This window comes from Cryptomeria japonica, chromosome 5 (assembly GCF_030272615.1).
Source record: "Cryptomeria japonica chromosome 5, Sugi_1.0, whole genome shotgun sequence".
NCBI classification, from domain to species: domain Eukaryota; kingdom Viridiplantae; phylum Streptophyta; class Pinopsida; order Cupressales; family Cupressaceae; genus Cryptomeria; species Cryptomeria japonica.
Genome location: NC_081409.1, coordinates 99,489,294 through 99,561,382, shown reverse-complemented (window position 1 = coordinate 99,561,382; position 72,089 = coordinate 99,489,294). Strand labels below are relative to the sequence as shown.

Sequence of the window (72,089 nt, the reverse complement as noted above, 5' to 3'; positions counted from 1 at the left end):
GAGCTGATGAAATCTTTGGTTTAGTGGTTTTAGGTTTGTTTTTGTTTTGTGTTTTTTCTATGTGGGCTTGACCCCTTTTTTGTGGTTGTTTAGACGTTGGTTCTGGACTGGTTAGCGACAGTTTATTTTTTGTATTGATCTCTAACTTTGGGTTTCGGGTCCCTGTAAAACCTATTTATCTAAATAAAAAACATTTTGAGAATGAATATTCTATGATACATGTTGGTTTCCTAAATTAGAATGACCTACATCTCTAATGCATCAATTCTTCTTCTTAGGTCATCTTTGATTTTCTAGGCTTCAATTCTGGCTAGTTCATTTTTCAACTGATTCACTTTATCTAGGATTTTCTCAATTGTATAATTGTCAACCACCTTATATTTTCATTTAAATCTATTCTAGTGATGAAATCATCATTGTCGTCATCATCACCACCACTACCACCACCACCACCACCACCACCATTATCATCTTCTCTTGGGATCATATGACCAAGAGTATTTGTATAACCTGGGGCTGCTAATTCTTCAACAATATTCTGCCTAGGACTATCTCTTCAAGAAAACATTTGGAGAAGAAACAACTCACTTAAATCAAATTTAATTTGCACTCTTTCTCTCAACTTGAAATTTATTTAAGAATTCATTATATTGGGGTCCCTTCCAAGAGCTAGCCTCATCTACATTAGTATCTCTTTGCATATTTGTACTTGCCTTGTGTCTTTATCTATATGGAAATGCAAAGATCTAGTTCTATAACCAACATTTGTATTGTTCCTAACATTTCTAGTACTTTTAAATATTTGAAAAAAGGCCTACCTGAATCTTTATCTTTCCATGTTCTTTTATGAATTTCTCCAGATATCTTCTTATTAGGGTCCTTCTGAAATTGTGATCTCTTTCCTTCCATAATAAACTAATAATGACAAATTTCTTTACAATAGTTTCACCATATCAGAATCACCGCTCCACAAAGGAGAAGTGTTAGATACCAAAACATATCCTAACAAGTACTTTCAACTTTTTGGTAGATACGACAACTAGGTTCTTTTAATTTACCAATGTAGCTACTCCCCCACAAAGTCACCCATTCATTTGTTAAATCTCATACCTTAAGGCAAGAGTGTATAGGTTTTGGAAATGGGATGTGCCACTTTTATTGACTCTTAGGCTTTTATGAGATGGTACAGATAAAAAAAATATTCAAACTAAATTGAACTATTCATAAAATTTATGGCCTGTGGGAGGATAAACTAAAGCCTTAGGGGAATGAAGACTGTTGGTGTAAATAATTATTCATCATGGATATTATTACACTTTACTTAAGTTTACTTAGGAAATGCATTTCATAGTAGTTTGGGTATGAGACACTTGGGTGTTTGTGCCACATTGGGATAGTGTGTGTAGGAGAAATTCCACCTTTTATGGTGTTGATCTTGTTGTTACACTCCACTCTTGTTGTTACACTCCACATTCAGTGGGTGATACACCTCATGTGGACTATTATATTATTTCTCCTACCTACCCACACTTATTTCCTACCTACCCTTGTTTCTTATTGAGCCACATGTCATGTTTGTGTGCTCACATATCCCTAGCCTTGCTTATATAAGCAAGCTCATCTACATTGTATGTAATTGATATTATTGATCATTTTCTATTGATGAGAATATAGTTTATTCTTGTCATATATTGTGTCTCTATTTTGTACTTTTCATTGAGCTCTTGATCTTGACAAAATCTCACATGGTATCAGAGCTATTGGGGCTTCATTGATTCATCTTGAAGAGGCATTATTGTGACATCAAGAGGCAGATCTGAGGAGTAGCATCTTTTGGAGGCGTCCTAGACCAGATCCGACCTCGCCATTGCGTCCAGAAGGCCGTTTCCATGAATTTTGGTTATAAAGTCGGCCTATTTTGGTGAGAAAAAAAAATTCGCCAATTTTGCTATATTCGTACGGAATTTCGAAATTTCTTTATATTTTTCGAAAAAAAAATAAAATTTATTGTTTGAAATTTTTTTTTGAAAAAAATCAAAAATAAAAAAAAATATCAAAAAAAAAAAAAAGGTTTTTGGGGGGTCCGCAGACCCCCCCCATGACCCCGTACCGCAGGTTGCAAGTTCGCAGCGTACACCGCCTACCACAGAGCCCGTACCTAGCGTCGGTCGTACCCGACACTGTCGCGACCACTGCCACGTCGGACTCTCCCGCCGCCGCTGCCGTCTCCCCACCAGTCTCTGCGCGTTGTACCCGCTGTCTCCGAAGTCTGCAGCATCGTTCCGCACCCGTCCTCGCTCCTGTCACCGCCTGCTTTACTCTCCCGCTAGCAGCCTCTGCTCCCGGCCACCACCGTCGCTACCTCCCTCCGGCCTCCTTACCTGCACGCCGCTGGTAGCTCCCGCTTCACCGGCGACCACCCAGACCGGAGGACCCGCACCCGCCACGTGGCAGGCGGCCACTGGCTCGCGGGTACAAACCTTCCACGTCAACAAATCGTATGACATGTCAACTATGCCACACGTCATCCGTACGGTCTGCACAGTCACCTACACAGTCATCTGCCACGTCATCAGTCCGTACAGTACGGACGCTCAGTCAGCAGAGAGGCGAAGTTTTTGCGACGGTCATATGACTGTCAAATTTAACACAGTGACTTGCTGACGTCAGTGCCACATCAGCAGGGTTTGAAAATTTTTTGGACCCCCCTCTCATTTGCATTTTTGATTTTGCAATTCAACTTCAAATGGCCATAACTTGCTCATTTTTGCTCCTTTTTGGGTGCAATTTTTTTTGAAATGGGCTAGAATTTCGTGCTCTCCACAATGGTGAAGAATTTTTTTGATTTTGATGCACAAATTTTTCAGAAAATGCAGTTTTTGGTGACTATACCTGAGTAATCCTTGTTTTTGCAACTTCAAAGGCTTCGTTTGGGGTCATATGACCTCCTTTTCAGATGCTATTTTTTTTGAAAGTGCGTATTTTTTCATCTACTTTCACATGATGCTATCAGATTGATGCCATTGTAAGTAGAAATTGTACTTTCAGATTTTGGCCATTTTGGCTCTCTTGGTACTTGTATATTTGCTTGAATCTCAGTTAGATTCATTGCACTATTGATTGAAGTCTCTTGTATCTCATTTGAGAAGTAAAATTTGCATCATAAGTCCACTTTGCCTTGTTTTGCAAGTGGCTCATTGTAATCGCACTAAGTATAAAGTGCCAAAATCATCACTTTGGGGGGGGTTATTTGATTGAGTGAATTTGGGGGGGTGTCTCTTGTGCTTTTGTGCTCTTGTGTTCCTTCCTTTTTGCTGCTATGGGTTCTTCTAAGTTTCCTCTCTTAACTCCGCATAATTATGCTACTTGGAAAATTGATGCATGGAGTAAACTTATGGAAAAAGGACTCACTCATTACATTGATGGAACTATTGTTGCTCCTGCTGATCCTAAGGTTGGTCCAGTTGGTCACTTGGATTGGCTCACTAAAAATATCATGGCAATTGGTACCTTAAGAAAGTATGTATCAAAGGATCTCATTTTTCATATTGAGAAGTGTACTCTAATCAAGGATGCTTGGCAAAAGTTTCAAGACTTGTATGGTCAAGTTGATGAGATTAGGGGATATCAAATTGATAGTGATCTCACCATGTTAGATCCCAAGAACTTTGATACTATACAAGATTATGTCACTAAGGCAAATGAGTTGAGGGCACAACTCAAAGATTGTGGCATTGATAAAAAGGATACTCAATTGATATTCAACTTGATAGGCAAGCTTCCACAAGAATATGCAGCATTTGTTTCTAGTTTCCAAACCCATAGGATGACAATGGGTTCGAGCTACAAAATGCCCACATTTGATTCTTTCAATGAAATGTTGATGATGGAACAAACTAAGTTGATAAGCATGGGCATTCTTAAGGCTTCTAAGTCTCAAGCATTAGTGGAAAATCAAGGGAACAAAGGAAATCAAGGAAAGGACAACTCAAACAAGAAGAAATGGCAATCAAAGCCTAAAGAAAAAGCACCATCTTCTCCAAAACAAGGAGATTCATCCTCTTCCAAGAGAGATAATTCACCAAAGAGGGAGAGACCTACTTGTGCTTATTGTAAAAAGATTGGTCATGAGGAGCATCGTTGCCATTCTAAGAAGATTGATGAGCTCACACATATCATCAAAAAACATAACATTGATTTGCCTAAAGTCTACAAGAAGGATGATTCATCAACTTCCACTTCCTCACATTCAAAAGGAAAAGGGCAAGCATTCATGGCTTCTAAAAGTGGAAAGACTCACTCTTTTGGAACAAGAAAAGGAAAAGCTCTATGTGCTACTACCAGTCATGATTCAAAGAGATGGCTTCTAGATTTAGGGGCTTCTCATCATATGGCATCTTCACAGTCTATGTTCTCTACATTTGAGCCTTGCACCATGCCACATATTTTGATGGGCAATCATACATACATGGATGTGATTGGGAAAGGATCTATTGACATTGGGGATAACTCCTTCAATGATGTGTTGTGTGTACCCCACTTGACAAACAATCTCCTTTCTATCTATCAAATCACACATGGCGCAACTAAGAGAGTTGTGGAGTTCACACCTGACTCAGTTTTCATTAGAGACTTGGAGACTAGAGCTATCATTGCGACTGGGGTGGTTGATCATGCATCTCGGTTATACTCCTTTTCAGATTTTGTTGATGATGATGATTTCACATTTGATGATTCTACACATGATGATCACACTTATTGTGATGGTTCAGATTTTGAGGAGAACTTTGGACACTTGAACATGGGGATTCTCACATGTAACCCCATTCTTGAGTCTTGTATTTCATCTCCTCATATTGATATCACATCACCTCTTGCACCTGATGATGCAGATAGTGCGATAATTTTGCCTTCATGTGATTCAGTACAGCAGGATATTCATTGTCTTCCAACTTCAGATTCATGGGATGATTACTTGACATATATTATAGGTTTGTTTGTGGAATCCTACATTGTAGATTTGGGAGACATCATTGATGACATTCATCTTCTCTTTGATGGAGATGATCCTTCTTCGATTGTTGCGAGGGAACACTCTGACCCTCTTGTTCATTCTCTACATGATCATTCTTTCGAGGTTGACATGATTGTGGATACTTATGTACAGTAGTTGGAGGAGGTCTCTTTATGTTTTGAGGAGACATGTGAGTCTTTGGGACATGTTCTACATCCATCTCCACTAGATCTTGGAGTGCCTTTTTCAGCAGTGTGGCACAGTTTACCACCTTTGGAGGGGTATCTTTCAGCATCGACATGGAGACACTTGAGTAGTTTTCAGAGATTCCTTTCACCATGAGTTTTCTTCATACATCTTCCCTTCATGATTGGGGAGACTTCATGGATACACCTTTGGTTTTGTTTCTTCCTAAGGGGAGGAATGTTGTTTGACGTTCGTGGAGCAGTTTCTTCATACATCGAGCTTCTATCATTGGTGCAGATTCCACATTGAGGGGGAGCTTCCTAGCTTCTCTTCTTCTCTCATATGGGGGGGACTTTTTCCTCACATGGGGTTTTGTTCCTCACATTCTTCTATGAGAGTTCTCTTGTATGTTTGCATATCTCTTTTGGGAGAGGGTTTTTTCCCATTGGGTTTTTCTCTCTTTCCCCACTTTGTGAGAGATTTCATTGCATTGGTTTGCATGCATTTGCATTTGTACATGGGTACCTAACATGGCCTAGTAGCCGGGACCCATCTTGCATTGCTTAGTTGCATTGTAGACTTAAGTGCATTCCCCTAAGTTGCACTTAAGGGGGGGTGTTGGTGTAAATAATTATTCATCATGGATATTATTACACTTTACTTAAGTTTACTTAGGAAATGCATTTCATAGTAGTTTGGGTATGAGACACTTGGGTGTTTGTGCCACATTGGGATAGTGTGTGTAGGAGAAATTCCACCTTTTATGGTGTTGATCTTGTTGTTACACTCCACATTCAGTGGGTGATACACCTCATGTGGACTATTATATTATTTCTCCTACCTAACCACACCTATTTCCTACCTACCCTTGTTTCTTATTGAGCCACATGTCATGTTTGTGTGGTCACATATCCCCAGCCTTGCTTATATAAGCAAGCTCATCTACATTGTATGTAATTGATATTATTGATCATTTTCTATTGATGAGAATACAATTTATTCTTGTCCTATATTGTGTCTCTATTTTGTACTTTTCATTGAGCTCTTGATCTTGGCAAAATCTCACAAAGACTAGACCGGTGCCTAAAGAAATAGAGTGAAATGGTCAATAAGTATCCATTGCCTTCATTGATTCACAAACTAACGGTGTAAAGTAATTATTGCCTTACGGTGATGCAACTTGTGGATAGCTTACAATCTGAAAATTTGTTGTTTCAAAATGAGAGCTTAAATCTCAGTATCTCATTACAAACTAGACATTGTGACTATAGGACACCAAAATACTTAACCTACAATCCCTAACTACAAAATGAAGTCTAAATCAAACCAAAGTCTGCCTCAGATAAAAATCCAAGCCGTAAAATAATTACAATGCTTGCCTTTATAGCTCAGGCATAATTGAAATGAAATTTTGACTCACAGATCAAGCGCTAACCCTTCTACGGTTAACAAAAAGGTAAAAGCTAGTTCCAGTGCACATAATCAGATCTCAGAGATGTGGGGAAATATCGTACTAGGCACAAAATGATAGAATAACAAAAAAATATGCAACTAGAAAGGACAACCATGCACAAAAATTTGTCTTGAAAGCTAGCCAAGACACACTGTCAGGCTTATAATACCTTTGTAGGCATTAAGGAGGCCTGATTGCAAGCAAACCTAACTTGGAGGGCATTAAGATTGATATATACTATCGTTCTACAATCTTGGGCTTGATAAAATTTGTTGGGAGTACTAGGAGCCATTAAAGATCATCCTTTGTTCCTGTATTCTGCCATAGACAAGAACGACCACAATAGCCATTTGGCAATATTTAAATGTTTAAGTGCTGACTGTTGATTTCCACTGCTTCACATGTGATTGGTTGATGAAGTTGGCTCCATGCCTTACTAACCACAATTTTAAAATAGGTTTGTTGATTCAAAAAGGATCAATGGTTTGTACATAAGCATAGCTTCGATTGAGTGCAAATAATGGCAATGTGTACCTCGCCTTATCACGCCATGTGGCAGGTGGTGTCCATGAGACTCAGTTAGACAATACTAGCATTAAGGAATGGCTATCCACTCTTTAGAATGGACCAAAATATTAATACCATTTATACATTATTAATATATTGTAATAGACGTTTAGTGCATTCTAAAGACTATATAGCCATTTCCCTAGCATTAATAGGGTCAGGGATGATACATGTCACGAGAGCATAAGAATGCAACAATAATAGGGTTGAGCCAACTAGGTAATGGTTAGCTACACTATAACAACATGTGGCAAGTGGGATAAGAGAAGTAGTGGGAGGTTTAAGCATTACTTTTGCACATGCATAGATTTGGAGAGTCCGGTTAACTTAGGCAATGGAGGTTAGTTAAAACATAATTTGAGGGCCTCAAGAAATGACTTAAAGGGGATAGGTGATTGACTAAGTAGGTCAACATTAAAGTAGACATAAACTGCAAGGGACCTACCTAGGGTTTAGGGTTTAACACTAAAAGCAACATTTTATTTTTCACTTTGACAATATTTTATGCAACCTTTTTGTAATTGTGAAGACAAAGAGTAAGAAAACTATAAAATTGTTAACGTATCTTTTGATTGACTTTCACTAATGCGTGTGGCTAATTGAAGGAAGATTATGATCGATAAATAAATAATACTTGTATATGAGCATGTAAACCTATAACCATAGAGAAAAACTAGAAATCATTATGGTATAATTGTAAACATATAATGAAATGATAAAATATGATAATAAGATAAGCATGTAAAATAATGACTATAAAGAACGCATCATGATTAATTATCATGAGATGGGAGATAAGAACAATGAAGAGCAATACATAACCCCTAACATAGCCAAGATATATGGTGATGTACCTCTCAATGGATAAAAACACCCATGTAAGCATTATAGGGAATCTAAAATAGAAATACATGACCCCAAATTGGCATCCATGGGTACAAGCACACATTAGGTAGGATTACATCAAATGTATTAGGACTCAATAGTGACATGAAGCCTGATATGATGAATAAGGTTAATGGGATAAATCGTCCCAACAACAAAGTAAATCTAAATATGTATAAAGTATGACCATGATATCAAATACATAGACATATATCTAGATATGACAATACATGATTAAATAGACATGGGGAGATAACATGTAAAATCTTGGAATGCAAATAATAGTTCAAGAATAGCTGATGTAGACAAACATGGAATAACATGATGCCACCCAATATATGGACAATGTTGAATTAGGATATGATAATGTAAGAATTATAATGTGGGTGGGAAAAACTAGGGTTTCACCAATAAGGATAGTAAGCCCACTAATCTTTCCTTGGGGACCACTACATTGAAACACTTGTGAGAATAATAGATCTAGCCACAATCCAAACAAGGAAAGGGTTGTAGTTCTTATTAGATTCACTAGTTTGTTTGCCTCCTTTTTTATAGATTGAAATTGGATTTTTAATTGTGAAATTAGGACAAAACCATATATAATTGAAGTAAACTGGTAGAAACAGTAAGCTACAAATTTCCCACAGAGCCACAGACTGAGATCTAGGAAAAAGACTAGATTCAGAACCTATTCCTAGAAGTTTGGATTGATTTTTTGGGACTAGGTAGCAAAGATCTGCCCTGGTTCTTTGAATTTTGTGTTGTCAAAAGTTGAATTCATTTGTCACTGTAAACACTGTCGGAATTCTTGAGTATAGATCTTGCACCTATTTTCAGCACACACAAAAGAGAGGGAAAGATGTTGTGGATAGGGGTTTGCCTAAGTCAAAACCCAATTTAGGATTTAACGTTGAATGAAATGATGCAAATACTAAAATAAATGTTTAGGAGATATACCTTAGATCTGGAACTGCTAATGATAATGCAATGCTCTTTGAATATAATCACAAATGTTGAATTTAATTGCATGATAAACACATGGACATGCAAAACCCTAATCACACACACATGCTTGCATGAAGATTGGTGTAACTTTTCTCTATAATTCTTGAATGATGAATATGCAGCCTTGGATCTTTGAAAATGCTTCATGATGAATGGTTCATGGATGCACAAATACTTTAGATAGCTCATGGATTTATTCTCTATGTGAAAATGAATTGATGTGATGTCTTTATATAGGGTTCCCTAGGTAAATTATTGATTAGACCGACCTCCAATGGTCATGTGTAGCCCTGGGGGTCAAATGCTATCAGGGAGATATATAACCTACCCCATTTCAAATTGGGGCCCATTTGAGAGGGACTAGGGAATTTTAGGGCACCCTGGTCTAGACCAGGGCATGGTCCTTATACAAACAAGACCAAAAGAAATAGAAAAGGGGGAGGGGATCCCATTATGGGACCCACCAATGGGTGTTCTTGACATCAAAGTTGGAGAGAGGTTCAAATCAGACCTACATAGGGGATGGAGATAGGATACACTAAAGTAGGAGCACAAAGATGAAGTGTAAATTGGACCAGTTACAATTTGCGATGCTGCAAGAATATGACAAATATGCTCTATAAAGGTGTTATAATGAGAAAATGATATCTCATATAAAATTTTAGAAGATATATCAATATGGGATAATATAGAAACTTTAAGACATAAAATGATAAAAGAATGTAAGGTGATATAAGATTATAGACAAGTATTGTCAAGATAGCTACCCGAGCATGCAGGTTGACGACAAAATGGTTGATAGAGAGGTAACAAAGAAGGAGAGTATTGACAGAGGGGCATCCTACCCCCTGTGATCAGTAATGGATCTGGTATTGTGATCATGGTTAACCTTTCAGAGAACTCCTAGATATCAATGAATCAAGGTGCAACAGAGAATATTTCTGACACTGACAATGGGCACCCACTTGATGGAGATTTGGATGTAAATGAAAGGACTAAGGTGGAGGTTACCTGTGATGGGGAACAAGAGGCTCTGTTTATAATGGTGAAGACTAAAAATAGAAGGAAAATCAACTCCCAAACTCTTGGTATTAACACTATAAGAAGACTTAAGGTAGATTGTGGTTCGGCTTCAAGAAATGTTGGCAGACCTACCCTGTCCCAATCTAGGGTGAAAGATAGTCAAGTGGATGGTCTCCAAATAACTCTTCTGGAGATGGGTATCTTTGGTTCCCCCTCCCATCCCAATGAAGATTATCTCATGGAACATTCGTGGGATGAATCATCCCCACAAGAACACCCTTCTTTCTAATCTTATAAGGGAACACATACCTGGTATTTTTTCTTATTCAAGAAACAAAGTTGCCTCATAGTAAGGTGGCTGATCTTAAACTTGTGGTGTATAAATAGGTGGGTTTACATTATGTTGATGCGGAGGGTGCTTCAAGAGACCTTGTTACTTTCTAGAACCCCCATTTGGTAGAGGTAAGGTTCTCTTTTCTTCTGCTAGTAATATTGATATTGAATTTGTGCACTTAAAAGATGGTACCACATAGGTTATTTTGAATGTGTATGCTCCTAACCACAAAGTTTCTAGAAGAAAACCGTGGGAGGATATTTTGGCATTTAAAGCCAAATTTGCCTATGATAAGTGGGTGGTGATGGGAGACTTTAACACTCCCCTGAATAGTTCTGATAAAAAGGTGGGGTGCTCCTATAGCTTTAGATAGAAGTCAAGAATTGTTGTGTTTTATTAATCTTCAAGGTTTACTTGATCTCGACCTGCATGGTGTGGCTTTTACTTGTTCCAACAGGAGAATGGGTAATGATTTTACTCAAGTTAGGCTAGATAGGGCTCTTATCTTGCCTATCTAGCTGAATGGATTTAACTATAGACTCTCTTCTTTGTCCAGGATTGGGTCTGATCACTTCATTATTTCACTGGTGATTGATACAATTTGTAGGAGAAAGAATTTTCCTTTTAGGTTCGAAAAAAAGTGGACCCTTGACCCGGATCTTAAGTTTAAGATTAGAGAATGGTGGGATACTGATATCTAGGAATCTGCCATGTTTAGGATTTCTAAGAAGCTTGGGGTTATGAAATTGAATGTGCGAAACTAGAACCGGGCCTCCTTTGGTCATATCTTCAGAAATAAAGAGGTCGTCAAGTTGGAACTTGATGATATCCAAATGCAAATTCAATCTCAAGGTGCGCTCCCACATTTGGTAGATCAAGAGACTGTCATCTTATATAAACTGCATGATATCATAGCTAAAGAGGAGGAGTTTCAGAAATAGAGATCCAGATCTATTTGGCTTAAGAGGGGGGACAAAAACACTAATTTTTTTTATATGTCTACTCTAAAACATAGAGCCTCTAATCGCATCCATTTCATCGACTTCAATGGAAACCTGTTGTCTACTGATGAGGAAATTATGCAAGGGTCTATGGATTTGTTTTCTAATATTCTCTCCCAAGATCAGAATCTTGTCATGGAAGATCAGCTAGAGCTCCCGTAAAAAAATCCCTCCCTTGTTTCTCTGGAGATGAATAAGTCTTTAATTCGAATTCCTTCGGATAGCAAAGTCCAAGAGACAGTCTTTTCTTTTGAAGGTAACAAAGCCCCAGGTCCAAGTGGCTTTCCGATGTTCTTTTTCTAGAATTATTGGAACATCGTGGCTAAGGATGTGGTGGTGGTTGCTAAGGAGTTTTTTTCGGTCCAAATCCTTGTTAAAGGAATTCAATGCCACATTTATTGTTCTTATACCGAAGAATCCAAGGGCTAATTCATTCTTGGATTTCAGACCTATCATCTTCTATAATTCCATTTACAAGATCTTCTCTAAAATTATGGTGTTGCATCATAAGCCCCTCCTTCGCTCACTTATTTCGGGTTAGTAGAATGGTTTTGTTTCGGGAAGGCAAATTTTGGACTCGGTTATGACTGTTCATAAAAATATTCACTCTCTCTCGGTAAATAAGAAGGCAGGTTTCTTTCCCAAGTTGGACCTCCTCAAGGCTTATGATAGGGTGAGTTGGAGCTTCTTGGTGAAGATTTTGTCTTCATTTGGATTTAACAAGCCCTTCACTAGTATTATTTCTCAGTTGATTTCCTATGCCTCTTTCTCAGTTATTCTAAATGGCTCTCCTACTGACTTTTTCACATCCTCTTCGGGTTTAAGGCAGGGAGACCCCCTTTTGCCTTTCTTATTTATTTTAATGGTTGAAATGCTGAGAAGATGTATTCTGAAACATATTAGATGTGGATCTTTGAAAGGTTTGGCCCCCTCTTCTAATGGGCACATTTTTTCTCATCAACAATTTGTTGATGATACTATCCTTATAGGGGAGAGCTCCATAGTGAAAGCTAGAAACTTCAAGCGAACTCTACAATTATATGAGATTGCTTCTGGCCAAGTTATTAGCCTCTAAAAGTGTTCTATTTTCTTCCTTAATACACTAGAGAGAAGGCAAAAAAGAATTGCCCAGATTCTAGGATGTAATATTGATGTCCTCCCATCAACTAACATGGGGCTGCCAATGTGCTCCTCGAAGGTTCCTAATGATTTTTGGACTAAACTCATTGACAAATTTAATTTCAAGCTAGATAGGTGGAAGGGAGCTCTATTATCCTAGGCGAGAAATGTGCATTTGATCAAGGCCACCCTTCAAAATATTTTGGTCTATGCTCTTAGCCTTTTTAGAATTCCTAAAATATTCCTCGCTAAAATCGAACAAATTCAAAGGAAATTCCTATGGTCTAGCACAAAAACTAAGAAGAGATTGCATCTGGTGTCATGGGATCAAGTTTCCTTAGCTCATAATATGGGTGGTATGGAAATCTGTAAAATGAAGGAGTTCAAATTGGCCCTTCTGCTGAATCAACTCTGGAGAAGTTGGAAAGACAATAACGATTGGTGCAGGATCATCCATAGAAAGTATCTGAATGGGTATTCGCATCCTCGTGATATGCTTGGGGATGAAAGACCTATAGTCTCTTTCTCTACCCTCTGGAAGTACGTTTCGAGTACTAAATCTATTCTTTTTCAAGGACTTTTGTAGTTGTTGGGAAATGGGAGGAATATATTATTTTGGGATGATAGGTGGATTGAGGATGATTTTTTGGCCATGGATCCTATTTTTGGACATTTTCGAGATGTCTATATTGGGTGGTTTGGCAGATGGCTGGCAGACTATATCATTGACCACAAGTGGGTGGATGTTACTATGGTGGACCCCGTTCTGTTGACTCTTCAGAGGTACCTAGACTCTGTGCACATCCTTATTTATAGATCGGAAGACCTCTTAACCTGGTCACTCTCCATGGATGGTAACTTCTCTATGTCTTCTGCCTACAAGTTGCAGACCAAGACTCTTTTCCCAAAGCCTTTTTGGGGGTAATTTTGGAACCATAGGATCATCCCAAAAATTAACATTTTCTTTTGGTTGATTATCCATAATTAAATTTTAACCACTGATAATCTCTATAAAAGGAGGATGGCTATCCCTAACCATTTTTATTTGTGCTTGCAAGATGTTGAAAATCCCTTCCACATCTTGTTCAATTATGACTTTGCTGGTGGTGTGTGGACCTACTTTTGGGCCCTATGGTCTTTGGATTGGGTCTTCCATAATTCATTTGTTGAATGTTGGTCTTAGTGGGTCTCCCCCTTAGCTAACCAAGTTCTTTCGTGCATTTGGAACCTTATGCTACCTCATATTGCATGGGGATTATGGAAGGAATGTAATAATCAGATTTTAAGGGATAAAGATTGTTGTGCTAATAATGTTGCCAATAAAATTCATTTGGCTATTACAAAAACTTTCCAAGCTATTTGTGATGGGTCTAGTATTGCTAGCTATCTCTCCCTCTCTAAGGAGGACCTAGAAATTTCTTACAGGTGGAAAATCAATTGGGATATTTCACAAATATCTTTACAAGTTGAAGAGTCCTAGAGATGGGATCAAGTGGCATCCACTCCCTTTGGGATGGGTCAAAATCAATATGGATGGGGCAGCGAAGGGGAATCCCAGACCTGTTGGTTGTGGGGGAGTGGTTCGTGATCACAATGGTAGGATCGTCTCATTGGTGGCCCTCCCTTTGGGTACCCAGACAAACCACTATGTTGAGGCTTACATAGCCTATGTTGGGGTCAAGTTGGCTAAGGAGAAAGAGATGAGAAGGGTTTGGCTCTAATGCGATTCTCTCAATATTATTAAATGCCTTAACGGGTCCTCTTCTCCTAGTTGGTCCATCAAGCATATCATTGAGGACAACCTTTCCCTTTTGGGTGAATTTGAAGACTTTCAAATCTCACATGTGTATCAGGAAGGTAACAAGGTTGTCGATAATCTGGTGAATATCGGGGTTGGCTTAGCTAACAACAGGCTGTGGGATTTTAATGATAGAATCCCAATGGATCTCCTTAGCCTCATTCATAATGGTTGTAATGTGTGCGATGCGTAGGAGGTTCTTGGAAATGATGAAGGATAGCTGGAATTGTGTCCTGGCTAGGACAACTTTTAATAAGAAAGAGCCAAACTTTTTGTAGGATATCCTTTTCTTCATTCTCTAGTTGAGCTTATTTGCTTTTACTTTGTAGATTGTGGTGTTTGGGATTTCTTTCTTGATGGGAGGGGACAAAAACCACTTAGATCCCATAAAGGTGTATGAGGAATGATGTAACAATGAAGACATCTAGAGTGAGCTATATGTGAGAGGCTTAACTTCTTATATGGAGACATTGCATGGGTCAGATACCTTAGTCATTGATTACTTTGTCCAGGGTGGGAAGGATAGTGTCCTTCGTCCCTTTGGCCTTGATTTGTAAATTAATGAGGAACTCGTGGCCAAGGTTTCTAATACCTTTATTGAAGGCTCTAAATTTTACAGGGACAAGAGATGTGCCACTAAAGCGTTTAAGACCTTCCTCATGCCAAAGGAGAGGGAGAAAATGAAGAAGAACATAGATGGGGGTTGGGATAGAACTGCACTTCCTGAGCCCTGGAAGATGATTGTGGAGGTCATCATGCCATACCTCACTTTGGATGGTAAATATTGTAGTCTTTTTAGTTACCATTTTGTTATTTTGAATCACTTCTACGATGACAAATGTATTTCCCTACCCTTTTATCTGTCGACTTCTGTAGATCAAAATATGTGGGCTCATGCAAAGAGGGTTTCCTCCCTTGTTCTCCATGAGGGCTTGATAATTTTCATCATGGAACATGTCAAAGCCCTGCATGTGTAGAGGAATCATAGGGCTAAGATGGGCATTGAATTTTAGAAGAATGTATGGGTGCATTATGGGGATACGTCCTTAGCGGAGGAGGAGAATTCAGATGAGGACGATGCCTACCATATCTATGAAAATTAGGGTTCCAAAAACCCCAATCTCAGGGGTAGGAAATTTGTGATTTTGGATGAAGATGACCCCAATTTTATTACTGATTATGTGGACCCTAGCAGTGATGTGAAGGGGAATAAGGCGGCTAGGGCCTCTGTTGCCAACACGAAAGGAAAATCAAAGATTTTTGGATCCCTAAAGGTTAATGTTCCTAAAGTGTTGGTGAAAAAGTGATTGGTGAGCCATATGGATTTTGATAGGAAAGAGATTGAACGAGATGTCAATTTCAACAAGCCTACTGATGGGGGTAGGGCTATACCAAAGGAAGTGGGTTCCTCTATTCCCAATGCCACGGTCTCCAACATTTTCTTGCGTAACTTTCAAGAGAATCAAAAATCTATGTTTTCATGGATTATTCAAGAGCTCAATTACCTGAGGGGAAGGGTTGATAAGTCGAAGGGTGATTTGGATCACCCTAAGAAGGACCATGAGAGTTGAATCAAAGCTTTGGAGGAGGATAGTCACAAAATCAAATAGATTTTGACTGCGATGGTGGTAGTTAGTAAGGTGGCTATGGATAACGCTAATGAAGGTCTATGCGAGCTAAATGAGCAAGCTGAAGTGTTGCATGTCACTTCCTAGGACATTTTACCTTCGGGCAATATGAAGATGGGTTAGATTACTAAGGCTACTGATGCAGGGACAAGGAAGATTCCCAAAAGCCTTCGTATAGCATGGAGGATGAGATGGAGGATATCAAGGTGCCCCAACCAAGTCCTATGACAAGGCTTCACAACAAATACAAGGGTATGACCCGTGTTGATAGTGTTAGTAAGAAAGTATTGTTGATCACCAGAGAGGTCATTAGGAAGAACGATGAAGTAAGAAAGCTTCTATAAGTTTGTTAGGTTGTTGTGCCCTGTTTCGTTGGGTTGTTTTGCCTCTTCTTGGCATCTGGGTCCCAGTTGTTTATGATTTCTGTTGCTCTGTATACTTTGGGTTTCTGGTCCCTATTTAACCAATCCCCCCCCTTAATCAAAACAATTATAGATCATGGACAAGAAGTATCAAGAGAGATAGATATGAAAATAATAGATCACAAACAAGGTGTAAAATAGATCACTATATGAATATACTATTATTGGGAAATGTGTCTCAACCTTGCATCCTAATGTTTGTATTTATATATTATTTTTGGCCTCACATGTGAAAACGGGTGTAAATTTCTTGTTACGCATACTTTGACAAGTGTGTAAGAGTTTGTAAGAGAATCTAAAACTAGTATGATACTATAAGATGGAATTAAGGTATAATTTATTTATAATAATTTATTGTGATATTTAAGAGCACCAATATAGGGGAGTTACATTGAAATATTGACTAGCATAATAAAAATTCAAAAGGAATATTTGAATATGCCAAAATGAGGTACCCAAACTATAGAGTTATGTATGAAAATATCTACAAGAGGTTATGATAGTTGTAAGAAGATCTAACTCATGTTTTTGAAAAACCACTCTTAGTTTGTGGTTTGATATTTGGCTATTTATTGCTAGTTCTTAGGGATGGAACACATATGATTCAATTTTAAGTATTGTCATGTTATAAAAGTTTCTCCAGTTTTATATTTTGGTGATACTCCTATAGGGATAGTCCCTTGGATAATTGTATTGTAACCTTTTTCATTGATAATACAATTGGTTCATGCTTTGGATTGTGGGGGGCTTCTCTTGAAAGGGTTTTTGCATGTAAACTTGTGTGTTATGGTATAAATTTTTGGTGTATATTTTCTTATAATTGTAAGATTAATTATTTTTATACATATCACTCAAATTTTATTATAGGAAGCATATTTTTCACATTGATTTATTTGAAATACAATACTCTAAACTTCTTATAATTCTAAGATCAATAAGTATAGGAACATATCATGGTTATGAATTATTTAATATTTATGAGGACAATGAGATAAGAGCTATAGAAAAGACGATCAAGGAAAAGGAAACAAATAAAAAAATGCCAATGAATAAATAAGATAAAATAAGAGATCCCTCCAAGTGGGAAAAAAGAGAGACATTATAAAGGATATAGATCAAATATATAAAATACATAGGTCAAAAGATAAAAAATGGAGAATGATGAGGGTCAAATGAATAAGAGGAAAAGTCGTGAAAATAAAAATATAAAAGAGATCAAATGCATCTTGCAAGTGGGAAAACAAGACAAAGTAAGTATAAGGATTGATAAAGCCAAAAATTATCCCTAATTGGCAGAAATTAAGCACCACACCAAATATAAAAAATAATATGGATATAAAAATTAAGCAAGATAAGGTAAGATATGATCATAAGTCAAAATATAAGAAATAGAAATATCCAAGATATAGTGATTCTCATAAATTAGCAAACATAATAGGATCTTTGACCATTTTCTTACAATGATCTAATGCATCATCATCATCTCAAAACAAATGCTCATGTTTTCCTCCATGGATTTATCATTCCTTGATTCTTTATTTTTATTTCTACTTCATTTCTATTCATAATCTAACCAAACTCATAAATAATGTTTATCTCTCTTTATTTTTAGGCATAATGTCATAAATTGCATCCCATGCAATTTCACAGCACACAGGCCTTCCCTTTACTTACAATTTAAGATTATTATGCTCATTTTATTTATTCTTATTTTGAAACATCCTCCTTCTGCCAAGCATGTCAAAATTACTCAACCATTGGTCTGATTTAAATTTGGACAAATATTCCACACAATGATGACTACATGACACACTAGTGTCCCATAAAAATTCATGATTGCACTATTCATTGACATATTACACTTTTTATGTTTTGGTAGTGTAACACCTCTGCCAACTTGTACTCACATTGGTAATAATCTAACCTCACTATTATGAACTCAAACCCTTCTTTTGGTGCTCCAAGAAAAATATTTGAACTCCATTCTATGCATTCTTGATTGGTCTTACAGTCTCACACTCTTGAACAATATTCTAGCATTCATTTGGCTTCACACCATTTTTATTTGCCATTTCTTCGTCATAGTGATATCTTGAAGCTTTATTACTATCATTAAAATAATGTCACTATGGCCTAAAAGATAATTGCTACTTTCTTGTTGTACTTGCAGGTTGGTTGGCATTTCCTACTTAAGGAATGGTATATCTTTGAGGTTTATTGAGCATATTGTCTTTTTGTCTTTGATAGCATATTATTCATTTTATTTTATGTCTATATTTTTTCACCTAAATTGGCTATTTGTGGAGGTGGAAACACCAAAGCAGGGGTTTGAATATGACAAGCCCCTATACAACCACCCTGACCTATGTCTTTTCAACTATATTTACAAGATTGTTGACACTTGGTTCACACAAGCTCTGGGACGAAAATATTGAGGTAAATTCATTCTTAGGCATTACTTTAGGTGAGACTCCTTGTACTACATTAGTCATGGTCTCTCTATGTGCTCAACCTCCTTTCCTCTATAATCAAGATTGGAAGGAGAAGGAAGATTTAGTCATTTCTCATGTGTTAGCACAAAGTGCTATCTACTTTAAGGGACACTCAAACAAATTTTATCTACAAAATATGTGCTTGCATCTATTATTAATTATCTTGCCCAAATTTTAGAGATGTTATTGTTGAGGAATTCAAATGAGAATTGGATAGTTATACATCTTGCCTTGAGCTTAGACATCCTATTGTTAAGGAATTGAAATTTGATTTGAATAATTTTTTATCTTGTCTATGGTTCCATAATCTCAACTATTGATTAATATGAGAGTAATATTTAGACACTTGGATTAACCATTGAATTATATTTACGTTCTTGCATATTTATATTTTTCATTATACTCTTAACTCAAATATATTTGTATAAATTCACTACTCTTTTTCGTTTATAACATTTCAACATAATATCAAAAGAATATTTGTTAAATATATCATTTTCATTGATTTATTGGAATGTAGACAAATGAAAATAAATACAAACTTAGACTTGATTTGCATAGATTTTTTCATATATCTTATACCAACTACCTTTTATTTTTTATTTTTTTCTTTCCAATATAATAAAAAAAATAATGTCATTATTTAAAAAAAAATTACAAATGTCAATTTTTTTTATCAAATAGTAAAAAATAGTACTTATTGATACACTTGAATTGATCAAATAGTAAAAAAATTATACTTTTGAAAGAGAGATCGGGATTTCAAATTATGAAAAAGAAATAAAAAAATATACGAAAAAACATTTCAGAAACATTACACGTCTCCTTATTGATTTATTCAACTTTGCCCATGAACAAACCGACCCTGTAGAAACGGGTGGAAGTACAACTATTTCACCTCTCTTTATTCCTTGTATGGCTTGTTCATTGGTGAAGTTTGTATAAACCACCTTTTACCTATTCAATGCTCTACCAAACTCACGCAGACTCTTCTGCAATGCAATGCCATTCTTAACTTTGATATGCGATGGAAGGTAGATTTACTGTATAGACGTCATTGACGTGTAATAGCGAAATGACTTTGAAATGTTCTGCTCTTGCTATAGTTGCTCAGATCAACTGCATTTATATGACGCTTGATTGACAACATTTATTGGGGATGATTTTATGAGTTGTTCCGACCCATGAAAAACTACACATGGGACTTGTTCCCTTGATGTTATGGAGGATCCTTTTTTCCTCATTTCATTATAATTTCTAGCATCTACTAGAAAATTTTAACACACAAAATTGTTTTATCCTGTAGTACACAGAGTATTTAGACATGGGGTTAGTAAAGTGAACAATCAACCATTTCTATGTAAATTTTACTTTTGAGGCACGGAGTCGGTGAGCTGAACAAATCAAAGACTATTAAATAAAGTACGGTAATTAGTGAGATGGACCATTACCAACTAATGAATGAAATAGACTTGAATCGCATTGGTTAAGATAGCCCTAGCGAAAACAACACCATTTGATGACTGTAATTGACTGTTTCTACAAAGATGTTAAATCTTAGCGTGTTTTAAAGTCTCCGTCCTCGAGACAGTTCACATCTCTACGAAAATCATTCACAAATAAAATATTTGATATTAACAATTTCCATGATTGAACTTCAAATAGAAATATTGATTCATTTAATCTGTACAATTATCTTTTGTCTATTATGTACCATCATAATAATTTTAACTTTCGTTTCATAGTTGGAGAATTTTTCTGTGCTGTTTTAATCGAGAAAGAAACTTGTGATATTATTACCATTCAAAATTTATAAAGCTTAAAATATCTACGAAAACCATTGTGTTAAAACACCACCTTCCACTTATTCAGAGTGGCAAAGCACTGAAGTAAACACAATGAGAGAGAGAGAACGCCAAGTCCACTTTATCAAATCGCCATGAATTGATAGAAGATGCCGGACTTGTGGAAGAAAATTGCAAATTCTACTATTTCAACGGATCGACCGGTAAAATTTTAAAAGTAGCATAATAAGATGGGCCTTCATCTCATTGATGGCGTGAATTTTTCTCAATATTTTCAATTTGAGTTTTCCTGCATTAAATTATTGCAGTTACGTTACTGTAGAGTATATTTCCAGTAATGTTTAAATGTAATAATAAATTTAAAATATTATAATTGTTTTTATTGTGTGTTTTTTCTTATCAATTTTATTTTATTTATAATATCATATATATATCTATATATATAATCTTTCAACATATGTAACAAGTGTATTGAAATAAGTCTATGAAACATGTTTAAATTGAAGCATTAATTTCAACACCCCTCTTAATGCTACAATAATAAACTGACTTACAACATTAAATAAATCAGTTCATAATATAGAGAAGCTATTCTTTGAAATAGTTTATAGACCTGTAAAACTTGTTCAAGTTGCTCCCAATTGTTGGTGTAGTCATGCAACTATCATCCAAGGTCCTAACACCATTGGACACCATTTGCACATGAAGTGTCTCATCACCCTCGTAAATGTATGATGATGAAATTCTAGATTTTATGAATCTGTCCAAAGCTATTGGACACCAATCCTCGCATGCATGTTTCATAACCTCAATGAGATATGGTTTCTCTGATCCGTTAGCACCTCAAACTATTGAGCATACATCTAGCCTCTACTACATACTTTTCTATCTTCAAAGGATTGGCGTCTTCAAAATAGGATAAATTCTTCATTTATAATGATGTCATCATCACTATTTTCATCTAATGATTCCTCTACAACTACTGGCATTCTTTCGGCTCTTATAGTTGTAGTACACTACTCAGTAACAGATTTTGAGTAGAACTCACAAAACACGGTTGTTCAAACAAAAATGAAGCACGTGGTTCTGATACCATTTTAGAAATTTTGACTACAAAAATTAAACATCTGAAAATATAACAAAGAAAGACTGAATTACTGATTTATTCATCAAACAGTATTACATATTTATAGCTGTTGAAGACATGAGATGAGTTCTAATTGACTTCACATTCCAACACTAAGTAACCCCTTGTACCCATTATATTAGTGGTCAGGTGTGTGTTATTGTAAGTAGACATGAGACGAGAAATCCCAAAGTCTACAAGTTTGGGAGAGATTCTCTCATTCAAAAGAATATTAGATGGTTTTACATCCAGAGTGTAGGTATGCCAAAGCCTCCGCTGTCTCAATCGCAATCTGGAGACGTGAACCCCATGACAAAAACCCCTCTTTAGAGTGTAAATGTTCAAACAGTGTTCCATTGGGAACGAATTCAGATACCAGCAATGGAAATTTGGTTTGGATGTAGCACCCTAACAATTTCACTATGTTTTTGTGATTTATTTGGGAGAGAATTAGAATTTCATTAAGAAACTCACGTTCACCCTCTAGATTCAAAGCTTGTTTGGGCTTTAAACACAACTCCGAAGCCGCCACTTCCCAACACCATTTCTTAGAAGCTCGTGCCAATTCTTTGGCAGAAAACATTCTCAGGCTATCTCTACCCACTCTATAAGTGATGTACTACTGCAGCTATTGAAAATATTTGGCCTCCACAACTTTCAAGTGGCATTTTTGTAGACACCAAACCACAAAAGACGCTCCCAAACAGGCAACTACAAACGAAGAGACGGATCCTGTGTATTGTGCACAGATCACATGTTGAAATAAAATAAATTTTTTTTAGATTATACCTATTTTCGAAAATCTTAAAAGACACAATAAAAAAACACAAGCAGACGCAGAGCATTTAATATTTGAACTTTTGGGAATGCATCTTGTCCCATTTAGAAAACCATCTCCTTCATAACTCTTTGTACACGAACAATTATAGGAACCTACCGAGTTGAAGCACATACCTCCTCCATCTTCTCCAACACACATATTCAACTTTATATCACTCACTACTATATAGAGGGGGCATTTGAGACATTTATTTAAGACAATATATTATTATTGTCTTAAATACATATTTTAAGTCAACTTTCCTAAAAATAAAACCTAGCCGGAATTGGTTGTGGTATAAGGCGGCTGCTTCGAAGAAACAAACAACGTTTTTTTTGCGATTGAATCCTGAATCACCCGAATCAACGATTGCTCCTGGGCAACTGCTTGTGCCGCTTCAATAGAATCAACAAACGAAACAACTCCTTCATCAATGGCTAAGTTTGCTGGCTCTGGGCTTCTTCCACTTATCCCGCCTTTTCCCTCTTTACTTCTAACTCAACTCATCAACGCATGTGTCTCTGCTCGCCCGACGGCAAGGGCATCAACAAGGGGCATCAACAATCAGTTATTAATGGCGGGAAGGATTAGTATGGGATCAATTTTATCTCCAATCTCTGCCCATATATTCCCACCGTCTTCACTGAGAGGACACTGCAATTTGATTAGGGGTTTTTCAGTGGATGGCACCGGCATAGCTACAATCTCCTTCGTGCCAAGCACATTGTAGATATGGTTTTCCAGGGGTTTAGAGATCTCAAAAAGTTATTATTCAGCATAACCCCAGGTAAGTACCCTTTTTCAGCTGGTTTCTTCTGTCATTTTAGAGAAAAATTTTCTTTGGTAGGGTTCTGTAATATTTTTACATTTCATTAAGTTTTTTTTCTAGACATTTCTATTGTTGCTTTGTGTGATTATCTTTGCTGGAGGGCCGCGGAAGAGTTGTTATCACCAAACAGTGGTGGGAAGAGTAAAAGATTCGTTTGTTTAATCACTGCATCCAAATCTTCAATGAAAATGCTTGTTCCTTCCCTCTCTCTCGTGTTCCCTTATAGTAATTCTTCTTCCACATCCCAGGGAGAGTCCCATTGCTATTCATGGACTAGTAGAAGCAGCTAGCAGTTCAGGCTTTGACTGAGAAGTGCAGTCTTCAAAGGGATCTATGGACTGTGTCCCCAAATTAAGTATCATAGTGGGTTCTAGGGTTATATGTAGCTCTATAGTGGTAGATCTTGCTATATGGCTTCATGCCACTCAGAAGTCGGATGTAATCCTCTTGAATGCCGCTAAGACAACTCTGTAAATTGTTTTGACTCAATAGTATTGTTACCCAGATGTATTTTTTTGCAGATGACATGGACATGTTCTCTTAATCGCAAGTTCTTATCTCCATATTATGTTCACCTTCCGACTTGTCACTGCTTCTCACAGTAAACGCATTTCTTTCCATTTTCCCCCTTTTTTTCCCGATTCTTCCTTGTTCTATCCAGCCACGATGGCCCAATGGAATGCATTGGTTTTCATTGGAATTCTCAGAATGCATTTGTTTATGTACAGCTCGATGTTGTTGTGTTTCAGGTACATAATTGTATATAACCCTCGGTCTATTCCATAGAAGGGGTAGTCCGCACCTTATCAGTAGGATGAGTTGGGTTGTACCATCTCAAAGCGCACAGGGGTTTCATTGCACTATCGCCGCCTGGCTAGTCACAGTTACTCTTCAGTGTGCCTTCCTCACCCCCTACTGTCTATAGGGCTTCGGGTGAGCCATCCTTTGCGAGACAGAAGCAAGTAATTTCTCTGTTTTTGTAGTATAATTATAACTTATAGTCTTATAGTATAGTGTATTATATTATAATATGTTTGATAACTTTTCTAAGGCTGCCGTGCCACTCTAAACAAGCCATGCATCTAAGGGAAAAAATAAAAAAGGGTGTTGATTGGGTTTTGACTATTCAGCAATACAGTTCAGCAATTTTGTTTGTGAATACTGATGATTTAATAAAGATATCATGGCCATACGGAATTTTTTAGTACATCATTTTTATAACAGCAACACACAAGAGTATAAAAATTTGTTCGTTGATCATTTTCTGCAATAATTTTGCTTAAATGAAATATTATCAATAGTTGGTATTGAGAATTCAATCCTCTGGTGAATATTTAAAATGTTCCTCAAACAAGTTGAAAATCAAACTTAGATTAGCTGAATGTGATCTGTTTGATGAAATGCTTGTGCATCAAAAACTGTGAAAATGACAAATTTTTTGCTAAACATTTTGAGACAGTAATTACATTTGACTTACACAAATTTGTTTCACTGTTTGGACGTATTCTGTCTTAGAATAAAATGACAATAAAAATGAAAAACTAGCAATAAAAAACTTACCACATTAATTACTCAAAAGAACTACAAAAATCAGAATCCACTGCATTGGATATAAAAGAAAAAACAAAAAAAGTAAAGGGATTGAAAAACAAACAGATAAGTAGGGAAAAAGAAAGGAAAGATTAGGCACAGGCATTTTTGTTGTTTTTAATCCATTGAGCTTGTCATTCCTAGTTCCTCCCCTGCTTCCTGCAGTTTCCTACCATTTCCTTCCCATTAGTATAAAGGCCAATCTAATAACATCTTATTATTGAAGAGATTTTAGGTGGCAACATGTCAACATTGATGACAGAGATTGAAGCAGAAATATAAGCACCCTGTTTCCACTGTAAATAAAGGTTGACAAAAGATGCATATCTTGCTTATTTTCTAGAAATTCTCATCATGAACAACCATTGCTTATCATGAATTTATTAAGGAATTGTGACAAGTATATAGCTATAGTTGGGTTATGGCTCAGGTAACCCAAGTGCTTTGACAGATAAAGGAAGATTAGAAACTAGGAATTAATAATTGCATGATACTTATCGTATGAACATTAACTAAGCTTTCTACTGTCAAGAATTCAAATATGAGTGTCCCTTTCTATTTTTTCTTCCATAGTTGCCAAGAAACTCCATTATAGGGGAATGGATCAAATACCCATCCCTTTACCTACAATTTATGTGACTGCATTTACATATAAACTAAGTTGCCGGTACGGGTACGGGTATGGGTACGGGTACGGGTACGGGTACGTGGCTACGGTACGCTGGTACGGCATTTTTTTTAGGGGGGGCCTGGGTACGTATGGGTACGTCCGTACAAAAAAATGTAAAAATCATAAATATATACATATATACACTCTAATAAGTAGAAACAAAAATTAAATTTAGAATCCCACATATCATCCATATGCTAAACAAAACTTGGAACTATCATATATGATTCATATTGATATAACTATAAGTCTATAACAAAATTACAAACTTTGAATGTTATGATAGATATCGAATTCATTGTTCACTGGCTCAACCGTTCAACAATAAAATGACACAACTAATAATCAGCAATAGCATCATCAAGATCAACATCATCATTGACATTAGATGATGTAGGTAGAGTACTGGAACCACATGCAGCCTCACTGCCACTTGCACTAGCAGCACATTGGCTATCAGACTCCCCAGAAAGTAAAGATTGTGTGGCAGCTGAAAAATCCAAGTCAGTTCGCTCTGGATCTACATCCCAAAACTTTGTGCTCCCATCCTTATACTCATTTTGTTTATGAGTAAGAAGGCGCAAGTTTGAATGCACATAAATGAGCTCTTCTGCCTTACTTGCTGCCAGTCGGTTGCGTTTCACTGAGTGGATAAAGGAGTATGTGCTCCAATTTCGCTCAGATGAAGAGGAACTAGCAACCTATTGAATAATTGACACAAAGTGAGAGGGTGACAATTATAAAATAGTAAAAAATCTAAATTTAGAGAGCAATAAAAATTAAGAAACTTACTTGCGATAAAACTTTGATTGCAAGAGTTTGAAGGTTTGGTGATGTATGGCCATTGAGGTACCACCAAGCATGAGAATCCTTTTTATACTTGTCACGGAGAGCGGAAACACTTTGACCATTGGAGGCTACAAAATCAGCAAACTCACTTGTCATTAAATCCTCCATTTCAGAATCTGGGAAGAGTTTAGTAAGTGCTGTCCTACACCCTTCACTGACTTCTGAATCTCTATATGGTGGTACCCTTGATGGCTTAGCAAGCATTTCATCACTATAAAATTTGGGAGTCAATGCAAATGCAAGAAGATGTAGTGGGGTGGTCATTTTGTTCCACCGCTCAACACAAATTGATTGAACCTCTTTGAAGAAAGTTTCTTCGGGATCTTGCTCTTTTGCATTGATGATGGCTTTCATTTTCTCAATCATCGAGTCAATGCCATCATATACCTCTCCCAAACATGGGTGATCCATGTCAGTATAACGGATCATACTCATGATGGGCTCAGTGAAACTCAAAAGATATTCCACTCGATCCCACCAAGTGTCATCTAGGATCATGCGCTTTACATTTGCTGCCCTTTCAGTATTGGATTGCCTCCATAGGGACCAACTTTGACTAATTACCATGCTAGCAAGTGGCTGGCGCACCTTCACAAGTCGCCTCAAGACGATTGTGTTGGATGCAAATCGGGTCTCGGCAACCTATTCAAAAATTAAAAATAAAAATTAGAATACAAAGAAGACATGATAAAAAAATAAAAATTAAGTAACCATCAAAGTGAAATGTAGATTTTAAAAATTGAAGTGTTTCAATTACCTTTAGCAACTCCAACTGTGAAAATGATCTGAAAATGGCCTGTGACATGTTATGGTTTGTGATGAACATTTGGATCTCTTCAGCCTCAACATAAATTTGTTTGATCCAATCTATTTTCCTGCCTATCTTTTGTAGCATGAGGTTGAGAGAGTGGACAGCACAAGGTGTCCAAAATATGTGTTCAAACCGTGTCTCAATCAACATACCTGCAGCTCTACAATTCTTTGCATTATCCGTTATTACTTGGACAACATTTTGAGGTCCCACATCTTGAATGCATTGTATAAGGATGTTAGCAATAAATTGTGCATCCTTCACCTGTCCTTCACAATCCACAGCTTTCAGAAACATTGCCCCTTTAGGGCACACTGCAATTACATTAATTAATGGCCGATTTTTGGTATCCTTCCATCCATCTGAAATGATGGACACCCCTGTTTGTTTCCATGAATTTCTAATGGGAGCCAATGCATTGTCTATGTTTTTTACCTCCTTTGCTAGTAAGGTGCTACGCACCTTCTCATAACCTGGCCCTATGTACCCTTGTGGAGCCTCATTTACCTTTTTCAACATATCCTGCCAATATGGTGATCGTACCACATTAAATGACAAACCGTTTGCATATAGACATCTTCCAACGGATTGATCTGCAATCTCTCTAGCATCATTCTTAAATGCTCTCTCTAATGGTCCCTTGCTTCTCTTCACAATAAGAGGTTCTTCACTAATTGGGTCCAAGAATGGGTGGCTCTCTACCACGATATCAGGAAAATCGCTATAAGATGGAGAAGTAGGGGGCCTCTTTGATTTACTTCCTCTTCTTGTCAACAAAGGATGGTTTGAGGCACGACCAACTCTTGCATCTGCTTCCTCTTGCTCTCTAATATATCCTGCTATTTCTTGAGGTGACATCCCATTTCCATTCTTTCCTAGACATGGTTTGATTCCTTGTTGGGGAATGGCACAAAAATGGGCTTTGACACGACTGTAGGAGCTAGTTTTTTTCGTACTACAGAAGTTGCATATCCATAAAAATGTTCCACCACCTTTTACTTGGTCTATTATTTTGACATATTTCCATAAAGGTGAATTTGGGTCAGTTTTGAAAGTCCGTTGAGGAGTAGAGCTTTGAGGAGTAGAGCTAATAGTCATTGCCATTATGATTTCTACAACAAATTAAAAAAAAAATATTAATATTTAATATTAAACAATAGATTATAAATGTTAAATATATAAATAATAAAATTAAATTTAATAATTTATTTAAAATAAAAGTGAAATTATTATAATTATGAAAGTTATTAGGTTTTTAAAAAATATACCTATTATTAAATTATTATTATTTTTAATATTTTAAAAATGAGTAGTTTTTAAAAAAAATTAATTATAAATATTAAAATTTAACAAATTAATAAATTTTAATTATTAAATTAAAATATTTAAAAATATAACAAACTAATATAGTTTTTAAAAAATATACCTATTATTAAATTATTATTATTTTTAATATTTTAAAAATGAGTAGTTTTTAAAAAAAATTATTATAAATATTAAAATTTAACAAACTAATAAATTTTAATTAGCAAACTATTAAAAAAAAAAAAACTATAATAAATATTAAAATTTAACAAACTAATAAATTTTAATTATTTTTTTAACTATAATAAAATTTAATAAAATATAGCACACTATAATAAAAAAATTAATATCATACCTGATCCCGAAGCCCTCCCGCCGTGGCGCCTCCCGCCGTCGTCGCGCGCCTGCTCTGTGCCTTCGCCCTCCTGCCGTGGCGCCTCCCGCCGTCGTCGCGGGCCTCCTCTGTGCCGTTGCCTCCTGCCGTGGCCCGTGGCGCTTCCTCTGTGTCTGCGTGCCTTCTTTCACCACTGTGCCATCGCGCGTCCTCAAACCCCTGTGCCGTCGCGCGATATGGTTTCAAAATTTCGCGTTTTTTCGGTTTTCACGAGTTTTTATTTTTGCCTTTGCTTTAGGGTTTTAAATGTTAAACGACATATTCGACCCGTGGAAAAACCCCTCGAAATTTGCGAATGATGCGGATTCGTCAAAAAAACCGTATGGAATCGCCACGTCTACACCGGATGCGTCGGGATTCGTGAGTCAAATATCGGATACGTTTCAGGGGGAAAAAATCGGTACCCTGTCCGAATCCACAGGGATTCCGGGGCGAATCCGAATCCGATACGCACCGCATCCGGATTCGTGGGCAAAATGGGAAGTACCGGTAACTTAGCATATAAATATAAGCACCCTGTTTCCATTGTTAATACAGGTTGACAAAAGATGCATTTCCTGCTTATTTTCTAGAAATTCTCATCATGAACAACCACTGCTTATCATGAATTTATTAAGGAATTGTAACAAGTATATAGCTATAGTTTGGTTATGGCTCAGGTAACCCAATTGCTTTGACAGATAAAGGAATATGAGAAACCAGGAATTAATAATTGCATGATACTTATCACATGAACGTTAACTAAGCCTTCAACTGTCAATAATTCAAATATGAGTGTCCCTTTCTATTGTTTCTTGATCTTCCATAGTTCCCAAGAAACTCCATTATAGGGGCATGGATCAAATACCCATCCCTGTACCCACAATTTCTGTGACTGCATTTACATATAATATAGCTGTCTCCATATTCATTTATTTGCATACTAGTATTTGATTTTCACCCCTTCCTAAAAGTGCCCTGGATCTCTTGGTAACTACGGTTTTTACCAAGAATAAAAGGTAAAACGATGAGGCTCCTTTTTAGGTCACCACCAAATGATAGATGTCAATTTGGTGTATGAGATGTACCCTCATGAAAGTTCACAATAGGAAATATTTTTATTTTCCATTTATAATAGTATGGTCATTGGTTCAATGGAACAACCATCAACCACTACTCCAATCAGAGTTTAAAGTGGAACCAGAGAACACATGTTTATAACAGAAACAATGACATAATTTATTCATTTTCAGAAAACTGATTACATCAGATACATTGGCAGATTTATATCACATCAGCCCCTTCAGATTTTACCAATTTCAAGTTGTGTTACCAATTCGAGTACAGGTATGGATTAATGGGCATGGCAAAAAAAAATAAAAATTCTTGGGTTCAGATACGGGTACTGGTACATCCTGCTAATTGTTTTATAGAAATACTAACTAATAAAACCTTAAAATATTTCTCAACATGTTTTGAGTAGAAAGAATTATAGTTCTCTGAATATTTGTGTATGGTTTGTCAATTTATGGATAACCAGTTGAGCTCCCGCCCAGAAGCTAAAACCATAAGTAGCAAAGAGGACAAAATTTATAACACCAAAGCCAATACCATCAATCATTGCTGGTTGAGTTGCACAACTCATTGGTTCTTTGCATTGTTGAGCATGCATTTGAAGAACATGATCCTCAACACAAAATGAAGCTATGGTGTGAATGTTTCTCAATGCATCTATTGCCACATGCATAGGTTTAGCCTGTGCCATCTACAACAGTCAAGAGCAAGCCTATTAATATTGGTATTATTTTAGATAGTTGAAATGGATTGATTGGTTGAGAAGGTGTCACTTAAACCCTGGTGGCTTAGAGCCCCAAATCTCAACCCAGGTCTTACTTTCCCCTGTGTATATAATTAGCATGCCATAAAAAAGCCATGCATACTATTTTTCTGGTTATGGACCCTTACATAAAGAAAAGAATGATCAACAGCTATGGTCAAAAGTACTTTGGATTTGGCACTGAATTTCTTTACCATATTGAGTTGCCCCATGATTGGAACATTATCAGAACCAGAAGAGAAATCAACACAAAAGCCATGTGCCAGCTGGATAAAAATGCAATAAAAAGCCCCAAAGTTATGGTAGCTGCATTTTGTATCATAAGAAACAGTTCGTCTTTAACCAGGCTTTTGTATATAGATCATTTATTCAATCACTGTCTTTTACTGTTTTTGACTATCCGTTTAGTCTTGTTGAATGCGCTTTGTAAAATTCCATATGATGCTGGGCTGTAATTTCATTTGATTATCCATGACTATCACAATCCATTGTCACATTAGTAACCTAAAGATTGTCTTTGAAACTGACATTGCTCCCTTCTTTAATGGTTCTGTGACTGTCCTTCTAGTCTGAAGCATAGGAGTGTATCTTTGTTCATGAGTACTGCTCAGAAGGCTCATGCTAAGGTTGGGTCTTGCTCCTTTCACTGTCAATGCTTGGCATGATGGCAAATGCTAACTCTGCTATCAATCACTGACTGTTACAGTCTCCCTTGGACTGTGTTTGTTGCCCTAGGACTTTATTTGCTTTGAAATGTGTTGTCTCTTTCTTAGACCTATTCAAACCAAAGAGATCTGGTTGCTTGATATTTTCTCCTTATTTGGACTGTGAATATCTCTTTTTTGGGGGGGGCTGTGAAAAGGTTAATGGACCGAAACTGTCTCACTCATGATCCTTGAGGCAATACATTGCATATACCTCATGATGATATATGACTGTGCATTGCCCTTTGAATGGTCTTTGATGAAGGTTTTTACTCATATACATGTGTCTTTTATTGTCAAAAATCTCTTTATCATTGTATGTGGAACCCTAGCTCTTTCTTTAATAAAAACAAACAAAGTAAGAGTCTTTTATTCAAACTAATAAATTCTATGCATATATAATGACCTTTTTCTTTCACGAACAACAAAGTGGAGCTTGAGGAGATATGACTAACCTGCTCAAGTAATAGTTGTGTTAACATACATGTATTTCAGGTTATTCAGGTTATTCTACGTTAACAATTCATAATCAATTTCTATGTAAGTTTTAATCAAATCTTCATTTTTTTAAAATTTCTCAAGCTATATTTTAGAATAATTTTATGGTTTTTTTGGGCTACGTGTTTTCATATATTTTAATGGCTATTTATGTTATGATCCTAACTAGCATCCACACACTTTTCTTTGTAGATTTCTACTAGGCTATTTTCTTGGTGTCTATACAAAATGACAGACCAGGTATTTATATCATTGTTTTTGGTACTTGTAGTATCATTTTAATGAAATGAAATGCTAACCTAGGATTTAATTGGTAATATATTGGATTTGATGTTATAAGTCTGCACCCAACTCACGGTCTTCTGCTCCATCTGGTAGCAACAACAGCTCAACTCACCGTCTCCTTCTCCATTCGGTAGCAACAACTCCATTCATTGGAAACTAGTGACAGCGGTGGCAACATCATCGGGATGCAGCTATTAACAGCGGGAAGAGTTTTCATTGTATGGTGGGAAGTTTTCAATGCCCTATGTATCTTCTTCAACCTGTCTCATGCACTACATCGATTCAACATTCTAGGAGAGCTGCAAACTGTTCAAGCTGAGAAATCTAGGTCTACGCTGCAAATAGGTAATAAATTTCTCTTTTTGAGCCTGTAAATCTCCTTTGTTATGTTCCTAATGCATTGGGTATCTTTGCTCTGTTATTTGAATCTGTGAAATTGAAATTACTATAGTGTATGGCCTTTCATGACAATAAACAATGTTAGATTTGGACTGTTTAATAACTTCGTTTTCAAAATTACAATTGCAGAATTTATTCTCAGAATTTCACCTTGTCTTTCATTAATGAATGTATGTCCTTTGATAGTAGAATAACTGCTTAAGTATAACAAATATCAAGCTTTAGATCATCTCAATAAAATTAACAGACCTGCCTATATAAGGACCACATGGGCTCATATCCCCTATAGGAGTATTAGACTACCCTGCATTACATGACTGTATCTTACCAAAATATTGTTCTTGCCATTGCATAGCATGATTACATGGCTGTATCTTACCAAAACACTGTTCTTGCTGTTAAATAGCATATTTACAAAAAATTGTTCTTGTTGTTACATAGCATGCTTACATGACTGTATCTTACTAAAACATTGACTTTAAAATATAGATAGAGAGTAAAGTCTCATGTAGTATATCTAAATGTATCTGAATCTGATTAGAGCAACAAAAGCACATATTAAATCAGGTCAAAGACTGCTTATGCATTTATAATTTCACTGTAGTGATCAAGGGTCCCCCATCCTAATGGGGGATCAATATCTGCAAACTCGATGTTGGATCTTCAACTTCAGCAGCATGGTCTTCAGTGTCATTAATGTGGACTCTGGCTTCTCCTTTTTCATCATCCCCTTTCTTGTGCTTTAGAGGAGACTCTTTGTCATAAGAGCAACACAAACACATATTGCATCAAGTCAAAGAGTGCTTAACATGTTCCATTTTTTTGTAAATTTGGCATCATTATTATGTAATGAAACATTCACAACCTGTACTTACCAAATTTGCAAAAGAAAACCTTCTGACCTTGGGAAGCATGCACAATGTTTGACAAAATGTGTAAGAGGACGAATGCATGATTTTGGTGAAAATTTAGAGGGGTTCTTACAAAGGTGGCTAAGATACAACCCTTTATGTATTCTTTTCAGTAATCGTTGAAATTTCATGCATATAGAATAAATATACAAGTTGTCTAGGCAAAAACAATACCACAAACAAATATATAATTCTGTTCGAGGATTTTGCTCATTTATTTCAACACCACGAACAAATATACAAATTTCCCCAATAGAGTTACTAGCAACACCGGCAACATATGCTGCACAAAGGGTTAACGGTACACCTATGCATTCTCAAAGCTCATTTGGCATGTATATATAATTACCAAAATGTGTTTGTCTATGGAGTATGACATCAGATCTTTTAAAATGCTAACTTTGTAGCTACCCCTAATGTGTAAGAAAATATATATCATATTCTCTGATAACTAAATGTTTTATTTTGGAATAATTTACACGTAGTTGATTACTGGTGTTAAATTGTGTATTTGAATTTAGCTTAATTCTATCTGTGGTCTTTGTAAATCGTGTTGATGTGTGTGCTTGGGTAAAGGAATTGGTTTACTTATGTGTCGTATATTCATTACTTAGACTGTTTGTCAAAGATATAATAGGTGTTCTCTGTATTTTCTCTATATTTTGCTACTCATTCTCTAATTAAATTTAAATCCATGTGTTTTATGTTATTCTACCTCAACAATTCTACTAGGCTATTTTTCTTGTGTTTATATGAAATGGCTGACCAGGTATTTATGTTGTTTTTTTTTACTTGCAGCATCATTTTAATGAAATGAAATACTAACCTAGGATTAATTAGGTAGTACATAGAATAATACTTCATATCATTTTTATGTTGGAAAGATTGTATCTTTTGAGATGAGACTATGTTGCTTATACCATGCACACTGTTACAGAGATCTTGCTCTTAGTTTTGTTTTGACGACTTAAGGGCCTTGTGATAACTGTCATTAACTCATTTCTGTGATTTTTTTGTTATTCTGAAAACTTTGACAACTTTACTGCTCTGAGACCCAAAAGTGTAAACTATGATGGAGATTCCATACAATAGTTTATCAACAATGATCTAAATGTAGAACATAAATGACTAGAGTTCTCTAAGCAATATTAACCTGAGAAACTGCTAGGAAATGAGAGTTAGCAATCACACAAATGATTACAACAGAGATTCACCCCATAGAGTTTGGAACCCAGGAAAAAAGTTCCATCAAAATGTCTTAACTCTTGAACATTCTATAGCAAAGCCTACATTGAAATTTCCTGTACCATCTTGAACATTCTGTAGCAACCCCATCGTCTAACTCTATTTGGAAACCTGTTCTTCCTTCATTGAAAGTATTTATTGAATTGTACACGTTGTTATAGAATCTGTCCAATTCTTTTACCAATCACTCCCAGTAGGCTACTGAGCTGCTCTAGCATTGAGCTACTTGTTTGTATGTTTGGAATGGATTTGTATCCAATTCTCCCTTAAGCCATTTTTATGCACCAACTTCTCCAGATCAGCTAGAAATTGAATCCTTGACCTCCCATAGGCAAACCCTGATAGTACCAGAAAATTTTGCACTTTTTTAAAGAAACGCATCATTTCGTGCTAACAAATGAGTAACGTACATTTAGATGCAATAATGCTAATAATTTCTAACAATGTAAAAAACGTCACAATTATAATTCAATCTACCTCAGAGTTCTGTGACTCGCGACGAGTCATGTGAGTCAGCAGGACGGGTGACCCCTGTCGGGTCACGGTGACCCTGACCCGGGATCGGACAGGTCAGGGGGCGTGACTTGCCTGACTCGCCGAGTGCGAGGGTCGTGAGCCGGCCGGTCTGCCACGGAGAATGGGTGGCTTTAAACTGCGATCTCTGGTTATTTCATGGACAGTCCATACCCACCAACAATGCTATTGAATCCTTAACTCACTGTCATACAGACTTGAATCGTATACCAACTGCTGCATCTAACAGCCTAATGGAGGACGATGCAGGGAGCACTTTTCACCCAAGTCTGAATCACCAGTTTTGCCTTTATTATTGTTACCTGTAGATTGTCTTTATGAGTCCTTACACTGTCTGGATAGTCCTTAGACTCTTCGGGTATTGCCATGGTTAATAAGCCTGCTCACTGAGATTGTCCTTTTGTCATCAAACATGGAGTCTAAACTTTCAGGTTTCATGTGTCTATAGATTATCCCAGCTTACTAATCACCTGTTAACTGTCATCTGAACTGTTACTCGTGAACTATTCACTTGTTTTTATGAACAATCCTTTGCTTGGTACTATAGAAAAAGAAGTTTGTTAGCAAGCAATCTTTGTTGATAGTCCTTGCATGATGAATGTTCCATTTAGTTTTTTTAGGCCTTTATGATCACTGGCTTGTACACAGTTTATGATTTTACATGGTTGAAGAGACTTGGAATATCCTTCATACAAATAATGGCATATAACAGATCTATCACCTTGATATTCTTGTATCCTCTGTAGTTACCTTCAATGTTTAGTCCAAGTCCTCTTATATTTTCATGCACTGTCAGGCGTGATTTAAAGAGACTTTGCTATCTATTAAAAGTGCTTTTTTCACTGTTTATTTATAAAGAACTGATCACTGCCATCTACATCCATAGATTGTTGACAAGTTCTGTCTGTCATCTAGGTTTGATGGGTGTTGAAGTTAGGCATAGAATAACTTCATCTTAAAAGAAAATACTAAGTTTTGATTTCCTTCTAGGGTTTGAGGAGTTTGGAACTTTGATGAGACAGGTACATCTTCATGATGATTGTCTGGGTTATTGACAAGTCTTATGACCAGCTTGCATTCATTCTTAAACATGTGGTAATATGACTCTGGTTAATCCTCCAAAAGAATGACTGCTGGTTTCATATCTTTATCAGAGGTCTGTCAATGATATATTACCTTTCAGATCTTACAACCATATCTTGTTGTCTACTTATCATAGAATTTAATAGAAACTTCTTTTTAACTGTCACCTGTAGATTTTCTCTTCACTGCTCTGTTCTACAGGTTTGGTTATGTAGTTAGATGTATCTGTCATTACCTTGGTCTAGGAGAGTAGTTTATAGTTTCTAGGGACATGTGAGTATTCATTTTAGTTTTAGCCCACTACTGTGTTTCTTGGGCTAGTTTTGAATTGCTGACCTCTCAGGTATGGCACAATGTATTTGAGTTCCAATAATTATTATATTTCTGGTTTTTGTTTATCAAAAAAATCACTTACATGGATTAACATAAAACTTGCATTCTAAAATACATTTACAATGTGACATTGTTAAGCTTGTTGGTTTTCATGGTGTTAGTCCTCTTCAATTTTATTTTTTGATTCATGCTTGTACATAACAATTTAGTTTTTGCTGCAATGAAATTAAATAACTTATGGTACTAATCATTAAATAAACCATGAGATATGAAATCGGGTATATAATTTTCAAAAAAGGGAATATTTTCCTAGTTATCAAGTCATTTATTATTACCTAAATCTACATCCTTATGTGTTGGGCTCAAGCTACCTATTATAACACCTTATTTTAACATGCAAAGATCTTTAGAAGGAAGAGTAAATTTCTTATTCAATAACGATCTTGTCACTGAATAATTTATAAGTAGAGATAGTAATGGGTTCAACAAGCTTTGAGCCTTCTTAGATAGGCGATAGGAATACATTCTTATTATAGTTTGATATGATAGTTTGTATCATGCCTTCATTATTCTATCTCGAATGTTGTTCAAGAGAAAGCATCCTTCTTTACATTGTATAGATAACAAAAGGCTTTGGTGATAGGATCTTAACAACTTCATAAATGTGTCTGTGCAGTTGTATATATATATGGTTTTTCATGTTTCACATGATACTTGGTAGACATTCTTTTTTAGATCAGATTTCATCTAGAGAACATAGGATACTTGTCCTCTTGCTCCAAGTGTGCCCTGATACTGTTAATGTAGATTGTTCCTTACCTGATTTCAGGAGTATTGGCTTTTGACTATTGACATGCTATTATTTATGTTTAATAATATAAGCATAGATACGATGAGGTCTACTTTAGAGTCTCACTACCCAAGCCTAAGAGAGCTTATTTCCAGTTTTGTGTATCTCACCTTAAAGCCATGTTTTCGAAGTTTCAAATTTCTTAAGCTATAACATATCTTGCACCTAAGAGTCATGTTCTCTTCAAAAAAAAGTAATACTCGAGTTATAAGTCATACTCTTATTGTTGATAGTACATGGTGCATTCAGGGAAATAACACATCATCATCATCTGAATATTCAGATGAGTGAGCAGCAAGACCTGCTCCAGGGACAAATGAATACTTAAACGAAATGATATATTGCACTTGCAATAGGTGCCAAAATAGGAAACTAAAGAAGCGGCGACTTGTTGGTATCCATAGATTGAACTATGGGGTTTATATAGAAGAGGTACACTATAATTAACAAATTATTATTCTTATAATAAATAAAGGTTCGCATTATTCAATACATTATTATTGATCATTTCAATTGGTTTTTTGATAAAAAGCCGCTTCCAGTTCACAATATTCCTGAAGAACCAACGGATGTCACCGATGATAGCCACTCTGAAGATGAAGAACAAGACACATTTATGGATGAAGCCACTTCACAGATAAATGAGGTTGGTGTTGATGAATTCATCAAAGACTTCTACACATCTTTTGAAGAAGTTATTGATTCCCCCCTATCTCAATTGGCTAGGATGCCTCTTTTTTCAAATGCAGATACTTCTATATTGGCAACACTTATGTTGTTGTTGAATTTGAAGGTTACACATGGATTGACAAATACATGCCTTACTGATATATTAAGGTAGCATTCGATATTCGTATAAATTAATGCTCCCGATATCTTAATTTTTTTTTAATAATGTGTATACTTATCTTATAAAAATCATATGTTGCGTCATGTAGGCTTTTGGCAAACAAAATACTTCCAAAGCACAATAAGCTGCCCCATTCACATAGAGAAGTATCTTCAGTAATGAAAGATATTGGAATGGAGTACAATACATATGATGCACGTCCAAATGACCATATATTGTACTATGGAAGGAATGCAAATTTGCTGCAATGCCCAGTGTGTCACATAGGTAGATATCGTCAAGATCAAGTATCCAAGAAGGTTCCTTATAAAGTACTACGATACATTCCACTAAAGCCAAGGTTCGAGAGGATGTTCAAATGCAAAGAGTTGGCAAAATATATGGATTATCATGCACATGGGAGGATCCAAGATGGTGTCATGCGTATGGCCATGGATAGCAAACATTGGAAAGAGATTTAGGAAAAATGGCCACATTTAAGAAATGAGCCAAGGAATGCAAGAATTTCTCTGGCAATGGATGGTGTAAATCCTTTTCGAGATCTTAGAACAACATATTCTGTTTGGCCAGTTGTAATTATTAACAACAATCTTCCCCCTTGGATGGCAATGAAAAAGGAGCATGCAATGTTAACTCTTATCATACCAGGTACTAGAATATATGAATGCAGTGATTTCTTGAAGATTATATTAAAATATTTTAATTCAGTTAAAACCCTGATAAAAAACTTTTTGTTTACTTAGGAAAGTATCAGGGAAAGGATATGGATGTGTACATGGAGCCCCTCATTGATGAGCTTCGTGAATTATGGGATGGTGTAAATATGCTTGATGTATCAAGACCTGTCAATGATAGAAACGTCCTCTTTCATGCTATGCTTATCTGGACAATTCATGATGCCCCGAGGCTCTCTATTTGTTGTGGCAATATATTGTAAATTACATTTGTAATTATTGTGTCCATTGTAACATTTAGTAAATGTGGTTTCCATTCTTATTGCAGGGCTACAAACAAAGGGGAAACATGGTTGTCCATCATGTGGGCAAAAATGTTGTATAGGCAGTCAAAGGATCTCAATAAAACTGTATATGATGAGTATAGACAATTCTTACCACAAAATCATCGCTATCGAGTGCGTGAGAAAAATAACTTCAATGGAAAGGAAGTGGAAATGAGGAAGCCAAGAAGGATGAACCCTGCTAGATGGAAAGCATTGTATGATAGAAAAGAAGTGGCAGACTTTCCACGAGGAATGAAAAGACTCTCTATTTTCTACAAATTAGACTATTATGAGAACTTGCCAATAGCTCAACTATTTGATACTATGCACATCGGGAAAAATGTGGCAAGAGTGCTTGTGGAAACATCTAAATGGAACCAACCTTGAAGCACAAATAAAGTTACGAAAGGATCTCCAAGTTGCCAATGTCATGCCGAACATGTGGTTGCATGAAAACAACTCATATAATCATGCTCCGCGGAATTTTACATCAAAGGAGAAAGAAAACATCATTGATACAATGAAAAGCATAAGATTTCCTTTTGGCTTTGGTGCAACATTAAAAAACTTATTCACAAGAGATGGATCAGAGTTCTCGGGCCTAAAAACACATGATTGGCACAATTGGATAAAGGTAATTTTGTAGTACATTTGATTTGTTGGAAACATAATTATAAATTTATATATCCTAGTGATAATATCAATTCATGTATATTTTTAACATTGTTATTTGATAATGGTCATGCAGTATGTGTTGCCTGCAGCAATACCAAGCACTTTTGATCGTGATGTTAGGTTAACTATTTACAAACTATCCAAATATTTGAGGTATTTTGAATCAATCATTCGTACTCTTCCATGACTTATAGTCTTGAAGTAATCATAACTCTTTATTGTAATACATGTTAATACTTGTAGGTGGGTCTCATCTAAAGAGATACATCCGGATGACTTGAAGTATTGGAAAATGAATGTTTCACTTTTGATGTGTGATATTCAAATGTGCTTCCCTCCAAGCTTTTTTAATTCTCAAGAGTACTACCTTTTACACCTAGTAGAAGAGATTGAACAGTATGGTCCTATTCATATTCGAACAATGTGGCTTGTGGAGAGATATATGAAGGTTTTAAAACAATTTGTTAGGCAAAAGGCTTGTCCAGAAGGGTCCATGGTTGAGGGGCACATGGTTTTCCAATCAATGGTTCATTTGAGTGAGTACTTACCTCAATTGCATCTCGAAGCTCTGTGATTATGGAATTATAACCAACCTCAATCATTTGAAGGAGAAAAATTAGAGGGTCAAGGGACTTCAAAGGGGATAAAAGGTATACAAAAATGTTGGAAGTAGTTGTTTTTATCTTAAATTTTATAATACATGCTTTTAAATAATTATTAATTCATTGAACAATTCTATTTTCTTCATATATGCTATAAGGAGTGGGAAGCATTATATTTGTATGTTACATACAATTCTGACTTTATGTTGGAATGGATGGAGAAGGATGGAGAAGTACACTGAACAAAAGAAAGTAGAGGATGAAAAGGCATGGGCCAATATATATAATATACATGGTCAAAACACTGTTCGAGGATTGCCTGCAAGCCATAAAAAAAAATGGCCAGAGAGATGCTCATGGAATTGGCTAAAGACTAATATTGAACACGAGGCAACAAAAGGGAGAAATAGAGTGACACAACAACTGGATTTCGTGAAAGGATCTATAAATGGGGAGGTGATACATATATAGTAACATATTGGAGATATTTAATAAATTATCTTTTAACTTTTGTATTCTCAAATCTAATTATCTAATATTTATATGAAATTAGGTAACATATTACAAAGGAATGTGGAATTTTGGTCATCACTTTCGCATCAAAAAGGTTGATGAAAAGAGACAAACTTATGATTGTGGAGTTTCAACATCATTTGAGGTAGAATGCCGTTCACATGCAATGATAGACAACCAATCACAAGCACACTTCGCTATTATGGAGTGCTGGAGGATATTATAGAGCTTGATTTTATGTCTTTCAAGAAAGTTATTTTTCATGTTGAATGGTACAAGCTTATCAAAGTGGGTGAAGAAAAAACTATCTTTATGCACAACAATGGATTCCATATAATCAATACATCTAGGTTTGAAGCCACTTCTGAACCTTATGTGTTTCCAAACCAATGTGACCAAATATTTCTCATTCCAAATTTAGAACCACCTCGTTGGTCATTTGTTATTGATTATGATCCAAGAGGACGAAGAGTAACATATGTTGAAGACAATGAAGAAGATGCAGAATTCCTCCCTGATGATGAAAATAGCGTAGATGGAGATGATGAAAATTTTATTGTCAATGATGCGTATGACCAGGATGAAGATCATGATGAGTTTATTGAAGTGTTCGAAGGACATGAGCAACCACATGAGCATCAAGTCCATGAAGATGATGAATTTATTGATTTTCCTTTGCCTATGGTTGAAAGTGATGAAGACCATGAAAACACTAGTATTAATTTATTTGTAGATTTAGGGCCCATTAATGATGGGGTATTTATGCCATCAAATGATGAAATTTCATCTAAGGATGACATTATTTGATCACCATGATCACTTTAAGGGGTTTTGGATATATGCACTGCGACAGGGATACTGTAGCTACACTTTTGGCATGATATTCATCAATACAATGAATATTCTTTTTGTTGTAAAGTTTCTATGCTTGATTATATTCATTGTTCCTATGATCACTGCTTTTAGAGAAATTATTGTGCTTATTGGATTGAAATCATAGATCTCAAGGACAAAAACCTTTCTAATTCTTTGTGAAAAATGCATGTGACTGTCTCTATGACTTTAGGACTGTGATTTCCTTTGTATTTTTCTTTTCTATTAATGCTTTGGAGATGACTGTAGCCTGTGACCCTTTGACTATCAAAAGAACTAAGACTAATGGCTTGTTATTGACATGGTGTCCACTATTTCTTTTGTGTATTTTCAATATGGTTGGCAGTGAAAATCTTCTTTGATGATTTAACTGATCTCTTCTTTTATTTCAATCTCTATCTATGAAGTCTCTTAGCTGTCTCATGGTGTTCCTCTAACATGATAGCACCGCTCGTCTGATGCAAATATTGTCATGTCATTACTGAATACTCTTTTGAGTTTTTTGTGAATTCGTATGCATCTTTTATTGACTGTGATAATGCTCTCCCCTTTGTCTTTTTCACTGTGAGTCCTTGATGCATGTGGTGTTCTGAGTGTCTTCGGGGTTGTACACATGCTTATTGTAACTGTAAATCAATGTCAACTCATGCTTTTAGCACTTTCCAAACCTGATAATGATGCAACAACACCAGTCTGATCTCTATGTCTTTGATTGCTACACTATGACTTATATGGTTCTTAGTTTGATCTCTGAGTATCTAAAGTCTTTTTGTAATTAAAACACTTTCTATTGGTGACCTTTATTATCTTTTTTGGGTCATGTGATGGTCTTTGCTTTCTATGATAAATCATTCTCAATTTGAGCTTAGCTTTTATTAAAAATATATAATCAATTAAAAAAATAAAATAAACAATGGGTATTAAAGCAATGAGTTTAGAATATAAAGGAGAACATTACAAAGTCCAAACAAAATTGTGCAAATCTGATGACTCCAAAAAAAAAATCTGGATCCTATATAAGTAACATTGCTCAAACATGTACATCCAATAGTGAGCATATAAGGAAATCCAACAACATGAACTTATCACAATAATAAACATTTGGACTACGAAGAGAGTACAATGAAAAGAAGGTTTATGTTGTCTACACACTGAAGATTTACTCCAATTACATATCATGGTGCAGCAACAAATGTAATGTTTCATCCATTGCTCGAAATATCCACCAAGTATATTAAAACAGTAAATTTAAGACATTACCAGTTTGTTCATTATTTTGGCCTCCTACAATTTTGAACAGTGTTCCATAGAGTGACAAGCCACTACAGGACTGTCAGCCATTCTTATATTTCCTTCTCCTCAGAAATTTTTTATTATTTATTAGTTCAAGGTTCTTGGAAGTAGAGGAGTAACACTCTTAATTTTTATGGTAATTTATTAGATAAATTCTTTACTAATTAAATATGAGCCACTACTACGAATTATACCAAACTGAATTTCCCATCAACCATTTTGTAGATGTTCTTGATTTTAAAATTTCGCTCATTTTTTACTGAATTGTTAGATCCAACAAAATTCCACCATTTCCTACCTCGATGTCAAGCAAGGTCAGAAATTAAAAATGACGAATCAATTCACCCCAAGAAGAGAATAAAAAACAATCCAATGTGAGAAACATATCAATGAAAGATAAACACGGATTTGTTTAACTGAAAAACAAATGAAAATGAGGCATACGTGTGAGTAGATTGTGATGTTTGTAAGTGATTGGATTTGACTTGTTTTTCATCTCTGCAGATTTTGCACGTGCTACTTTAAATACGTGGCACCTTGGAAAATAAGGCCTCTGATTTTTTGAGAGACAAGTTGAAAAAGTCATGATTATGGTCTGCTAAAATGATAATTAATGTTGTAGAGATTAAAATATACAAGATGCCGCCACCCAAACTTGAACTGGAGACCTTCAGTGTGTTAGACTGACGTGATAACCAACTACAACACGGCGTGTTGAAAAAGTCATGCTTTTTGTTGAGGTGTTCAAAGTGACCCCAAAAATGTTAGACTTATAATTGTACATTAAATCATCTTTTATTGATACATTGATGTAATATCACATGGTTTTTTAATTTTTAGTCTAAGGATTACATTTAATTCAATTATCAAGTATTCATGATCAAAAAGTCACAATTACTTGTACTTTAATATTGAAAAATTTTCAGCATTAAATTGACATTGCTATTAATAGGAACCACTATGGTTTTATGACTGTCATATTTCCTTATGGCTGCAACATCACTATTTTCCACTTATCCCTACTCTGAAAGTTTGCTTTCTTTTGTTACCATTCATTTGTTCAGGAGGAGGGATGGTGCCTTTTCTTACAAGATTTTTTTTAATGCTTCATAAGGCTGTATTATTTCTGCCTCTTTCATATCTAGCTATGACTACCATGCACATTAACTTTTATTATTCAAAGGTTGTGACTACTGTAGCTTTGTCCTGCACTTATGCCTCCATAATGTGTATATTGCTTTGTAAACAGGGGAGCTATACATTTTAAATCTAAGACCTTAGCTTTTACATTTCAAAGCATTGGTTAGGTGTGTTTGTTTTTCAAAATTTCAATTCAGAATGCTTGTAGGGTGACAATGTTTGACATGGATCTTTTGAAGGTAATTACCATTGTTCTTTGTTCTCTTTAGAAGTTCCTTGAACAAACCATTGGGCGGTTTATGATTTTCAAGGCTTTAAGGTAGAATCCTTCTTGGTAGACCATATTTTACATATATCTTTTGTTTATATGGTCTATTTATGTTTTTCTATGATCGTTTAATATGGATAAGGATAGAAGAGCACCCAAAATCTACATATATGATCTCATAGCATTCTGCCATGGATTATGACTGTAATTATGATTGTTTTTTTCTATATTTTTAAATTTTTTAGAGTATACAAAACTTTTGCTAGTGGCCATGGGTGTTATACGCAATATGTTCTCTAATCAATATTTTCTTATTTTTATGTTATTTTGTGTTTTTTTAAGAATGTGGCCATGGATGCTACCAATTCTGGTATGGGGGATCCTCCGACCTTAAATGCTTCGATTGATATGTTAAAAAATGGACAAGGGCAATAAATTACTATGATGGTGCATGAGGTAAGCTTGAAATTTGTCTTTTATATGCTAAATTATCGTATGTTCCTTATTATATTATGCTAATTTGTGTTTGTGGAATGCAGGCCATCTCAAAAGTAACTCCATCGAGCATGAATCTTGTTGGCATGAAGGATCCAGTTGTGCCCTCCAATTCATCTAATGTTATGCTAGAGGTAAGATTCAATCATATGTTTGTGTGGGTTTGATTACATTATTGTCACCTATTATACCATCCTAATATTTATATTTGTGCCTCATAGGATATTTCAAGGATTACTCCAACAAACACTAATGTTCCTGATGTGGGTTCAGTTAGAATTCTCCCACCGACAACCAGACAAGTTTCCTTGAGGAGTCTCATAGATTCACAATCAAGAATACTAAGGCTCCTGCCAGATACTCCAGAAAATTTTCCACTCAGACAAGAAATAATTGTACAAATTCAGTTATGGGAAAGGGAATTGTTGGAGAGTGCAGGGCCTACCTCAGATGAACAGGTAAAATTAATTATAGATTTTCATTTTCATAATTTTATGATCAATGATTTTTAATTGTGTTTTATTTTCTTTAAACACTATGATTAGAACTTTATTATGATTGGTCATTAGCCTTTACTCAATGGTTGTCCTCTTCATTTGTAGGACTGTAGATACTTTGGTCACTACAACTTAAGATGAATTGTCTCTATTACATGTGCATTAATATCCTCTAGATACTTCTTCGTAGGTATCAATCACAAAGATGGAACAAACATAATCAGAACTATGAATGTTTGCGCTCCAATCCCAATCAAAACAAACAAAATCAGAACTATGGATATTGTCAAACAATCTTTCTCTTTATTGTCTTACCTTCATTCTTGTTGACTGTTGCAACTTGAACAGTGATGTATCCAAGACTGTCTTGGATCATCTTCATACTACTGGCTGCTTAGAAATAGTTTCATATTTTGGTTGGGTTTTTGACAATTTCACAATGTCACTGTAAATACAGGAAATAAATGACAAAGTGATTGATGCACCTATAGGAGAATCTACCTCAACCCCTAAGACTACAACAATATCCTCAGTGACTACAAAAGGAACGCAAGAAGTTACAATCTTGCTCACCTCAGAAGGAAATGTCTTGAAGGATGAAGTGGGGTTAAAATTCTTTCACTTTATTTTTCATCGTGCAGAACAATGATTTGGAAATACAATTCAAATGGATTGGAGGAAGCAATCCAATTCTCAGAAAGAGGAATTCTTTAAAGACGTCATAACAGCATTTGGAAATCCTGGTTTTAATAAGGATATCATTCTTGATATTGCACAGAAATACATGCACTCTAAACGAGACAATTTAAGGTCGAAGCTGACAAAAGACTTGAGATATCCACATCCAACTTGGATTACAGACCAAGTGACATGGGATGAACTTATGAAAGATGCCAAATTTAAGAGGAAATCCCACAATGATCCAAACTATAGGCCATCTACACAAGGAGGATCTAAAAGACGCCTTCGAGATACAACAAAAGCAACCCAAGCTAGGGTGTCAAGTATTGGATCCCATAAATTAGGATCTGGTGGGTACAATAGCATTCGTGGTGGTTTGGTAAGTGAATATTTTCATCTACTATATTTTCTATTTCAAAAAAAGCCATGTCAAACTTCTCAGTTAATTGTATCTTATGATTAATCATACCTTATAAATTTGGTTATGTCTGTATATGTAGGTTCACCAATTTCAAAAGGAAGCTTCAAAGGACGACCTAAAATATGCCTTATTACATGGTTCCCAAGGCCTATGACAACATTTGGTAGATCGAGGGGAGATTTTAGTGAATGGTCATGAATCTAAGGTAAGTTCTTTATAATATCATATGACTTATGCAATAATTTAACTAGAGGTATTAGGTTATTTAAATAAGTTAAATTGTTTTGTGTATAGGAAGCCCAACAATCAAACTCATCAGGTAGTGAGCATGAAGAGGAGCTAGAGGATCATGATGAATTGTTTGTTGCACACAATGATTCGATTGTCATTCCTGAAACTCGGCAGGAAACCATCCTTGAATTTCAACAAGTGGGAGACAACCATATTGAGGAGGGTGTTCAATGTGATGAACTATCCACACCCACAATCAGAAAAGTGCCTCGTAAAAAGAGGACACAAAGCAAGAGGATGGATAGAAACAAATGAACAAAGGACATATTTGCTTCCTATCATTGTTCAATTTTCATTTCTATTGTAAACCTAATTTATATATCATCATATTTGTTTAATTAATACTTATGAATTTATTTACTCTCAAGCTCTGCCTTAAGAACATGTGGTGTTGACTGTTTCTTAAATAATTATCAATTTTGATCAGGAAAGTAAGTCTGTTGCTGCATTCCATATTCTCTACAAAAATTAATTTTTTGTCTCAAAAAATTATCGCTTCTTTGCTTGTGAAAATTGGCCTTTGAGTTATCTTTCATTATTTTTAGAAGTTGATAGTGCTTTGTTCTTATTCCCAAAATCACACAGTTATAACTTATACCTCTGGAAAACTCCATGACATCAATGACTGAATTTCAGATTATCAGTTGATGCATGAGTTAAGATAATCATATGATACAATTTAGGTCAAAGTGCTACCTAATTAGCCATGGTTTGATGAAGACAATAGTAGATAATTCATCTCTTGTTTGGATGAGTATCGGCTACTGTGCACCCACATGAAGTGTTTCATCCTTCACTACAATCAGCTTGTATATCTTAGGATGCTCTATTGTTAAAATATCTTTCGCTTCTTTCATCTTCCAATTTATGATTTTGAAGCATGGAATGATTTCATTGTATTAAATCATAGAATGTGATCTAAAATATTGATCTGAAAATGAAAAAATGTTCAGAATGTTAAAAAATTCATACTTTCAATACTGAATCATTTTCTCTAAGTTATATTCTTCTAGTTTAAGATTTGTGTTCTTACACAATGGCTTGGACAATAATTGAAATATGTCGATCTGTTTGTTACTCATAACTGTCAGAGTCCTGCTATCTATGCTCTTCATCTTTAATGACTGTATTTGAAGATGTCCTATTCACTATTTTAGTCTTTTCTTGTGTTTTGGACTATTTGATAGTGAATGATATTACTGTTATTTCCCATTATTTCTATCTTGTTCCACTGCCTTTTCCTTTATGAAGACTGTTCTTTATCAGAACCATGTCTTTATTAGCCTATCATCATGTCATATATGTCATAGATTTGTTATTCTCTTATGTTTGCATGAAATCGTTGGAGGTTCATTGCCTAGGAAACACTGTCATCTCTCATGTTTCCGTCACAAACTGTCATTGTGTGTAGAAGTTTGACATGTATCTTTCTTAAGCCCTTCATGAATGTTACATTTTTATGCATTGTCTTTTGCTTCAGGACTGGCCTTTCATATTGGGACTGTCCTAAGTTTCTACAACCAATCAGTATTATAGGCAACCATAAATGTATGGTTTTTTTTTATATGCGACTAAGTAAATAATTTCCACAAAGAAGAGTTGCAACAAATTCAAAAAAAAATTAAAAAGGGCATTTCATTTTCCTTATATTAGCACAATCAAAGAAGCTTTTGTGGAGAGAAGACTTTCACATGATATAAAAAAAAATGCAACACGATCAATATACAGTGTTCAATCGGTTTGAAGTTCATAATGCATATTGACATAACCACTAATGATACCACACACTCAGAAGGCAAGGACACACATTGATAAATTATAACTTTCTGTACATAAGCGGTGATAACAGAGATTAATCTATGATAAAAACAGAACAATTATCAATTCTGTGACTGTCAAATCTGTGAGTAACTATTATTATATGATTTGTTGTGGTGCAGCAGGGTTGAACTATATTGTTGAGCAAAAAATTCAATGTAGGCCTGCTTAAACTGGGTTTTATAAGATTTCCCGCATTCAATTCACAATGCAGCTATGGGTACAAATGATTATATGACTTAAATGCTGCACTGACTACAATTGATTTAGTGACTTCAGGTAGGATTAGGTTGTGGGTTTAAGCATATGTAGGATTGGGCCATTTTTGTAATTTGAGATGCCCAGCCAATTGAGACCCCATATGTGCACCTGTTACTGGACCTGCAGAGAACTGAACGTGTGACCAATAGTTTGGCAAATGTGAGTCATTTTAGCGAGGGATGCTTGGTACATGGTAGAGAAAATTTGGCCTAGAATGGCAAGGAGCTGAGACTTTTTTCCCAAAACAGTGTAATGATGAACTCCATTGTATACTTCAAGCTACAGATGTTGCCTTTTGGAAACATGGATATGTTAGATTGTTACCAATGTGAATGCGTCTTGTGGTCAGTGATTCAGGTTATGGATCTTGTCACAAGAGCTGTTGCATATGATGTGATTATGAAAATGGTAGCAAAATGAGGGGTTTTGAGAAGATCGGTTTCCTTGCAGCAGTTTCTATTATAAATTAAAATAAAACTTAGAAATGAGGTTGAAACCGAGAGCTGTTTATTCAAAAACAGCATGGACAACAATGCAGCAGTCCTTTATTTTGAAGGTTGGTGTGCTTTGGTTGGCTTGTAGATGCTTATTTACTGCGGGGACTGTAGCCATGGTAAGTTGCCTTGTTTTTCACTTTACAGAATTGAGAATGGTTGATCTTATTTCGTAGTATTTCTTCTTGAGAAATTTGCTATTAAAAATTTGCTGTCTAAAGACTGTAATTTCTCTTTTTAAGTAATAAGAATATTAATACTTTTGTTTGAAAGATATTTTTAAATATATTGTTAAGATTTTGTCATGTTTGTTGAATGTGATTCTACTATTCTGTGATATTCATATTTTCTATTAGGTTTTTTTGACTGTGTATGCAATAGTATTTTTAATGACTAGTTATGCCTTTGTTATGATTCATGATGGGCTTTGTACCTTAACAGTTCTGGCTCTCTATTTCTATCTATTTCTATCTTCTTGGCTCATGGTAATCCTTCATGCTATGTTTATCACCATTAGGACTATCACACAACTTAAGGTTGCTATGAGATATTCAGAGACTACAAATGGATGTTTTAAGTTCATGGCTGCTCTGTCTTGTCACTTGTCATTATTCACTGGTTTTTCATTTTTTGAGCTCTTTGGACTGTCATAAACTTTTGACAATTCTATTGTTTATTTTTTTAATACCTTTTTTAATATTGTCTCTAGAGAGACAATAGTTGAGATCTAAAGACATATCGTCTCTCGAGAGACAATATGATTTTAAGCCCAACTATTGTCTCTAGAGACAATATGTCTTTAAATCCCAACTTAAGTGAATTGTCTCTACAAAGACAAAAACACTTTTGTTTTAAATTGTCTTTATAGAGACAATTTTTAAAGACGATAATTTAAGACACTCGATTAAAGACGATATTTAAGACAATACTAAACATTTTTTTTGTCTCAAGTTTTGACAATTTCCTCAAAAATTGGCTTAAATATTGTCTTAAAACACCCCTCTATGTAGTAGTGACTGTACTCGTCTATGTCTGAACGGTCACCATCACTATATTAAAAAGCCGTGAGATTTGACAAAACAACATGGTTATAGAAGAAAACGCATGATACTATTGATAACTATAATAAAGAAAGACGCGAAATACCTGTACAATCTGTGCCATTCAAGTAACCATTTCCTTCATATCGAGGAAGGCATCTACATACGTGTCCTTTTCCTGAAGGGGATTCTATGCATTATGCGTTACTGGAGCAAGAACAATTGTGAAGGCCGATACCCCAGTTAAGGCGGAGAACGTTTGATTTATTGCCGAGGATCTTGAAGGCATCGCTTGATTGTAAGATCATATAAATACATTACATGATTCCTCAGTATATACAGATCTTAAAAACTTTTAAGAGATTTGGCTGATATATTACATTTGAAAACTCAGTAACTAATAAAAGTTACTAAACAAGATGTGCAGTATTTTGGAAGGAATCGCATATTTCAACATTGATGCAAAGGGTCATCTTCTCAATCCATAATCTGAATCATTACATACCTTCCAAAAATACATGCAATCGGAAAGGAAGATCATCCAATGTGTAAAGGCAGAGAGATAAGGTTATCAGCAAACAAAACCAAAGCATAGATAAGAACCCTTATACGGAATACAGATGATACGTTTTCATTTAACTCTGATAATATGTACAAAGACTGGAAAAATAATTCTCCTCTCTATTCCCCTTTACTCGTTACCAATCTTCAGCTTAATAGCCCTCTCTTTGCTAACCAAGAGACTTAGTTCTAATAGGACTCTATCTATTTTTAGTATCCACGTTCCTGAGCCAGTTAAAGCTATTTCTAAACAGAGAAAATAAAATTGTAATACCTCCTATTTCTGAGGAATAAGTTTGGAGTACAACTTCCTAATTCTCAGGAGTCAGTTTGCATTAAACATAGACTAGAAATGCTCCGCTTAGATGTCAACCTGTTGAGGCAGGGTCGACATCTCAATCAGTGCAGTGAATGGTTCCTCCGACGGACTCCCAACTGCAGATGGAAAAGTGTAACTCCTGAATTCATATGAAGTTTGTGGTGCTTTTCTGGAAATTGTTGTCTGCTCAAATATAGCAGTGTCACAGTTCACATTGTCATGGAATTTTGTTTTTCTTGTCCCACCTCTTATCCAGAAAAGTTCCTCGACAACCTCTTTCATCAATGGCCTTTTCCTCCTTTCCAAATGAAGGCATTCTCTTGCTAACCTTCCCATATCTTTCATCTGCTGGAGGTTTTTCTCCTCCAATACTTTGCTGTCCAAGATTTCTGTGAGGCGGTTGTTATTAAATCTGGATAGGAAAAGATTAGATAAATTCCACTCGTCACTGACTCTTTCTATGGAGATGGGTTCCAGAGATGTTAAAAGCTCAACCAGAACTACACCAAAACTGTATACATCGCTTTTCTCAGTGAGTTGATATGTTTGAAAGTACTCAGGATCTAAGTAACCTCTTGTGCCCATTATATTAGTGGTGAGATGTGTCTTATTGGAAGCGCAGATGAGACGAGAAATCCCGAAGTCTGCAAGTTTGGGAGAGAGCCTCTCATTCAGAAGAATGTTAGATGATTTTACATCCCGGTGGAAAATGGGTTGAGATGCTCCAGAATGTAGATATGCCAAAGCCTCTGCTGTCTGGATTGCAATCTGCACACGTGAAGTCCATGGCAAAGAACTCTCCTCCGAGTGTAAATGTTCAAACAGAGTTCCATTTGGAACGAATTCAGATACCAACAATGGAAATTTAGTATGGATGCAGCAGCCTAACAATTTCACTATGTTTCTGTGATTTATTTGGGAGAGAATTGAAACTTCGTTAAGAAACTCATGGTCATCCTCTAGATTCAAAGCTTGCTTGGATTTTTTAATGGCCACGAGAGTACCATCCCATAGAATGCCTTTAAACACAGTTCCGAAGCCGCCACTTCCCAACACCATTTCATTTGAATAATTATTAGAAGCTCTTGCCAATTCTTTGGCAGAAAACATTCTCAAGTTTTCTCTGCCCACTCTGGAAGCGATTTGTTGTTGCAACTGCTGAAAATACTTGGCCTCCACAAGTTTCAAGTGGCGTTTTTTAAGCCACCAAACCACAATAGATGCTGCTAAGCAGACAACCACAAACGAAGAGACAGATCCTGTGTATTTTACCAGACCACACGTTAAAATAAAATTATAGTTAGATTATACCTATTTTCGAATATCTTGAAGGCAAACAAATAATATTCCATTACCTATGATGGCAGGAAACACGGCACGATTTGAACTTGTGTACATGCATCTTGTCCCATTTCGAAAGCCATCTCCTACATAGCCCTTTGCACACGAACAGCTGTAAGAACCTACTGAATTCAGGCATATTCCTCCTCCCTCTGCTCCAACGCACATATTCGGCTTCTTATCAGTGCACTCATTTATGTCTGAAACAGTCATCATCACTATGATTAAAAGCCTTGAAATTTGAGAAACAACATATGATACATATTAATTGCAGTTATAATTAGGAAATACACGGAGGTTATACCTGTACAATCTGTGCCGTTGAAGTAACCATTTCCTTCATATCCAGGAAGACATCTGCATACGTATCCTTTTCCGGAAGGGGAGTCAATGCATTCAGCTTTGGAAGAGCAAGAATAATTGGCAGTTTCTTTAGCCATGGAACAATTCTCAAGGCCGATCCCCCAGTTAAGGCGTAGACCATAAGAACCGTGCCTTCCTTTCCCAAAAAATCGATTGGATTTGTTGCCGAGAATCTTGAAGGTGGAGGGGTCGAATATGGTGGAGAAACCACACGCGTTATAAGATTTGTTGGTAGCAGAATCGAGCAAAGGAAACAGACCTCCGCCAGTGAAATTTATCGACTGCCGATTATTTGGAAGGTTAATTTCGCAACAACCGTAGCGGCAGTATGGTCGATCATTTTGAGAGTCACATTTTGCTACGCAGCCCACCTTTCCCAAACCCCCAAAACTGTAGGTACCGAATGCATTGCAGCCGACAACAAGGAACCTACTGGAGTTTGAAATAGTGAAAGGTCCATCTGAAGGTAGATCATAGTAGCTTGCTCCACTGCTATTTGCTTTACACGATGTGGCATAGATCTTAAAAGAGTTTATGACAAGGTAACCCGTATAATCGATCTCCAGAATAGTGTCATAGGGATTAGCATTTCCAACACCGGTTCCATAAAGGAAGGGAGCCAACCAGGGTATACCAATATCTTTGTCCTCGCAAGTGATCTGAAAACCAGGGTATCCACAAGCATCATTGTTAATCCAGAAAGGGTAACTTATCTTCATTGACCCACACATTTCAGGATCACATTTTGCAGCAGTAAAGCTCACCAAACAGAAACAAATTACAAAGCGAACCAAAACTCCACGATGCATCTGCGTTTGCATCAACATTTTTGTTTGAATCCTCCCATCAACAAAAAGACATTAACTATTCTTCAAAACGACTCTATTCTAAACGGACTTCATAGCAGACTTTGCGAAATACTTGCTATGGTGCAGATTATTCTTCAGATGACTTTTTCCGAGAATAATTATGTATGATTGAAAATGAATCTTTCGAAAACCGTGAAAGGAAAAACATAATGTAAAGAAAATCATAATTAAAGTATTTTTATTAATTAGAAATCGATATTCTTATTGGATTATAAATAGATATTAATATTTTTATCTTTATATAGCGAATTATAATATTTTCATAATAATTTTATATCAAAGTCAATTTTTGCAAATGCTTCTCGATTTTGAAAACATAAATTCTTGATAGCAAAGTAGTTTTTTGAACTGAAGGAGAGCAGATATAGAACTAGAAACAATTTATATTAAAGAAGCCAAACTAATACAACATTATCATTTGAGCTTGTGGAGTTGGACTCATCAAGGAGTGCAGATCAATTATAAACTCATTCATTATATGGAATTTTGAGTGACGTGGTGGGGAGAAAATATTTATTATGAATAATGGCTAGGTCAAAAGAGTAGGTGCAAAATCAATTCAAATCTTTTTGTGAGATCTCCTTTGAGTACATCTATTAAATGTTTGTATTAATGGTGTTGACTGGAGGATAATGTGATGACAAGATCAGCTGAAACAATTAATGGAGTGGTTGTAATTAAGTAGAGCAGATATAGAACTAGAAACAATTTATATTAAAGAAGCCAAACTAATACAACATTATCATTTGAGCTTGTGGAGTTGGACTCATCAAGGAGTGCAGATCAATTATAAACTCATTCATTATATGGAATTTTGAGTGACGTGGTGGGGAGAAAACATTTATTATGAATAATGGCTAGGTCAAAAGAGTAGGTGCAAAATCAATTCAAATCTTTTTGTGAGATCTCCTTTGAGTACATCTATTAAATGTTTGTATTAATGGTGTTGACTGGAGGATAATGTGATGACAAGATCAGCTGAAACAATTAATGGAGTGGTTGTAATTAAGTACTATCTCCAACCGTAGTTCACTTGAGAGTAGGTTTTTGCACATGTTTTGTAATAAATTCACATGTAAGTGAGCTTCTAAATAGACTTCCATATGTAACAAAGACAATTCTAATGAAAGGACTCAAGCTTTCTATTTTGAAATAATAAAATTTAATAATTTATTTTATAAGAAAAAAGGTTTGCAATGTTTCCTGAATGTAAAGGAGAAAAAAATTCTAATATTGACTTTTTTAATTCAAAGGAATATAATTAATCAAAAATTGACATCTCAAAAGGGTTAAAATAAAATCAATTTAAGGTAGAATTTATTTGGAATTTGAAGATCATATAAATGGTCACGATGTTAGTAATCAATTTGAATTTTAAGTTGTTTGATTGATGTGATGGAAATTAATGCTATGAGATTTTCACAATCCATGTTATATTCTTTTAAAATTTTCTGGATTCGATTGTGTGATAGAAATTTGTTGAAAACATATTGTAGACCTTACATAAAATTGTTTTCTATAGATATGAATTATATAGAGATGGAATGCATCCTAATAAATTTATTAAGTAGAGGTGAAAGTAGAATAGTGCACGAACTAGGGATTTTTTTAATTTCTTTGTAAATTTAATCTATAATTTTTAAACTTAAAATAACAGTCGTGTTTATAAGTTTTCATCAAATTGTTATTATTATTTTATTATTTAAGTTAAGGTGAAAGTAGAATAATGCATGTTCCATTGCTTCTATTTGATCGGCTACAAATCAAGATTTTTTATCTCCATTAATAGATTGTATCAATTATATTAAACAACTTATCAAGGATTTAAAGATGATGTAAATTAGTGAGGTATATTAGTTTTCATCAAATTTTTATTATTATTTCATTATTTAATAAAAAATGAAATTTGATGTAATGCATAATTTTTAGTAAAAATAAAATCTTTATTAAATTTATTAAAATTAAACTATTAGCTTCAATATATATGCATATATTTTTTAATAATTTTTTTATTTGTTACTAGTTTTTTAATTAATATTTAAAAACATAGACCACATTCTACCTAACACGTTTCTATTTACCTATTTATACCTATTTATCTATATACAATTCTAAAATGATATCAATATTATTGAAGTGGGTGATCAAACTCCTCTTTACTAATTTATATACTAACCTTATTGAAGAGGCCAAGGGAAAAAACTTAAACCATTTAAATGATATACGTAGGTAAATGCCTACTTCTCAATGCTGATTACTCTTCAAGATATTTTTAGTTCCTGATCTAGGCAGGATACTTTGCATTCACTTAGGTCATTTATTATTTTTAGTTGACCAATCAGATTTAAGAATTTTAAACAAGTCTATAGTTCATATTTATTTTATATTTTATGTAATTACAAAAATACCATTTTTCTTTACTCTCATTGGACCATATTGAAAATAGCAGGTAGAAAATTTAATTTTCGAAACAAAAAAAACTCATTTTTGTACATTTTATTAAATGATATGTCATTGAAATGACAAAAGTAATAATAAAATAATTTAAAAAATAAATAAACTGTCAGTTTGTACAAACTGGACAGTGGCATTAAATATATTATTAATTCGCCAAAGGCATCTCTATATGAGACGTACATTATTGGGCAGCTGTTCAATAAAAGCATATGCTGATCACGCGTCAAAATTGCCAAATCACGGTATTCCAAGCAATGTCGTGCGATCACGTCTTTCAAAAGCCCATTCAAAAATAATATAAAATTACGGAAAAAGAAGGATTTACTACTTTGACCGGATGCATGATTTATTTTTCACTCATGGAAATTGCGGCCCACTGCACTGTGCACCCACTATTGTATTTAAACTGCACGTTATAATTTAATTTACTTTACAAAAAGCTTTCAATTTGATTTTTCCCCCTTAACTCATTAAGCTAGAATTTTATTAAAACCAAAAAATCTTGCTAATAGGGCAACGCACATTATGAAGCAACATTTGTTTCAAAACATAGATAAGTCAAACATTTAGTCATAGTCTATAAATTTTTTATGAATATTGTTTATATTATTGTTTTAAAAATATATTAATTAATAGATCTTTAGTGAGTTAAGTGGACTATATAAATAAGATATGATATAATATAATACAAATAATTTTTCTAGAATATAATATGGCAATACAATTATATAATATAAATAATTTTTAATTCAATGTCATTCATTTATTTATTTCGGTTTTTTTTCTTGATTTTCATTTTTTTTTTAATCAATTTTTTGAATTCTTAATAAGGCTTAAGTTTAAGATAGAAAGAGGAGGACTTAATTGTTTTCTATTTTTATCACATTTTTTTTACTATAGCATATTTCATGAGAAGAATGTTGGTCTTTTGTATTTTTTATATTTATTTGGTTCTTTTAAATACTATTTAAGAATTTTTTACATAAACTAGAATAATGTTTAAACAAAAATATATGATTTTATTTGGTATCTAGATGTAAGGGATAATAACAAATATTTCTCTTTTCAATATTAAAATTTATATATCATTTCTAAATATAAATTTGTGTTTTATTTGATCGACATGATATTTAAATTTACTTTTATTTAGAGTTTATTAACCAGATTCTATTATAGAGTATTTAATGATCCACATATCTTGATTGTTTGACATCTTGGATTAGGCCACTTAGTGTCCTTTTCATTAAAAATTTAAATACTAAGTTCTAAAATTTAAATTTAATGACTACAAACATCCGTTTTAAACATTTTATGGGTCATTAGCATAATCAATTAAGAATCAAAGAATAACTTGAAAGAAAAATTAGATTATGAACACTCTAAAACTACATTCCTCCATCTCTCCTCTATTTATCCCTCTCTCTCTCTCTCTCTCTCTCTCTCTCTCTCTCTCTCTCTCTCTCTCTCTCTCTCTCTTCTCCATATGGGTGTCTCCTTCTCTGTCTCCATCTCTATCTCATGAATCTTCCTCTTTATATCTATCCTTATGCATCTCTCTCTCTCTCTCTCTCTCTCTCTCTCTCTCTCTCTCTCTCTCTCTCTCTCTCTCTCTCTCTCTCTCTCTCTCTCTCTCTCTCTCTCTCTCTCTCTCTCTCCCTATTGTAAACATAACATGAGCATGTTGGTATCTCTCTTTGCCTCTCCTCTACCTTTCTTCCTCTATCTCAATGTCTCTTTATATCTCTTCCTTTCTATCTATCTCTTTCCTATCCCTCTCTATCTCTATATATTATCTCCTTGTCCCACTTCCCATGTAACCCCCCTCTCTCTCTCTCTCTCTCTCTATATATATATATATATATATATATATATATATATATATAAAACTCACTTTCATATCTATCTATCCCTTTCTCCTCTATCTTTAACACTCCCTCTCCTTCTCCTTCTTTGTCTCTATCTCTGTGTCCTTACCCCTCTCCTTCACTCTTCCCCTCTATCTCTCCCTCTTTTTATCTTTATACCTCTATTTCTCCCTCTCCCTCTCCCTTTATATCTATCAATCTTTTCCACTCCCTATATACTCATCAATCTATCTCTCTTTCTCTCTATCTCTCTTTCTCTCTATCTCTCTACCTTTATCTCTCCCTCTAACTCTTCCTCTTTATCTATCTATCTCCTATCTCTCTCTCTCTCTCTCTCTCTCTCTCTCTCTCTCTCTCTCTCTCTCTCTCTCTCTCTCTCTCTCTCTCTCTCTCTCTCTCTCTCTCTCTCTTTCTATTTTTATCTTTCCCTCTACCTTTCTCTATCTCTCTATGTATTTCTCTCCCTCTTCCTCTCCCTTTATCTTTATCTCTATTTTTATTCACTCTAAACTAATCATACGGATGGCAGGAACTTGACGCTTTGCGTCCTTGTTTTGAAAGGACAATGATGTAAATAATAAATAAAATTGCAATGTGAAAGCGTCCTAAAATTTTAAAAATTTATTTTGCAAAGAGAGGATATTCAACTTTTTTTAATGCAAAATAGAACGAAATCTGATATTTTGTAATTGAAAGGTAAATAATTAAAAAAATATCAATCTCATGATAATTTAAAAATACAAAAACAAAATAACTTTAAATATAGAATTTAGTTAGATTTTGAGAATTAAAAATATGTTAACGATTTCAAGGATAAATGAGATTTTTAAATTGTCACATTGATGTGGTAGAATTTTTTTGTAAAGATATTGTAGACCTTGGATAACAATTTTGTTCACCCATGTGAATCATTATCCTAAGACATATTACACTTACATATGGATGTAAAAACGTCTACATTTAATTAGATGTTTGTGACACTTAGATGCATGAAAAGAAAAAAACATTTTATTATTATTTGTTTAATTATTTATTACTAGTTATATCATCACATCCACCTCTCAACTACCACTCACTCTGAGTTTAACTAATCACTCAACTCTATCTTATCTACATCATGCAATAAGTTAACATCATAATTATTTCAAACTAATATTATTAATTAACATAACAATAATGTAGTCTTAATAGTATTTTTCTTTGATGAAGAGTTTAATAAAAAATATTAAAAATATATTGGAATACAATATGCAGAGCGGTTTTCACAGGGAGGATCTTAGTTGGCGAGGCTTTGCGGGGGCTAGATCCCTGGTAAGGTTGCAAATAAGTATACTGGTGTAGAAAAAAGAAGCTTTAGGAAAGACATGGTTAGCAAGGAGTCAAGCTCAAGAACAAAAAAGATGGGAAAAATAGAAATTTTGGCAACAATGAAAGGGTTCTAGTATCTTTACCAAACAACATTCAACCATGTCTTTGGGGAACCCATTCAACCCCCCCTTGCCAAAGAAGTGTTGGCCTTTAGATTTTTGGCAAATTTCTATAGAAAGGAATGATGTTTTAAGGTTTTTGACAAACAAGATAGAGTTAGGGCCATGGAAAACAAGTGCCAAGATTCAAGATGAAAATTATTTAAGGAAAGAATTCAAATATAAATCCTTTCCTCCATGGAATTATTCTCACAAGTCTTGGAATAATGGAAAGGCAACTATTCTTGTATTATTTCCAAACAACATTCCTATAGTCCATAGGGCTTGTTCAATCTCTCAGGAAAGTCCTAAAACTAAGAAAGGACCATTGAGGAGAAGACCCAGAAACATATTTCTTAGTAAAAACAAACCTTGGAACCCTCCAAGAAGGAATCTACGGGTGCCAAAGGACCATAACTCTCTGTTGGAAGAGGCATCATTAGATCCGATCCCATTGATGGGAGATGCATCATCTTTGGAAACATAATGGATGAAGGAAAATTCCTCAGAAGAAGCGGCTTGAAGATCTCAGTTGGGAAAAGCATCATCACCGGAAAAGCCTCAGAGGAAATTAGACATGAATGAGGAATTGAGGATCACTTTTTCATTAGAAATATTATCTACATCGATTCGGGATCTTCGACAATGAGCTTTGACATGTAATTTCTGGAATGTTTCTCTAGATAAGAAATCATTATTTAAATGGGTAGAAGAAAATTGGGTTGGTGTTAATGATGTTTTCTTTATAGATCAAGGGTAGGGACTCTTTGTTGTAATATTTAATTCTAAATAAAGGAGAGATTCAGTGCTTAGAATAAAGTATTAGTTCTGCGAACGATCAAGTTTTCATATATAAGCTTTGAATCCTAATTTTAATCCTACATTTGCTACCATAAAATTCATTCCAATGTGGATTCAATTACATAGCCTTCCAATAGAATATAAGGAGATTGACGTTTTAGAATCTATTGGAAACAGAGGGAATATTTATCAAAATGATATGACCTTCTTTGATAACCTGAATCTCCTAGTTCATATTTGTCTTATTATGGACAATACAAAGTATTTTCCATTATTATTACAAATCCACTCCAAAAATAGACTATGGGAACAAAAAATATTTTATGAAGAGCCAAGCTCAATCTGTAGCATTTGTCATTTATCAGATCACTCCATTTCTGATTGTCAATATCCTCCATACTCTATTATTCTAGATCAATTTGAACCAGACCCCTTTCAACTATCTTTTCCTTAACAACACTTCTCATTTATTGAATGGAAAGAAGGTTTAGATATTTTTACGGTGATAGAAATTAAATACTTTGATATTGTGTGTTTGGTGTTCCATAAATTCTCTGAGAACATTAAGAAGAACATAGTTTATTCTATCCAAGATAAAGATTTCCAAGCAATATATTCAATTTTCTCAGGAAAACCCTCAGGGACCCTCTATGTGGTATTATCTCCAATTGCCCGAATTTTGTTGGGAAGATCAGAGGGATAACTCTGCAAGATCAATCTATCAAATTCCATGAGTGTTTAATTGTCACCTCCATTCAATTAGAAGAGGGGGATTATTTCATATATGGTAGGTGGAGATAGGAATATGTGCAAACTTTCAAAGCTCTGTAAGTCTTGAGAAAGGGGATTGGAAACCATTAGTTTGATAGAAGAGTTTTCTAGAAAATAAATTAGGAAAACAACAGTCAAGATGGTTTCTAATGGTATACAAAACAAAAGAAAAAATCAGAATTTGCTTCTCTCTTCAAGCATAAGCATTGGTTCTGTAAAGACCACCAAATTTCAAAATAACATAATTCACAAAATACACATAATTAAGAATATATCATTGCCACGTGTCTAGATATAAAAAGGTTAGAGACATGAAATTACATATTTTGACATATAAAATTTGAAGTACATAAGTTGTTAAAAGATAAAACATAAGGAAACATACACCTTTGTAATAGAGCACAAGGTAAAATACAATAAATGTACAAGGATCAAATCATAATGACCACCCTGACAAGAAAATTCGACATCCATAGATCCCTTGAACACATCATGGGTGAGAACATTGTCGGAGCGCGTTTCCACCCTACCACGAAGTAGTTACACTTCCCCAGAATCTTTCATGACACGAAAGATACCCAACCCCAACATGAAGAAGACTAGAAATATGATACTAGCAGGAGTAATGAAATTGTGCGACTAACATGATATATCTATGTTCTACACTAATGTAATGATGACATGACATATAAGATGCATATAAGGCACATGAAAAGACAGGATCAACAATCCTTGCTTAACTATCCAAAATCATTTCGAAGATCTTAGTTCCATCTCAAACACACAAGAAACACAAGAATGCATCCATTCTTTTGTAATTGATGATTTTCTCTCACATAAAATCAATACACTCACATTATTCTACTAATAATAATTAATTACATGAGACTTCTAAGGAGAGCACATCATGGCTAGTGTTTCTGAGAAGTAACTTCAACATACCTTTTAATCAATCATGAAAAAAAAGAAAAAAAAGATCACACTTCAGTATATATTGTACACATAATCATAAGTTAGTTTCATCTTTCTTCAAACTAGAAATCTTCAAACATTAAGTAAACAAAGCACTCAAAGGTATTCAGGTGAATTATGGACAACAATATCTACTTGATATCCCCTTAAAGATTTGAAATCTAATTCAATCACATTGTTTAATAAAAGGTATTATAGACTAAATTTAGCGAGTCAAATGTCATTAGTAAGGGAAGCAAAATTTAACATCTTATCAATGCTAAAAGATACTAGTTTAAGACTTCAATTCTTCACCTAAAGTCTCCATATCCATTAGTCAACCATCATAACAAATATACTAATGTTTAATATAAATTTTTCATTTATTTCTATTGTTCCATATTACTTTCCAATATTCATAAATCATTGATGCATATTAATAATATCATATGTGTTTATACATACTCCAAATAAAAAACTAAAACAAAAATTAATTCACATAAAACCTTTTTAAAATTTCTATCTTCTAAAAGAAACGTTAACATTCACACAAAAAAACAAATTCACAACTTAAAAATATTGAAAGTGAATTTTGAATTAAAATTACATATTTACTAATTTAAAAAAAAAAAAATTTAACCATCTATTGCATTCCTTTATTATTATTATTGTTTTTAAAAAGTAAATCATTATTTTAAAGAGAGCATGTTGTTCTTAAATATTTTAGTTTTTAAGTAACTAGAAGCATTCTTTTTGAAAAGAAAATGTTTAAAGATGTGCTTATTTATTAGTTTTCCATGAACAACTTAAACCATATTACTAATGTAAAGATTAGAAAGAGCAGAGAAAACAATAACAGAAACAAAAAAGCAATAAAAAGAGACAACACGATTTATCGTGGTTCGGCAAATATGCCTACATCCACACTCAAAGCAGGGAATAACTTCTATTAATCAACTCCCAAATAAATGGGCTACACACAACCATTATATAATCATATTCAGATATGAAATGAATAGTTTGGAGAACGTGAAGGGTCATGTGACCATTGGACTTCACATTCCCAACAATCTCCCTCGTGAAGGCCAACTAGCATAGCCATGCACTAGCATCCCTGCTTCTATTTTTGAAATTCACATTAAAACCAGCCTGTAGATTTTAGCTTTGCGAACTCTTGTTCACATACACTTCGAATCAGCCTTTTCCAAATCAAAGCAGAGTTAAAAACTCTATCAGGCACAAACTCACCCATTATGCCAAAAACCGAAACACCACTTTGTCCCAGTTTAAAATACATTTCTTCATCACCATCACCTGAACTCCCCCGTAATAGAATAACTATCGATTCACAATTACTGGTTTCTAATAACCAAACATAAAACTCAGACCTTACAAGGAACAAAACAATGGCATTATTTTCATCATCAAACAACTCCATCAGATTATTATCACGAGCTCGAGTTCTCTCACCCTTAGGTTGTTCATTATCGATGTTGGCACTATCATCCACATCCATCCAATCAGGTTGGTGAATGTTAATGCATTCTGGTCGAGATAACACATCTCCTTCTCCATTAGAATAAGCATTAACAGATTCAATAACATTTTCATTCACTCCATGTGATGCTTGAAACCGCTTGGAGCGATGCCCATTGTCCTCTGCTCCTGTCAATGGTCGCTTTTGCTTCAAACAAGAAAACTGACTTTTATCATTTACTATGTCATCTAAATCCATAGGCTCATAGGCTTCTATGAAATTATCTACACAAAGGTTGTCATCATTATGGGAGTGCCTCTTTATTTTCGCCAAGGCCATGCCATCTGCAGAGCTCTCCGAAGCCAAAATTTCTCCTAGGCCTCCTTGCCTTGCTACCTCACTCCAATCTGCACCCTCCTCATCCTGGGAGTCAGCAGCAGATTCAGCTTGGGTTTCCAATGGCGTACACTCTTCCTCCTGCAATCTCTTGAGTTCATCCTCTTCAACAACAACCACTTTTTCAACATCTTTCAGCTTAGAAATTCCAGCGTCTATACAGGGACTATCATGGCGTTCAACCTTCACCACACGAATGCCAACAACTTCCCGACCATTAACAGTTTGGCCAATAAGTGCCAAGGCTGGCTCAAGGGGAGAGAAAATAAGAATCCCAACATCCTTTCCTTTCGTTGGATTCTCCTCTTCAACTGAGTCCCCCTCTTTCTTCTAGCCATCCCACCAATGTACGCGGCGCTTGAAGCATAGTTTTACATGAAACGTAAAACTGCCATAGAAGTTATAAGTTTTACCTTCTCCTTCTTCCTCCATCTCTGCACAAGCCAACATGGCTCTGATACCAATTGTAAAGATTAGAAAGAGCAGAGAAAACAATAACAAAAACAAAAAAGCAATAAGAAGAGATAACACACGATTTATCATGGTTCGACAAATATGCCTACATCCACACTCAAAGCAGGGTATAACTTCTATTAATCAACTCCCAAATACATGGGCTACACACAACCATTATATAATCATATTCAGATATGAAATGAACAGTTGGGAGAACGCGAAGGGTCATGTGACCATTGGACTTCACATTCCCAACAACTAAAGCCCTTTTTTTCTCTCGTGTGATGAAGAGGATTTACATGTTTAAGAAGAAAGATGCAAGACAATTGCAGACCTTTTATTACTTCCACATAGACTTCTAAGTGCATGATAGAACATTCTTTAAATTTTAAAGTATCAAACAATAATTAATTTATTCACTTACGTATTTCATATCTTTCAGAAAGTTTATGAATCTTTGATTAAAAGGGGGTGATCAATGTTCTAGACACAAACCGATATTGATAAGTCGAATGGACATTACACTGGTTTGTTCGGGAATTCTATTGGACCGGGTTATGAAAAGAATACAACTTGAATTGTAGTCTTACCTGGTTAATCAATAAATATATATTGAATAAATATTAAAAATCAAACATAATCAGTTTAATAATAAATTGAAAATAATAAGGGATGTGACATACTTCTCCCCTAAAAACATGCATCATCCCATGTATCATTGGAGATTTTATCATCATATCCAAAACAACTTAACATTGCTCATATTAAACATAAAAAATACCTTTTTATCAACTAAATGCAATATAAATTCCATGATAGCACACATGCAAACATGCACATTCATAAAATAATCATTTCAATGAAAAATTCTGAGTGTGTGTATCCCATTACTACCATTCAATTTCATAAATCTAGGCTACCTCTTCTCCGACAATGTTCTCTTCTTTTGATGCATCGTTCCATCGATTACACTCAGAGGAACAACACCAAAACATTAGTCCATATTAATGACATAAAATACTCAAAATATTACTCCTTGTCCAAACAAGAATTTCTTGACCCAATGCTTATGCAAGTAGATAAATTTGCATGATTTCTATAACTCTAAAAATCACATTAATGCACACATACCTGTGCTTACCATAGCTGATTAGTTTGATAAGTTGGCCAAGTTGTTATGAATTTCTCACCAATATTCATGACATGTTCTTATACACACTTGCACTATATTTAGCTCATTCAAAAATATCAATACCTCATGTAAAGATGATTTTGATATTCAAAATTCAAAGACAAAATTCAATCATTTAAGAATTATAAATTCTCATTAGGTATAGCCTTAAGCTAGATCATAACTTTATGAATCATTCATACGTACCCTTACATGGTACATATATGTGTTAGAGATCTTCCATGCATACTCACAGTTACAATTAAAGTTAAATTGTCATTAATGCACATATGATGTTTATGTTAACTGACATGTAAATAATAAATAAGGGAACTTAACATCTATGCAATTCATGTCTAACATGTGAAACTAAATATGCATGCAGTAAAAGTAAAATAAATAAAGTGTGCATGAACATTAATTAATTGCATAAACCATAATTAAATCAACTAATTGAAAATTAAACACAACCATGCTTGCATGCAGAAAAGATAAACTAAACTACAGAAAGTAAATCATGCATGTTAGTGGGTTAGTATGTTAGTAGCCTTTTCTCTTCTTTCTATTGTTAGTTACATTGCATGGCGACTTCCTGTCGCATTACATCATGTGACCTAGTAGGTCTTTTACATATTTTTTACAGATGACCATTCTGGTCTTTCACAATAAGATAAATTATACATCTTTAACTATTACATAAAATTTATCTGGAATATCTGATTTCCTCTGTCTCCGAATGTTTCGTCTTTGTTTGACCTGGATAACCTCCTCTCGCAAACCAGATGACAGACATATGACCCAGGTGTTTTATCTGCCCAACCAAATGAAGAATAAGATTCTCGGATGCCCATAAGCTCTCGTCCCTCATGATGGAGTTGTTAGGATAACCAATAGACAACTGAGAGGGGGGGTGGTGAATCAGTTGTCAACAGATTATAAAACTTTAAGCTCACAAAACCTTCTACTAGAAGGCATAAACCAAATACCAGAATAGCAGATGTAACAGTTGCATAAACATAAATTACAACATAATTAACCAACCATCCATAACACATAACACCAAGATTTGTGTTGGGACTCATTAAAATTGAGTCAAGTTTTGAGGCCCAATTCAAATTTTTGCTTTGCATTTCCAAATGAGTCAGTTTGAATGGCCTAGTTAGAGAGAGGGTAAAATGGAGCCGGTTGATTTTCAAAGGGTAAGGCTCAGGAGATGTGTCCTACACCTTTCATTTGGTTAATGAAGTGTTTTGCAACTTTCAGAATTCAGTTTCGATAAGTGTATCAGGTACCCATTTCAAGGAGTGAGCTGAAAGTGTATTTTAGGCACATATGCTGATTTTATTGAGTAGCCTACTTCGAGTGCTTATATCTTTTGCCCCGATGATCATCATGAATAATTTAAAAATGGAATGAATTGTATGTATAAATGTGAGCTAACATGCAAAATTTCCAGTCTTCATGAATCCATTTGATCAGTTTACCAAGCTCGAACTGTTTGCAGTTTGTATGTTTTGACAAGTCCTTGTTTCAGCGCCTAGTCGGAGCCCTGTTTCACATAAGTGTAAAAGTTGCCTCACTGAGTGTTATGCCAGAATGTTTGTTCTGGGCTATTATTGGTATAAATGATGAGTCATGTTTCAAATTTCAAGCTTTTGCCAATTCGTTTGATCGGTTTTCAAAAGGGTTTCTTGAGCCATCTATTTCAGTGATTCGTACTTTTAGTGCTATATCAGTTAAAGTAGCCATTTTCATGAGCACACCATTTGCAACCAGTTAGACTTTTGGTCAAACTGAGAATCCAAAGATTTAATATGTACTTCAAGGTACCTGTGTTTCAAATTTGAGGGTCTACGGAGGCCGTTTCATATTTTTAAGAAAGGCATCATGTGTTGCCTGAACATTGACTTCATTAGGTCCGTAGTGTCGACAAAGCCAGCTGGTTATTTTCGGCAATTAATATCTCTTTGCTCAGGATTCATCTTGGAAAACACGCCTGTCAGATGGCAAGGTCCAGAAAGGTGTTTTGACCGGTTTGAAAATTACGTCTTCGCGATTAAATGCGAAAATATGGCGCAGGTGCCTGAAAGTTGTAAAACTCAGTTTGATGATCCGAAAGTGGTGCCGATCATTTCCAAAGGTAAGTTTAAGGTTCTTGAGGTATTTCAAAGCTCAGTTGCATGAAAACGAATTTTTTTTAGTCGGACCCACTTTGGGGCCCGACCTGGCTCATGCTCGTGCATTGATTTTATTGGCGACTTGGTTCGCTAAAAGAATATATTTAAATGTGGATTGTAATCACGAGACATGTAACAAGAGTTGAAAACATTGTAGACCTTCAGGCAATTTCAGATTGGCGATTTTAATGCCAAATCCTCCTTTAGCGACAGAGAAGAGATTTTAAAAAAATGCAAATGTACTTGGGAGATGGTGTGGAATGGAGAGAGGATTGATCATTCAACAAATATAATTGGCATGTGAAATGCCAGCTAACATCTTCCTGTGCATTAATCATGGTTTTGAGAGGTTTTAATAAATTTCAAGCAATGAAATTGGTAGGCATTAAGTTAAACCCATTGGAGTGTGGTGTGATGAATGGAATGGCATTTTTTATAGACTTTCAGCAAATGGCAAATTCAATGCCATTCAAAACCCCCTCACATGCTGGATCCCTCCCCTTCACATGGCATTGGCAGCAAAAGTTTTGTTTAAAAGGAAAATGCATAATGTCTGGAGCAAAGCAAGCTCGCGTGGTTAATGAAGATCAGTAGGAAGATGCAAAGTAAATGCAAATGAATTTGCTGGCATTCTCTCCTCCCTCACGTGCCCTCCCATCTCCTCCCTGCTGGACGTGGTGATGAAGAAGGCTGCCAGAAACAAATAAATACCAGCCAAAGACCTCCCTCTGTGTGGTGTTTAGGGGCTGCAGTTCCAAATGCTATGTCATGCTCACATGGTGGTTGAAGGAGCTGCAGTCAAATGCAATCAAATCCATTGCGTGGTTTCGCGGCTGCAGTCAAATGCAAGCAAATCCTTTGCGTGGTTTAGGGGCTGCAGTCAAATGCAAATTAGTGGGTGTTTCCCCCAAATCTAACGATGGCCAGCATCCTCTTCCCTGTGTGACATGTAGGAGGGCAAAGTTAAAAGAAACTAGCAAGTGCATCATCCAATACCCTGCGTGGTGGAGTGGTGAGTGAAGAAGGAAGCTCAGAAAATATTAAGCAAATGCAAAGATCTCATAAAACACTCAGGTAAAACCTTCATAAATGCATTCCAAGGAAAATGCATATATCCCACATTGGTGGTGGGAGTGAAATTTTGATGTTTATATGTAAAGTTACACCCATCCATAGTGTCAAAGCTTGAAGAGGATTTTGATGGATGGTGCTGATGGGTGCCCAAGGCAGACCCCATGCGCATGGGCACACTTCCTGAGGTGAACAAGGAAGCAGATTAACCAGTGAGCAGGTTCCAAGGAGATTGACGGTCGACGTGATTTCGCAAGCCGAAGATGCACACTGGTTACCCTCTGCGAAATGGTGAAAGACAGTTTGTAGTCCGGGTCCCGCTAAGGTGTTGCTGACTTGGCGCATGAGGTGGTGGTGACGTGGCATACACATGGCAATGATGTGGCGATGAACAAGCAACCCAATGGCAGTGATGAGGTAAACACGTGGCAAAGTGATGAAGTGTCATCCGAGGTGGCGCACAGTGGATCCTATCGACGAATCAGAGGCTACCACGTGGCAAGGCGTCAGGCCAAAAAAAAGGGGGAAAAATCAAAGTTAAATTGTATAGTGCAAACTATGTAAGAATTTCGAAAAATTTAAATGATGGATCCATATGCAGAATTAATTCGCCCAGAGGTCCATTTTTGCCCAAAATATGAAGTATTATATATTGCCGGAAAGCTCTCAAGATGAGGAATACAGTTATGGAGTTAGTTTTAACAAATGTGGGATATTTTGGGAGAAGTTTCCATGGGAAAGAAGAAGATAATGAATTTCAGTTGGAGAAAGGGGACACTTGGCTTGTTCTGATGAGATCCGATCTTTCCCTCCCCTTCTTATTCCAATTTTCTTCTCATTGTAAGGGTTCCAAAATTTTGGAGGAAGTGCTCCAGTTTTCATGGCTTCCATTTTTGAATTACTTGACCCAAATGTGTAAAATTATATGGATCTTTTCAGGGTATAGAGGTTGCAGTGCAGTGTTGTAGATGTGGTTTCTTAGTTGCAGGTCTTACTTGTGTCAGGCATGAGTAACTTTCCCACAATATTGTCTCTGTGCATATATTTCATTGTTATGAATTGAATCCTCAAGGAGGCTATAATTTGTCATCTCAAGGAGATCGTATGATTGTTTGTACGCATTCTTCTGTGAAGAGTTTAAATTCTATAATCAGTCATAAACAATGGAATGTGTCCCAGATCTAATAAATTTTGTGAATGGAATTAAGAAATACATTAGTATAAGGTGTTAATGCAGGAATATTGTTTAAGGAAAACCAATTTGTAACTATGGATGCACATTTGCAGTTCTGTGTGTGACTCTATTGCCCAATGAACAAGGAACTGGTCTTGCAGATTTGGGGATAGTATCAGATTGATTCAAATTCCAGACAAATCTATTTCCCTTTATGTTTAGGGGTTTGTGTTCTATCCTTCCAAAGCTCTATTTCACCCATTATTTGTACAAGATCCAGCCAATCTATATGTGTTATCTAATTTGTTGAGCTTGTGGAATGGTTTATCTGCTTCATTGATGTTGTCGTGGTGAGTAAATGAGTTAATTTCATGCATCAAAAGGGTGTCCCCCCCTAGGTCTAGCAGAGCCCGAAGTGCAGGAGGATCAATTAGGGTCCTATGTTATGTTGTCCAAGCCCTGATGTGTTTCATAGATTGAAATTGGCCATTTCATAGAAGGATTGCAGGTGTACTTGGGTTAATCACTTTCGGTGAACAACAGTTTGTACGTGGAAAATCCAGTAAAGGGAAAAACTACAGTGGGGAGCCTACCCACAGTTAGGTAATACTTCTGTAGCAAGAATGTGATTACAATAAGAGGGGCTTGCACATCTAGGAAGGCGCACTGCCTAGAGCACACTGCTCATTACAAAAGGAGCCTCACTGACTATAAAGAAATATAGACTATAATCCAGAAAGATGAGTGAACTATAAGAATAACATCTCCTATGCTTGAGTATAGTTCCGGTGAAGCTCAATACCAAAGGTCTTAAACCTCTTTCAAAAATCCAATCCGATCACCTATGATCAACCAAAACCTCTGCATATGATTACAACATTATTCGCACATGGGAAAATTTCATATCCCATAAACCCACATACCATGTCATAATCTACAAAAAAAAATTAGTTCGGCCACCTAAAAGATAATACAATAGATCCATTTAAAAATCAAACATAAAATAAATATTAAAAATCAAACATAATCAGTTTAATAATAAATTAAAAATAATAAGGGATGTGACAATTTCCAAATAGTAGAAGCAAAAAGGTTAGAGTTTCCTTTTGAGTATTTTTCTTCCTTGGTCTAAAAAATGTCATGGAATTGGGAGGAGAGTCTTTTTACCATCAATTTCATAGATTTATTGAGGGATGCAAAATTGATTTATTTTCCTAAGCATAGAACAGGGAAAGATTATGGATGAAAGGTGGAAATAGGACCGAAAAATTCTAATCAAAATATTTATTTGACATTTCTAAAAGAAAAGAGACTTTAGATGAGGATCAAGGAGGCATAAGTATGTTTGAAGGAATGTCTAGGAGTCAAGACTAGCATCTAAAAAAGTAGATGTTTTTGAATGGTAAA

The 72,089-nt window shown here is 35.3% G+C and overlaps 2 protein-coding genes across 4 annotated transcripts; one reads left to right on the top strand and one right to left on the bottom strand.

Annotated features, from left to right (window-relative positions):
• Positions 1-38,476: 38,476 nt before the first annotated feature.
• LOC131067701 (uncharacterized) lies at positions 38,477-47,746 on the top strand. 3 transcript variants are annotated; one of them, XM_059221273.1, is made up of 8 exons: positions 38,477-38,621; positions 38,723-39,282; positions 39,378-40,268; positions 45,538-45,627; positions 45,715-45,951; positions 46,448-47,050; positions 47,172-47,297; positions 47,387-47,746. In XM_059221273.1, the coding sequence occupies exons 3-6, from the start codon at positions 39,975-39,977 to the stop codon at positions 46,637-46,639; spliced, it is 813 nt and encodes a 270-aa protein (XP_059077256.1). In that variant the 5' UTR covers positions 38,477-38,621; positions 38,723-39,282; positions 39,378-39,974; the 3' UTR covers positions 46,640-47,050; positions 47,172-47,297; positions 47,387-47,746. The 3 variants fall into 3 exon arrangements, 2 of the variants coding, with proteins under 2 accessions (XP_059077256.1, XP_059077257.1); XR_009372548.1 differs by lacking the exons at positions 38,477-38,621; positions 38,723-39,282; positions 39,378-40,268 and adding exons at positions 40,303-40,462; positions 45,341-45,454; XM_059221274.1 differs by lacking the exons at positions 38,477-38,621; positions 38,723-39,282; positions 39,378-40,268 and adding an exon at positions 45,335-45,454.
• Positions 47,747-51,190: 3,444 nt separating this feature from the next.
• Positions 51,191-54,652, bottom strand: LOC131067712 (wall-associated receptor kinase 2). The gene is made up of 3 exons (XM_058002833.2): positions 53,522-54,652; positions 53,232-53,417; positions 51,191-53,135 (listed from the first exon to the last, which is right to left on the bottom strand). The coding sequence occupies exons 1-3, from the start codon at positions 54,405-54,407 to the stop codon at positions 51,919-51,921; spliced, it is 2,289 nt and encodes a 762-aa protein (XP_057858816.1). The 5' UTR covers positions 54,408-54,652; the 3' UTR covers positions 51,191-51,918.
• Between the last annotated feature and the right edge of the window lie 17,437 nt (positions 54,653-72,089).

Excerpts from the sequence above, each read along its gene's own strand:
- LOC131067701 (XM_059221273.1), top strand. The coding sequence starts at position 39,975 with ATGTGGCAAGAGTGCTTGTGGAAACATCTAAATGGAACCAACCTTGAA. Across the intron at positions 45,628-45,714 it reads CATCTAATGTTATGCTAGAG|GATATTTCAAGGATTACTCC; the intron begins GTAAGATTCAAT and ends TGTGCCTCATAG. Across the intron at positions 45,952-46,447 it reads GGCCTACCTCAGATGAACAG|GAAATAAATGACAAAGTGAT; the intron begins GTAAAATTAATT and ends CTGTAAATACAG.
- LOC131067712 (XM_058002833.2), bottom strand. The coding sequence starts at position 54,407 with ATGTTGATGCAAACGCAGATGCATCGTGGAGTTTTGGTTCGCTTTGTA. Across the intron at positions 53,418-53,521 it reads CAACGGCACAGATTGTACAG|ACATAAATGAGTGCACTGAT; the intron begins GTATAACCTCCG and ends TGACTGTTTCAG. Across the intron at positions 53,136-53,231 it reads CGTGTTTCCTGCCATCATAG|GATCTGTCTCTTCGTTTGTG; the intron begins GTAATGGAATAT and ends TAAAATACACAG.